At 33.5% G+C, this 72089-nt stretch overlaps 1 non-coding gene and 1 pseudogene across 1 annotated transcript; both read left to right on the top strand.

Moving 5' to 3' along the window:
• The first annotated feature begins 19567 nt into the window (after positions 1 to 19567).
• Positions 19568 to 19674, top strand: LOC115513160. The gene has a single exon (XR_003968583.1). It is a non-coding gene; the product is annotated as a U6 spliceosomal RNA (small nuclear RNA).
• Positions 19675 to 22606: 2932 nt separating this feature from the next.
• LOC115513013 lies at positions 22607 to 55837 on the top strand (annotated as a pseudogene).
• The last annotated feature ends 16252 nt before the right edge of the window (positions 55838 to 72089 follow it).

The following is a 72089-nucleotide window of genomic DNA, read 5'->3' as shown; positions in this document are numbered from 1 at the left end:
TTTCTAAAATGTTCTCTGGAAGTTTTGTAATAATTACTTATTAAACCCAAAGAAATGAAAATATACCCATACAGTTAAAGATGCCCAAGTGTGGAGAGTATCGTCCTCAAAGAAACATAAGGAACCTTCTTGGATGACATATTGTGTTGATGATTACAGGGGTATTCAAGTACCAATATGCATTAGGCAAAACAGTTAAAATGAGTGAACTTTACTGTGTATCTTGATTAAGCCTTAATAAAATTGATTTAAGTACTCTATTTCTTAGTAATGATTTTTTTCTCTATTTCATCTTTTTCTGGTTTGGAGTTGTTCATCTTACTTCATATATCTGTTAATTATTACTATGCATATTTCTTAGCAATGTAGTAATTATATTCATTTTAATTATTTTTACAATTTTTAAGTTATTTACTTTATTGTTATATGCAGAATCTCTGTTGGCCCTTTAAATCTTTGCCATAAAATACATTTAACTGATATAAATACTGAGACACAGGTTTTATTTATGTTTTAGAATTTAGATATAATAACTTTTTCCCACCTCTTTATCCTTATTCTTTCAATGTTTATCTTTTACAGGTGTCATTGAATGTAACCAATAGTTGGATATTTTTATTATCTGCTTACCTCACTATACATTTCTGATGATTAAAATGTGTGTGGAATATATCCCATTCACTCAAGCTTTTGTGTTCACTTTGCCATGTTTTCCTTTTTTCTTCTTTTTCTTTGTTTTGGTTTGAGAAGTTTCTCAGAAGCTATAGATTTTCTTTTCTGTGATTACCTTAAAATGTTAATAATCAGCCTTCTAAAAAGCATATAGTGATTAACTATCTACATCCATTTCTATCCATGTAAGTACTTAGCACACTTAACTGTCCAATTCACTTATCCATATCTTGATATTGTCATTTAGTATTTATATTTTACCTTTCAAAATTATAATTGTTTTTTATTTTTATTTTTACCAGATTATTAACAATTTTGATATTTTTTTGAGGAAGGGGAGGGACAGAGGGAGAGAGAATCCCAATCAGGCTCCAGGCTCAATCTCACAACAATGAGATCGTGACCTGAACCGAAATCAAGAGTCTCAAGTATAACCGACTGATCCACCCAGGCACCCAGATATTTCTGATGTTTTAAAAATTGTCTTATTTTTTTTTTCCCTATACCTTCTCTTCAGTTATCTTTTTGCTGAATTATATTGTTAATATAACTTTTCATAAGAGTATGTAGGTGATACATTTTCTTGGTCTTTGTATGCCTAAAAATGTTTTTAACTCAATCTTGGTGAGTAATTCATCTATATAAAAAATATAGACTGCCAGTGAATTTCCCTTACACATTTAAAGCATGGCTTCATTGATTCCTATCATCTTTGTTACTGAGAAGACTTATCACACTCAAATGTTATTTGCTTAAAAGTCATGCAACAAACTATTTTTGATACTTAAAAATTTTCCCTACATCTTTGACATTTCACAGTTTTATCACACTTTGTATTAATGTAGATTTATGTTAACTCTTCTTTACATTTGGGGTGTACCTTTGATTTGAGACACATGTCTCCCTTCAATTCTGGGGAATTCTCAAACACCAACTCTTGCTATGTTGCTTCTTTGTCAATTTCTAGGTCTTCTTGTTTACTTAAATCTTATTAGATATTTTTAGAGCTTCTTCATTTATCTGTGTTGCTTTTTTTTTTTTTTTGGCTGTTTTTCTAGTTTAGAAGTATTGTTCCAGGCTATATATTAGAATTAAGAAACTCCTTTGGTGTTCATTATAGAGTCTCTATTGCTTTCTTCAATTAAATGAGCATGCTTTTAATACCAAGATTTGTAACAGATTTATTTTTTTTTGAAATTTACATGTTTTCCTTAAAATGCCTCTTTAAATCATAATTAGGTTTTTACTTTTGTAAATGAAAATTCCTTTTGGCCATTTAAGTGTAAAAAACAATTTTGTTAGATATGACTGAAAATTATATTTTGCTGCAGTAATCTTGTATTTAGATTATTGATTGTTTTTGCTGCCTAAGATTTCTTTACATGATTTAGAATTTTGGTTTGTGGGTTCATTTTGAATTGTGCATGTGTGTGTGCATATCTGTGTGGTGATAGCTTTTTCTTTTCCCAGTTCATCTATACTTAATGATTTTGCAATTCCTTTACTTGGTTTTTCAATCTTATTTCAGCACAAGAGTTATATGTTCCTTTCTCACTGAGAATTATAATGTAATACAGAAAATTTGCTCAGTTCTTTATTTATAATTTTCTGTATAATTCCACCTCTTCCTATTTAAAGATTTGTTTTTTTAAATTTTTTAAAAAAATTTTAATGTTTACTTATTTTGAGAGAGAGAGAGAGAGAGAGAGAGAGAGAGAGAGAGAGAGAGGAGCATGAGCAGGAAGGAGCAAAGAGAGAGAGACACAGAATCCAAAGAAAGCTCCAGGGTCTGAGCTGTCAGCAAGAGCCTGATGAGGGGCTTGAAGTCACCAACTGTGAGGTCATGACCTGAGCCAAAGTTGGATGCTTAACTGACTGAGCCACCCAGGCACCCTTAAAGATTTGTTTTAAATCCAAAGCCCAACCCCAAGGTGAACATCTTTCTTGTGGCATGTTGTGTGTGTTTGTGTGTGTGTGTGTGTGTGTGTGCACATATGTATGTGTTTTAAACATTTTTTTCGATAATAGAATTGGGATTTGAGATGTAGTATAGTCACTGCCTATGAATGGTGAAGGTACATTTATTTAATGAATCATCATGTGGACTAATGTTAGTACTCTTTTCTTTGAAGATGTTGACTTCCCAGTTTCTTCCAGGATTATTTCTTCTCCATCCTTTATTAGCCACCTCACATTTTTTAGATGTCACCTTTTCACATTTTTACAATACTTAGTGCACACCTGTGTTAGGGTATTTATCCCAGTTTGGTAATAGAAAAACTATGTTGTCAGTGTAAAACTGTATTTATTTTCCATTGTCTTCTCCTGAGCAAAGTCCAAGAAACTCTGGAAGTGGGCTCAGGACTGGAAGAGAGGCAGGACTGTCTTGGGTATGTTGGTGGGGAGCACAGAGAACCAAACACAAGAAACTGTATGTTGGGTGAAGTGACCTAGAGAAGCCAAAAGATACTAGTCACCATAAATGAAAAAATTTGAGTGGGTGGGAAGGAGTTGAGCAGCAAGTATAGAAAAGCAAGAAGCAAATATGAATTAGAGGGTATGTACTAAGACCAAGAAAGCTGAACAGAGTATAGAGAGAGTTGAATTGTTCACACATGTATCAATATGTAGATAAGATCCCTTTGATAGACTTCTTTGTGCTTATGGATGTCAAAAAGCTTGTTAAAGCTGAGATAGCAAGTCCATGGCCTGTGAGAGTGGTGTGCTAAAGATGAATTTTACATGCTTGTATGGAATGTTTGTATGTGACTCTTCTCAGTCCTGTGTTCAATGACATCACATTGACAACTTTATTTTTTATTTATTATTTTTAATGTTTTAAATGTATTTTTGAGAGAGAGAGACAGAGAGAGAGAGAGAACTGGGGAGGGGCAGAGATTGAGGGAGACACAGAATTTGAAGCAGGCTCCAGGCTCTGAACTGTCAGCACAGATCCGGACGTGGGGCTGGAACTCACCAACCATGAAATCATGATCTGAGCCAAAGTCAGACTGTTAGCTGACTGAGCCACCCAGGCACCCCACATTGACAAGTTTAAATTGACCATATTGGAAGTTTTGCAACATGGAAATTGACAAAGTAGACTACTTCAAATATACATTTCTTAAAAATTTGGCTCATATGTAGTTCACTTGTTTTAAATTCCATGACAATGAAATGAGAATTTAAAAGGTTAAACATTTTTAACAATTTAGCTAGCTAGCATCAGTTACCTCCTTTAAAGGATAAATGTGTTTTCCAGTTTTTCACAGACATAATCTCTTCCATTTATTTGCATTAACAACCTAGCACCTTCAAACACACTCATTATGACCCTTGTCTTCATCTCTAAGAATTAAAAAAGTCTCTCTGTAGATGTTATTATTCTTGGTTTGAGTGCACTGTATTACATCTGCTATTTTATCCTAGCTGTAGATTTAGCAAGGGTTCCCTAAATAGCAACCATAACATTAATAACAATTTCATTATTATAATAAATATAATGGAAGATTTTTTTGAACTTTATAACTGACCAGTCTGATGATTTATCCTCATCCAATTTTGTATGTCATTCCAAATAGAAAGCATTTTTACTATTCTTCATTGATGTTAGAATAAAACACAAGTTTTATTACTGAAAAGGTTAAATTAGTTTTTAGGACAGTGTGATCAAACTGTATTATGATTAAAAAGTCTACCTAATTAGATTGATCCAAAATGGACTTAAGATTAAATGTGTTGTTAGGTTATTTCACATCATGAATAAATGCATAAATAAATTCATGTCATTTTATAATGTAAAGGATTATAATTTAAATTGAGAATTATTTTACTAACCACTGATGTATTTAATTTATTTAAGGTTTATATTTTCTGAGCTTTTTCATTTGTTCCATACTTCTATTGACAGCTCTGAGAATGGAAAGTAACGTAAAATAAGTATCTTCAACACAAAGTTTAAGGAATAAACTAATAACACGGGTAGATTGTTGATATTCTTTTTTAAAATATCAGCAAAAATATGAATATTTAAGGAAAACTTACTCATTTTTCAGAGAAAAGTCAAGTGTGTTTGCTATAGGTTCTATAGCTTAATCAATTATTATAGTAAGGTAAATATATTTAGAATTGATGCAATGTGACTAGTCTGTTTGAAACATGCCACAACTGAAATATTAAATTAATCTTATTTTATTAAAGAAATTTAGGGTAAATTAATATATTTAAGTAGAACAACAATAAGGTAAAAGAGAAAGAAATGGTCCACGTGGGAGAAATGTACTAAATGTTGGTTTTCTTTCTTGGTCTTTAAATAAACTTGAAGGCAAATGAGGTGCTAGGAATGATCTTTGTTTAAAAACAAAGAAACAAAAAACAAAAAAAACGTTGTATATGTGGACATGGAGTGAGACTTGCTAATAGATGTTACAAAATGGAATGGATTTCCTCAGGTAGTAACAATTTCTCAAAACTAGTGATGTTTAGTCACAGGCTAATACAATGACATTACAGTTATCAATTTAATTGACTTTTTCCTTTTTTTTCTTATATGCCAATATGCAAAATGTATCATTATTTCCTGTGTGTATGTATTGAAAATATTAATGAATTAAACATTGTAGTGGATATCAAAATCAAGCCTACAGGTCAAGCAATCAACAGATAAATATATTTTCAAAGCTACTCTAGGCAAAGTACTAAATATTTACCAGTATAATTTAGATCATGTACCTTTTAGATCATGTACCTTTTAGATCATAAAGAAGGAGCATCATAGCATTCCTTAAGATAAAAAAGTTATTTTAATCACAGTTAACATGTAATATGTAACATCTATTTTATGTAAATAATAAAACCTAAGGGGTACATGCACCCTGATGTTTACAGCAGCACTATCAACAAGAGCCAAACTATGGCAAGAGCCCAAATGTCCATTGATTTTATCCATGATGAATGGATAAAGATGTGGTGTGTATATATACCCAATGGAATACTACTTAGCCATCAAAAAGAATGGAATCTTGTCATTTCCAATGACATGGGTGGAGCAAGAGTGTATTATGCTAAGTGAAATAAGTCAGAGAAAAAAAATACCATATGATTTCACTCATACATGGAATTTAAGAAAACAGATGAACATATGGGGTAGGGAGGGAGAGAGAGAAGGAAATAAGCCATAAGAGACTCTAATGATAGAGAACAAATTGAGGGCTGAGGGAGGGAGATGGGCAGGGGGTGAGCTAAATGAGTAATGGGTATTAAGGAGGGAACTGGTTGTGATGAACGCTGGGTGTTATACGTGAGTGATGAATCACTAAATTCCACTACTGAAATCAATATTACACTATATGTTAACTAACTAGAATTTAAATAAAAATTGAAAAAAATAAATAAAATAATATAAAACCTAAAACACTTATGAAGTAATCATAAGTTGACAATTTTGAAAACTTAGGGAAAATCACTGTCATTCTATAACATGTTGGCGTAAACTAAAGTATACTCAACTTGAATTAATTGTGGATTGCATGTCAAATTTACCTATGAGATTAATTGAACATTGTATCTAGAGAAAAATGTCTTTAATATCTGGAGATTAAATGTTGTAATAGTGGTAGTAACATAGTCCTGAAAGAAAAATTTGCTGCTTCATTAGTACTTGCCCAAACACTCAAGTTCTTTGTCTTTATCATCTTGTCCCAATAATGAAATTCTTCAAATAACAGCCTGTTTTTTTTCAAAATAATGTTTTATAACAAGAATATTAATTTCTAAGTTTCCCTCAATTAAATTAATGAAAAAATAGAAAGTTAGAAATTTGCAAACTTTTCATAAATTGTGTTGAAAAAATTTTCTCATCCAAATAGCGGATCTGCATTGCCTGAAACTAGCAATTAGAAACAGACACCCTGTGAAAAACAAAATGTTTTATAATAAAGAGAATTCTATTGGATTCCATGTCCTCCTGCCATCATTACCTAAGTAAGATATTACGGGTATAAATATGGGAAGTATCTGAAAGTCACAAATCTGTTACTTCATCTTCAAGTTCATTGTTGTAGTGAGACATAATAAAAGGAAGGGGGGAGGGAGAACACAGCATCGGGAATCTATCACAGAGCCCCATAATTTCTTTAACAATGCCTCCATAGCCCACAACGCAGAAAGAAGAATTGTAAAGGAGAATAGGATTAATTTGCTTTGAAATGTATTAAAGCAGGATAGAGGGTGGCATATTAAAATAGTTATGTAAATGGTGAACCATAAATCACAGTTCTATTTACTCTATGACAGTATACATATCACACATTATTCTTCAAGACATAATATAACAAATACTACAATATAAGCAGCATTGCACTGAAACATCCATCATCACTAATTCCTCTCTATTGGAATACCTCTGCATTTGCTGATGGTTGAAAATGGAGATCTGAAAGAAAACCCACTGTATTCTACCTACAAGTAACTCACTTAAAGTATAAATGTAAATACAAAGACTCTTGTAGGTTAAAAGGAAAGTGATTGAAAGCTGTAGGTCATGCTAACACTAATCAAAGGAAAGCCAGAACAAGGTCTTTTAGTTCCAGAAGTGTATCCTGTCCCTGTTACTCCATCTAAACCTGAAACATAAATGACAATGTGCTTTGTTAATGAGGCTGCTGGGAAATAGACATTCTCTTATAAAGTTAGTGGGAGTGCAAACTATTAGATCTGTAGGGAGGATGTGTTAGTTTCATTATACTTACAATATTAATATTAAAATTACAAATGGATTCACTCTCTGACTCAATGGAGAAATATTCTACATGTATGCTTTTTGCATTAAAGTCATTAATTGCAGCATTGTTTATAACAGCAAAAGCAATAATTAAATAAAATAATCTCAATGTCTTTGGGGAAAATAATGTTAAAATACATTGCTACTATAGCAAATAATATTATGATGTGCTACTCTAGTCAATAAAGAAGCTCTCTGTTTACTTATATGAAAATAGACTCTAAGATATATTAAGTGAGAAATCAAGGAGATGAGGTTTATGTATACAGTATACTACTTTGTGCATAAAAAGTAGAGGGTAAGCATACATTCACAAGTGGAAGAATTTTCTTTAAGACACTCTGGTATGACAGATAAGAAACAAATACAATTATCTGTGGGAATTGCAGATTGCCGGAGCACAGGGAGAGAAGTGTGCATTTCACTGTATGATTCAATTATGCAAATTCATCATCCATAAAAAAAGGTTAAATGTAAAAATAATAAAGACAGAATATCAAAAATTAAAGCAACACTTCCATTCTGATATAAAGAGATCCAGTCTCACTGGGAACCTATTTTCTTACTTTTGTCTGATTATTCAAAATCAGTTATTTTGTGTTTTCATTCATTCTCTTGCTATTTTATTTTTTGGAAAAAGTTAATTATTCCATGTAATGTAAGAAAAAATAAAATGAAGGCTTTATTCATTTTGAGCCATATTATAAGACAAGAATGCCATATCATAAAATTTCCAGAAAATAATGCAGGGAAGAGCTGGTTGAAAATTCTTGGAACAAATTGAAAGGTCAAAAATGCATAGGCTTATCCTTGAGAACAGCTGGAATGCCAAGATTTTCACACCTAGAGGGTTTTTGTTTTTTTGTTTTTTTTTTTTTTTTTGTTTTTCCTCATGGTTTTGTTGCTGGGAAAAATGAAATAGTTAATGTGCAAAGACAGCTTTCATCAGATATGTGATGAACTGTGAATACCTTCTGGGCATGAGTAAAATGAATTTAGTTTTAAACTTTATGGCTTTGAAATAGTTATTTTAATCGTATGTGAAGTTCTTTTAAATAGAATGATTTTTCCATTACTTATTTTAACATGGAATTGTCAATAAGCTTTTCACATAATACAGTTTCTATAGTTTTGAGACATTTGTAGATATATTAAGTCATATAAACTCAGTAATAATCACTCATGGACAATTTAGTGGCTAGCAGTACAATTTAACTGCACCCTGTCTGATTTAAAAAAAAACTAATATAAAAAACTTGAGTGGAAAATTTTCCTTCCTAAAACCTAAGAATTCATTTATCGATGGTCTCTGGACTTTAACTGAGAAAAGTAACCATGACTGGTGAGTAAACATTTTTACACTTTACTTACTTTCATTAGCATAATTTTAACACATGGAAATAGGTATTTTTAACCTCACTTAACACACATTATAAGTGATTAAATAAAAGAGAAATAATTATAGCTGTGTCCAACTCAAAGTTTATTGATGAAAGTTTAAGCTCTGTGAAACCCTACCTTTTCACTGCCACACAGCTTTCCTCATTACATTCACATTACACGTTGCTGCCATTGTAAGTACTCAGTGATACTACTGATTCCATGCTTTTTCTAGAGTTTGGATCGGTTTGCCCATAAGTGAGAATAGATGCACTCCATTTTCTTACAAATGATTTTCTTTTGTCTTGGATCTAGAATCACATTTAAGAAAGATATTTGACTTGGAAATCATTTTATCACAAAATAAGAGTGACACCTTCCCAGCTATATTATCTTATTGGCCAAACATTGTCCTTTTACTGGGTACTTGGTTATATGCAGTATGTTGTATGCACATAGCATAACTTGGTTTTATGTGAATGAGAATATCTTTGTAAGAAGCTAGAGCAAAGTTGGATAAGTGAGAGACAAAATTGCATGCAATTTTAATCATATCATTTAAACAGGTTTATAGAATCGTTAAAAGTATCGAGAAGAAAAAAATACAGTTACTTCTGATTATACCTACTGATTTGTGCGTTCAAGGGTAGAATTCTTTCTTATCAACTTTTACTACCATCACCAAGCTGGAATGAAAAGATAAACTTTTTTTTCTAATTTTTAATGTTTATTTATTTTTGAGATAGACAGAGAGTAGGGAGGAGCAGAGAGAGAGGGAGACACAGAATCCGAAGCAGGCTCCAGGCTGTGAGTTGTAGGCACAGAGCCCGACTTGGGGCTGCAACTCATCAACTATGAGATCATGACCTGAGCCAAAGTCGGCGCTTAACTGACTGAGTCACCCAGGTGCCCCGAAAAGATAAACTTTAAAGGCTGATTTGGTATGAGAGAGACATTTAACATTTCATTAACAAAACAAAACACAAACCTGTGGTATAGGTAATTTTGTGCATTATGTAAGGTATCTGTACCAGAACAGACCAGGCATTATTGTTTTTCATCCAAAGGAAAACAAACATATGGCATCTCACCCACTGCTGTAATAGAGCAAAATTTTAATTAGGTAAAATATTATGACAACTTGTTCAAGAAGTACAATTCATATTAAAGACATTTATAGATGTGAGATAACCTAAATAGAATGAGAAGTCATTCCTCCTTAATAAGTAAGTAATCGTTAAAATTTCTTCAAAGCAAATGGGAGCAAAGAAATCCTCCAGAGCATGTCACTGATAAAAAACTAAGTCGTTAAAAGCCAAGTTTGAAATATTTTTATGCAGACATAGAAGAATATTCTGGTAATATTAGCTGAAAGATATTACCAACCATTCCAGGGCAGAAGGACACATGAAAGAATAAGATGGTATGTGCAGAAGATGATCAGAAGAGAAAAATTCTCTTGATTTAAAGAAAAAAAAAAGAGGAGATAGCCCTGGGACAAGAGCAGAGACAATTGCCTCCCATTATTACTACAAGGATTTTCATCATATCCAAAATTATATTTTGGTGTGCATAATTATGCTGGTTAGAAAACATAATTCTCATTTTAAATTGTTAACATAATTATTGTCAAATAACCTTCTTTGTAGTTGTTACAAAGTATTGACTTAGATTATTCTTTCAGATTGGGACTGTTTTTCTTGGTCAACTGCTGTCAGGATTCCTAGACATAAAGGGCCTCAATTTTGTAAGAAACATCGTATACAGAGTATTGCTTCTATTTGGAAGTGTGCATTATTTTTCCTTAAATCTTATTAAATCTACATAGATATATTTGCATTTATAATTATCCATCTCACAGATACCTGGGTGGCTCAGTCGGTTAAGCAACGAGCTCTTGATTTCGGCTCAAGTCATGATCTCACAGTTCGTGAGATGGAGCTCCAAGGTGGGCTGCATCCTGACAGTGTGGAGCCTGCTTGAGATTCTTTCTCCCTCTCTCTCATCCCCAGCCCCAACTCTCTCAAAATAAACAAATATACATAAAAAAAAATTTTAGATATAATTATCCATCCCAGTTTTACAACATAATATTTCAGGTCATATGTTTCATTCTGTGAAATTTTAGATGTGTCAAAGTGTTCTATTTTCTTCCTCTATCCTTTTTTCCCTTAAGCTTATATTATGCTCTCATATTTAAGAAAAATATTAATAAATACATTTTTCATTCTGACCATAATTTGGCAATTAGAGGATTCCTTTGCCTGTTACCATCTAGTGCTAATGAATAACCTTGCCCCTGCTTATTAAGGACCTTTAGGACAAAGTTGGTGCTAGTTACCTTTAATCTCACCAAAGAGTAAAGCGAGATAAAAGTTCTTAACTTTTATCAGGTAATATTTTCACATGATAAATACTGATGATAAAAGTGATTGAATGGACTGGGTTCCAAAGGTATAGAGACACTTTTGTTCACAGAGGTCTAATAATAAATAGATCACCTGTTTTTGAAAAAAAATAATTTATATGATATATGATGATGAGATTTAGGAATCTCCTTACACATTCCATAGATGTAAATGGCAATGGCCATCTAATTATAGACATGGCACTTAGGAGAATATAATGGCAATTTTAAAAAAGGGTGGCAGGGTATGTATCTTTACCCTTTTTGCTCTTAGGGAATAAAATACTTCAAAAAAATAATTCATTGCTCCTTTAAAAATTTAATCTTGGAAAAATAATTCCTGGACATACAAGTTTTTCAATTTGGTTTCCAGTATGCTATGTAAGTACATCAGTCCCCAAATTTTTTTTCAGAACTACAGTTTTTAACAATTTCTTAAATCCATAACATTAGTTGGGGGGTTCATTAGGGGTGATCAAATCTTAGAGAAAAACAAATGTAGTCATTTTGCCTGTAATGTGTTATCATCATTATATCTTACATTATTTTCAAATAATCTTTATTCACAAGTTTCATTTTAAATTGTGATTATGGTCAGAAAAGTGAGAATGTAAGAACATAACATCTATAGTCTGTATTATTCTCCAATACTGACATCCCTAGTTATTTTTTCTGTTTACAAGTCAAAACACTATTTTCCTTCTGTGAGGATAGAAGTTTCAACTGTTGTGTAAATATCACACTGTCTGTAGTTTGTTTTTTTCATTTTATCCCTTTAGTGTTTGAATGGGTGACTCATTTCTTTGTACAGTACTTAGAAAAAGACTGAAAATCATGAAAAAGGCTTGAATAAGAAAATAATAACATGATGTTGTCCATGTTTAAAATAGATTAACCTTCTGTTATGGATGATACAAAGAAGTATTTAAACAGAAAAAAAAGATATTAAGAATGATTTTATTTAATAACATTTATTTACGCATTTATAATTGGTGTGCTCACTTAACACATATCATATATTTGTTAAATAGAGTGATGGATTATACAAAAAATGCACAGTGTTTATTATTTTAGAAACAATAAAGTGAATCATTTAATATCTATTTAACTATTTAACCAGGATTTTACCACTATAAAGACAAATTTTCACAGCCCTGATTGAGTCTATTTTTGTGTTAAGCTTTCTTCTTTTTTTCTATATAAAGATAAGGTTTTCTTTCATGTACCAAGGAAATAATTTTATGATCATTAATAAAATTAATGATCTCAATAAAGCTAGGGAAAACACACAAGAAGTAAGTGTTGTCTAATATTAAAATGCAGGTGAGAGACCTTTTACTTGTAATGATGTCATTTACTTATATTTTCAGTATTAATTATCCATTCCTTTAGTCCCCTCCAGCTGCATTTCATTGTGTTTAAGGAAGTAGTAATCACTTCAATTATAGATAATTTCATTATAAAGAAGGTGGCCAAAGTGATAGAGCAGAAAAAATAAATGAGATTAAGGAGATAAAATTTAAGTATAAAGCAAAAGATACTTTCTTCATCATATGATATAATTTGCAGTGTTTGACCTTCCATAATTGTAGCGTGGGGATAGATATATTATTTTAAAACTTTTTTGGCATTTTCTCTGTCATTTTTGTTGGAGAATAAGAGAAGAGATTTTTCTGTTTCATTACTTCTTGTTTAATTTTTCAGAGTGGTTTACTAACTAAATAAATATAACAATAATCTTCAAAGTATATTCTATGGAATATCAATCTAAGAGAAATGTCCTGAAAAATAGATCCTGTGATCAAACAGCACATTACTCGATAAAGGATTTGAGAAGTTATGAGATAAAAACATTAGTTGTTTTACTAATCATATCCCTGTTTTGTAAATCATAAATCTGCTCAGCACAACACTTTTTAAAGATGTATAGACCAATGTTCTGTGGAACACTTTAAGATTTCTACGTAATCTTAAAATGAAAATGTCTGATCTCACCCTAATAAACAAAAGAGCTAAGTAGAAACTCATTTGTTTCAGGTTCATAGGTTATGAGGTAAACATTTGATTTATTATTAATAAATTTCATTACTCTTGTATTTTACAACATTAAGTTCCAAAAATCTATTTGCTTTTCATATTATCTGTCTCCTAAAAAACTCAGTTGAATTTGTATTTACTGTAACAGCTGTTCAAAGCATCAACCAAGATTCTCCTTCTAATTAGTCAAGAGGGGTGTGGAAACAAGAAATTAATTAAAGAAAAATGATCAAGTAAAGTAAAAACTCATACTGAAAATAAAATTTGGTAAATATCTACTCTCTTACTGATTTCTATAGAAGATGTTCCTTAACTGAGAGTGAAATTACCTAGAGATGTTTGGATATTGTTTACCAGGCTAGCTGTGATTTCCAGAAAACTGAGGCTTTGGCTCATGAGGCACCCAGGAAAATTTTAAACAAATTTGAACATGAGCCTGTATGAAATGAATAGTTTTAAGGGTAAAGATTTTTAACTTACTATGCTAATAAAACTTATTCCTTGCCTTGATGACTAAATATTATCTCTAGAAACCTAAACCATTGTAATAATGCTGTAGTGATGATACTATTTTAGCCCACTGTCGTATTTTGAGTGTTTCCCTTTAACTGAAATTTCCAGACTGTTTTATGTCTATTGTCTTCATGTTTAAAGTTCTACCCTTTTGTATTATACTTTCTCTACCATTTATTTACTCACTGAATCTCAGGCCTAAATGGACTATTCTATACCTAGACTTATCCCTGTATTGTCTAGGACTAGAAGTCTTTAAACGTTTGCTAAGAATCTCTCATAATTTAGATGCTAATTAAATTATCTAAGATAGTTAATTAAAATTAAGATCTCAGATTATATATTGTATCTTCTCACAGATGGAAGTGGTATCACTATGTTTTTGGTAACATTTTTCTAGGAAGCAAAGGGGCTTAATTCCACCTCATTGCTAGTGAGTCCTGAGATCTGTGTAGGACCCTTGGCTCCAGCTGAGGCACAACTTCATACCTCAAGAAGAATAAGACAGGAGCACTGCTTAGCTTCTTCATTCAAAGCTTTGGCTCCATCCCTATGACCTCACAGTACTGGGATACCATATCTCATGAGGATAATCCCATCTAGTGTCACATCTAGGTTCTCCTTTCACCTTTAGGTTCTTCCTTCTGACTTCAGGCTCTCTGTCATGCCTACTAGAATCTCAAATCAGTTATAAGTAAACATTTGTATGTCCTCAGATTTCTGGAAACATTCCCTTTATTTCCTTTCCATATTGAGAGATTATTTCTCTCCAATGACACAACCCATTTTTACTATTTTTCTGAGAGCTGTGTTAATCTGATGAGTTTTTTTTGACTTATAAACCCTTTCTCTCTCTCTTTCGATACACACACACACACACACACACACACACTATATATATATATATATGCTATAGACAGACTTACTCTTCATTTCTACTTCCAAACCATTCGTCCTCATACCTTCCTCAAAGCCACTGGTTACTTTCTTAGGTATTGTTATTTACTTTACAAACTGTTACCTCTCTTATTTAGCTCTCTACAAAACTTATTCATTGAAAATATCATCAAAGAATAATTTCTGACTTTCCACCATTTTGGTCATATGTATGTTTCAAATTAGTGTTTCTCCAAAGAAGGGAGAGATGGGGATTTGTTGACAACTTTGAGTTATTGGTAAGTATTTAGTGGAATACTCACTAAATGTTTATTAAATCCATTAGTGATTATTGTATCTTCTCTTACTATCTAAGAATTATCCAGACTACTGTAAAAAGTGAGTCTTCTTGATGTCTGGATCTCACACCATTGAGCCTACTCAAAAACATTTACTATTATAATTATTCTGTTTTTTACTGTTACTGCTTTTGCTTCTGCTGGATCATTTCAATTAGTGTGCAGATATCACTTGTTTTGCTTTAAACAGATTAATTTCTAGTGTCCTTTTTTACTATTTTTTACATTCCCCTATTTGTTCATACAACACCCCCCACCAAAGAGTAATTGATACATGACATCTCCCTTATTTCCTCTTTGTTTTATTCCATTTGGTCACTCATTCTCATGACCCACAAAAATAATTCTCAGATTCACTAAGACCTCAACCTTGGCAAATGCAGTATTCTTTTATCTTCCTTAAAATTTTCTGAACTCTCAATAATATTTAGCTTGGTGTATATTTCTTCTATAATTGAAAGCCTTTTTTTGGTTGTTCTAAGTTTCCATGAAAATTTAATTGTTTCCCTGTCTTTTCTTAGTCTCTTTCTTCTGCTATAGTTAGAAAGTGGAAAACTACACAGGATTCAGTGTTAAAGGTTCTAGCTAATCATTTTTTTTTTACTTTAGGCAATCAGAAAAATCTCATAAATCTGCTGCCATATGTATCTTAATGGGTCTCAAGTCTAAATCTTCATCTCTGATCTAGCCCTGGGCTCCAAACACACATGAAACTATCTGTTTAGCATCTTTGTTTTGAAGACTAACTGGCATCTCAAATGTAATTCAGACAAAATGTACTTCTCAGTTTCTGCTGTAATCTGCTCCTTCTCTAGTGCATAAGTAATAAAACCATTCATTTAGTTCACTGAAAATTTTAACAACAAAATAGAAGATACTATTTATTTATCTCTTTCCCCATACTTGAAGCCAAACTATAAGCAATTTCTTTTGGTTCAACCTCAAAAATATTTTTTCCAATTTTAATCACATTTGCTGTCTTCATTTTACAACTTATTTTAAGCCACCATCATCTTTTGAACAGAGTGCGTGTATATATATATACATATACATATACATATACATATACATATACATATACATATACATGTATGTGTGTGTGTGTGCGTTTATATAAAAACAGGCTGCACATTGTATTTTTGACATAGCAGTTATAAGATCTTTCATTTATATAATAAACATTATCATAGGAAAGTCTTGCTTATTAACGTTTGATGGTTTTCATTTCAAGCAAAAACAAATCTAAATTTCCACCATGGCCTATAGAATGTTTTACAAGCTAACTTCTTCCCAACTCCCTGGCCTTATCCCCAGTCACTTTCCCTTATCTCACAAGGACCTGATGCAGTATCCTGACTTTTGGTTCATTTGCTTGTTTTTGTTTGTTTGTTTGTTTTGTTTGTTCTCTTAATACACGTACGTTTTGAGCATGGTTTCTCAGGGCTTTTTATTTATTTACTGTGTATTCTAATCCTTATATGGTTCTTCTTCTTAGTATTAGTATTCACAGATAGTTCAGCTATCATGTCTTCAGAGATTCCATCCCTCCCAATCCAAATATTCTCTTTTATTTATTTATTTTTTTATTCCTTATTTATTTTTGAGAGAGAGAGAGAGAGAGAGAGAGAGAGAGAGAGAGAGAGAGACTGTGAGCGGGGGAGGAACAGAGAGAGATGGAGTCACAGAATCTGAGGCGGAATCCAAGCTCTGAGCTCAGCACAGAGCCCAACGCGGGGCCTGAACTGACAAACTGCGAGATCATGACCTGAGCCGAAGTCGACGCTTAACTGACTGAGCCACCCAGGTGCCCCTAAACTATTCTCTATCTTACTGTTATCTTAGTATTTGTAAAATTTACATCATAGTACATCACTATCTTTGTCATATCTTTGAATCTTTATCACGTTTATATATTTTGTGTGTTTTTTTCTCTCTTCCTTTCATTAACATATAAGAAATCTGCCACAATTTAGGTGTTCAGTAATATATATTTAATACATTCTGACATGTACCAGTAATAAATTGCTGAACAAGAAAATGGTAGTACTAACCATTAAGGAGTCTACAATCTAGCAGAAGAAAAAGACAATTAAATATGCAACTCAATTAAGGATTTCAAATTTATCATAAAAGAAGTATTCGTTGTGATAGTAGAGCATACGGGGCACAATGTAAATCATAGGTTCAGGAAGGTTTTATCCAATGTAATTGTGGTGAAAGGCAAAGTGTCTCACAAAACTGGCTCATATTGAGAGCATAGCATATGTTCAAAAACTCCACAAAGCAAAAGGTAGAAAATTTATCCAAGACAGTAAAACTTCATGTGGATACAAATAGCATGATGTGGTAGAAGCTGAAGCTATTTAAGCAATAGCGTTCCAACCAAGTTTAAAATTAATTATAAGTAGAAATAACTTCAAGCATGGGTGCATCGTAATGACATTTATATTGTAGACTAATCATTCTGATTGACAATTGAAAATTTATTTTGAGTGAAGCAGGTTATGAAATAGAGACAATTAAGGGACTGGTAGTGGACACAGACAATGACTCTCATTCACATGAACTCTACTTTTGTTTTTCTTTAAGTTAAAAAACAGATTTTATTTTATATATATATATATGTATACATATATATGTATATATATATAATCTATGAGTTTTTGTGTAGATTATGAGATTTCAGAGTTTTTTAAGGTGAATAAATGTGTATTTGTTGCACTATTTTAAATTGCCACATAATATTTCATAAAACGAATGGCTGTATTTTTCATATTATTATTGTGGTAAGAACACTTAACATGAGATCTACCCTTTTAACAAAACAAAGTGATGCTTTCATTTATAAGAAAGAACAAAAAGGTAAGAACAATTAAGAATAATACAATTTAGAAATCCACGGAATTTAAAGGTCACTCTAAATGTCTCTGAATAAGTCCTAGAAATAATAATACTGGTGCTTTAATCTTCTAATTCAACATTTCTAGGTGTGTGTGTGTGTGTGTGTGTGTGTGTGTGTGTGTGTGTATCTGTGTATGAAATTGTTTGGACTGTTTATTGAAAGATCCATTATAATCAATTATTCCTAAGGATACAGTATGTATACATATTGGGGATATTTATATTTAAGAAATCCCTTGGGAACTTATTCAAAAAAATTTTGAAGTATTCCTGCCAAAGCACATTCAAAAATAGCAAATAGCACATCACAGCACTCTTTAAAAAGTAGAACTAGAAGATATTCTTAATCCATTTATGTAAATTCTTTAGATGATAAATTATGGGTCTAGATCTCATCGATGAATACCTTACTTTTAAGCAAGGCACCAGTATGCAAATTTATTACTAAAGAAAGAAAAGGTTAGGCACCTGCCTTTATTCAAAAGTAAAAATTCTCTGTAAAAAAAAGAACAAAGGAAATGACCATAACAAAATTGAGGACATATCACTTTCAAGGTCAATTTTGTAGATAGTCTGAAGTAGTAATCTGAGTTGTGACTTAATCACACAACACTCAAGAAGCCTCATGAATATATCACACGTTTTAGCCCTAAAATCAGATTTTAAAGCAATTAATAAAATACTGTTTTATTAACATAACCGTTGTTATTCTTTTTAGCTTACCCATTTATTTCTAATTTCTACTTTAAATTGTTTTAAAAATCTTTAAGTCTTGAATATGATGCGAATTTTTTTAGTTTTATCTTCATATATCAATCTGAATTAATTTTTTCTTATAATAATTTTTGAAATTTAATTTTATGTGTATTCACATAGGCTCATGTGGGCCTTAATTGACCTTACCTGGCCTATTCTGAATTAAATATCTAAGATTCTAAATAAAATGTTAAAATACTTTTATTATTTTTCTACTTTCCTTTGAGAAATCTTATTTGAATTAGTAGAATTAAACTCATTTGTCTTTGTCATTTTTGCAACGTGATTATTTCAAAGCAGTACACTCCTAGAATTAAAACTAAATGTCCAGTACAAAGTACAGTATCATTGACAAACAAGTGTTTGCCACATGTTTTCTGGGAACATACTAAGTATGACTTTCATTAATGTGGTACTTAGCTTAATAGTTTTGAGAATTCTAACTCAGGTATTTGGAGTGTCTAAAGAAAAAAATATATAATGCTATCTTTTCTCAGGTTCACTGAATTCATTTTTTAATTACAACAGATATTACTATTTCAAAATTCTTTACAAATTATAAGACAATGTAAGTCTGAAAATTTTCTCAGTGTACAATAAGGTGTAGAGAACAAATCAGTCTTAGATTCAGAGTCTGATTAGCCCTAGTCTTGTCTTTCTTTTCTTTGATGAATTTACAGTCTATAAACACTTCTTTCTCAAGATTTCTTTGGCTATTTGGGGTCTTTTGTGGTTCTATACAAATTGTAAAATTATTTATTCCAGTTTGGTGAAAAATAACAAAGGGATACATGAACCAATAAAAAAGCTCCCTCAGGCCAATGCTGAAACAGTCTGAGTAATTAAATTAGGTAGTACTAGATTATAACTCAAAATATAAAATAAGTCCTTACTTTGGCAGCACATATACTAAAATTGGAATGATACAGACAAGACTAGTACGGCCGCTGTACAAGGATGACACCAAAAATTGTGAAGCAGTCCATATTAAAAATATTTATGCACAAATATAGATAATATGTATACATAAATAAAAAATATATGTATATACATATATATATATACACATAGATATGACTGAATTCATAGTCACATGAATGATTGAATGAATAAATAACTTGGGAAGAATGGATAAATCTGTGAAAAATGCTGTTGGTATTTTAATAGAAATTGCATTAAATCTGTAGATTGGTTTGGGTAATATGGACATTTTTCTTGCTTTTTGAGGTACTCTTTTATTACTATGTACTTCCCTAAGACCACTTTTCCTGCATCCCAAAGATTTTGGACTGTGGTGTTTTCATTTTCATTTGGTTCACTGCATTTTTTATTTCCTCTTTCCTTCCTTGATTGACCCATTCATTGCTTGGTAGCATGTTATTTAACCTCCACGTATTTGTGTTCTTTCCAGATTTTTTCTTGTGGTTGATTTCTAGTTTCATAGTATTGTGGTCAGAAAAGATTCATGGTATGACTTCAACTTTTTGAATTTTTTGAGACTTGTTTTGTGGTGTAATTTGCAATCTGTTCAGGGGAATGTTCCATGTGCACTTGAAAAGAATGTGCATTCTGCTGTGTTAGGATGGAATGTTCTGAATATATCCGTTAGATCCATCTGGTCTAATGTGTCATTCAAAGCCACTGTTTCCTTGTTGATTTTTTGTTTGGATGATCTATCCATTGATGTAAGTAGGATGTTAAAGTCTCCTACTATTATTGTATTGCTATGACTTACTTCCTTTATGTTTGTTGTTAGCTGCTTCATTTGGGTGATTGCATGTTGGGTGCATAAGTATTTCTAATTGTTATATCTTCTTGTTGGAGTTTTCCTTTTATTATATAGTGTCTGTCACCTCTTGTTACAGTCTTTGTTTTAAAGTCTATTTTGTCTAATATAAGTATTGCTACCCTGACTTTTTTTTACTTCTATTTGAATGATAAATGCCTTTCCATGATGTCATTTTCAATCTGCATGTGTCTTTAGGTCTTATAGACAGCATATAGCTAGATCTTGCTTTTTTAAACAATCCTTCACCTTGTTTCTTTTTTAAGTTTTTATTTATTTGGTGGGTGGCGGGGAGAGAGAGAAGAGGAGGAGCAGAGAGTGAGAAGAGAGAGACTCCCAAGCAGACTCTGTGCTGTCAGTGTGGAGCCAGACACGGGGCTTAATCTCATGAACTGTGAGATAATGACCTGAGCTGAAACACTTAAGCAACTAGGTCACCCAGAAACCCCTACCCTGTTTTTTTTTTTTTTTGATTGGAGCATTTAGTACACCTACATTCAAAGTAATTATTGAGAGGTATGCATTAATTGCCATTTTGTTACTTGTTTCATGGTTGGTTTTGTAGTTTTCCTCAGCTCCTTTCTTCTGTTACTCTCTTCTCTAATGATAAGTTGGCTTCTTTAGTTATATATTTGGATTCCTTTCTCTTTATTTTTTGCATATCTATTAATGGTTTTTGATTTGTCGTTACCTTTAGGTTTATATGTAACATGTGCATAGCACAGTCTATATTAAGTTGATGCTCACTTAAGTTTGAATACATTCTTTATTCACCACCACCCCCATGTTTTAAGTATGTGATGTTACACTTTATTTTATTTTGTGAATCCCTTGACTGATTTTTATAAATGTAGTTAATTTTTTTTGCTTTTGTTCTTCCTAATTTTCTTACTCCTAGTTATGGTCTTTCCTTTCCACTCAAAGAGTACCCTTTAACGTTTCCTGTAGGGCTGGTTAGGTGGTCATTAATTTATTTAACGTTTATTTGTCTGGAAAATTCTTTATTTCACATATTCTGAACTATAGCTTTGCTGTATAGAGTATTCTTGGCTGCAGAGTTGTTTTTTTTTTTTTTCTTTCAGCACTTTGCATACAGCATGTTACTCCCTTCCAGCCTGCAAAGTTTCTGCTGCAAAATAAGCTAATAGCCTTATGGGGTTTCCTTTAAATGTAACTGTTTTGTTTTCTCTTGCTGCTTTTAAAATTCTCTCTTTATCAGTACTTTTTCCACTTTAATTAGTATGTGTCTTGGTGCAGACTTCCTTGGGCTGATTTTGTTGGAGACACTCTGTGCCTCCTGGGTCTAGATTTCTGTTTCCTTTCCCAGATTCAGGAAGTTTTCAGCTATTATATATTGAAACACATTTTCTGCCCTCTTTTTTTTCTCTTCTCCTTCTGGGATCCTTTATAATGCAAATGTTATTACCTTGATGGTGTCACTGAGTTCTCTTAGTCTATTTTCATATATATATATTATATATATATAATATATATATAATGTATATTATATATATAATGTATATTATATATAATGTATATTATATATAATGTATATTATATATATAATGTATATTATATATATAATGTATATTATATATATAATGTATATTATATATATAATGTATATTATATATATATATTTTTTTCTCCTCCATCTCTCTTGTTCATATTTATTGCTTTCCAATACTCTATACTCTGGGTCATTGATCAGTTCTGATTACTCTAGTATGCTATTTATTCCATCTAGTGTATTCATTTCTAATTTCAGTTATTGAGTTTTTCATCTCTGATTTGTTTTTTTACCATCTCTTCATTTTGTCTAACTCTGTCTGTCTGTTTCTGTGTGTTAGGTAAATCAGCCATGTCTTCTGCTCTTACAAGTAGTGGCCTTGTGAAGAAGAGGTCCTGGAGTGCCCTACAGTGCAAAGTTCCCTGTTCACCAGAACCTGGCTCTTCAGGAGTGTCTCCTGTGTGTGTTGCATGTGCTTTACTGTGGCTGAGCACTGTTTGCTTTCAGTCCAGTTGTCTTTAGCGGCTCTCTTTGCCTGCTTTGGTCATAGTTCGGTCCATGTGTTGTCAATGGGCCAGTCTGAGGCTGCCTTGGGCTTGAATTGAGTAAGACCAAGTATTTGCCAGAGATGCGGCGGCACATCGTGCTGGCCCCTGTTGGGGCTGACAGTCTTGTGGGACTGCTCTGGCCAAGAGCATATTGGAGGGGTTGTATTGGAGGGGGCAGATCCACAGTAGAATGTGGGAAAAGGGCATACAGTGTCAGCAAGGTCCACACTGGTCTGCTGCAGCTGCCCAAGAAAGCTGCTGCCAGGCAGGGTTGGAGCAGGGGTGTCTGCAGAGGAATGGGGGAAGAGCTGGCTGTTAGCAAGTATGTAACAATTGTTGGCTATATACTGGTTCCAACAGGTGTCTGTGTATCTAGGCTGGGTTGCAAGGGAGGGAAATGCTGCTTTCTAGTTCTTTTGTCCTTTCAAGTCCCCCAAAGACCCCCGCCCCTTCAGCACATGCTCTGAGATTAGTAAATAAATCTCCTTCCCATATACCCTCAGTGTTTTTCAAATTTCTGCATCTTGCTGTATCTCCATGAGTCTGTTTGCTGTGTTGTCTCTTTAAGTGTGGAAACTCAGTTTCCTATCACTCTTAGGCACTCCCAGAGCTGAGTGCACTAGTTTTTAAAGTGACAGGTGTCAGGCCCCACTGATTGTTAGACGGCTGTGGTTTTCAAAGCCAAATATTATGGGAATTATCTTCCCTGTGTGGAACTCCCTGTGTGGAACTCCCATGCCTGAGTTGCCTGGTATAGGGTCTGGCTTTCTCCTCTCCTCTGGTGGATAGCCCCACAGTTCATTTGGCTCTAGATCACATCTTTGCCTTTCCTAGCCTCTTAGATGTGGACTCCTCTGTATTTAGCTGTGGAGAGTCTGTTCTGCAAGGCTTCAGTCGATTTCTAGGTTATTTACACTGATATAGGTGTTATATAATTGTATCCATCCATGGGATGAAGTGAGTTTCATCTTCCTCAAAAGAAAGACTATTTATGAAAGAGAGAGAGAGAGAGAGAGAGAGATCACAAATTAAGAAGGTCGAAGTGAAAATAAAATATATATTTTTTTAATTTTTTGTATTCTAATACATTTTTCCAATCTGTATGACTAGGATGTATAACGTGTTTATATCTGTTGTATCTAGTATATTAATTAATTAAGATGTGTTTATCATTTTATACTAAACATATATGTATATTATATATGTATTGCTATTTGTCAACTATGCTATTATTAGGATCATTTAGGTTCAAAGAAAGCAATAAATGCTTAGGTTAAATTGAATAGTATGTTGGGTTAAATGTCCTTATACATTTTAAAAGAATTATGAGCTACATTAAGAAAATTGTAAAATCATGAAGAGTCTGTTTCAAGCATTCTTTTATGGAAAAATAAGTAGCATATTAAGTAAAATTCACCAGTGATGCTCATGTGCATATGTTTGTATTAACTGGGAGAAATATTTACTCAAGTCCTTTGCTTTTTTGCTATTCCCAAATGTGTAGATTTGCCTTTTCAATTTATTGATTGTTTCCTTTGCTGTGCAGAAATTCTCTATTTGGTATAGTTGTTGACAGTGCTGTCCATGTCTTATCCAAGAAATCACTGCAAGACCAAAAGGCAACTTTAAAGTCTCCAGTTTTTTGATTAAGTAGTTGTATTCTTTTTGCTCACACCAACTTCCATCAGCCGTATCTGCAACCTTTTAAAGATATTTTCAATTATCTCTAATGAGTTAGATAACCCTTGTGAATAATTTGATAATGCTGCATTTCTGACTTATTCAATTATGCTCTAGATGACCTTAATAAAATATATAATACACAAGATAATCAGACTGCATTTAATTTTTTGAAAGGTTATTTCTTATCTCCCAATATTATCTTCTAGGTTCTAAATATTCTGTGATCTGATAATAAGAACAATTATATTAATAGTTCCAGGTAAAGTTGGTAGGCAATGGGAACAGATAAACAAAAAACCTGAGGGGTACTATGTTAGAGAGAGAGAGGGATATGAATGGTACATTATTATTTGAGGTAAGAGTAAAAATATATACATCAAGAATGTGTGTGTATTTATATCCATATATAAATTTAGATATGTGTGTATACAATGCATCCAGACTAGGAAACAGTTTATACCCTGCTTTTTGCTGATCTGAACATTTATTCAAATGATACCTGTTTGAAATCAGTAAGTCGGTTTGCAGTACACCAGGAGAGAGCTAGTTAGCTTGCCTCATTTTAATAGGAAATAAAGAAAACAGTAGGAAATTGTCTGCCATCTGTAGAAGATGCAACTTATATTGCCAAACCAGAGGTACCAAATTTCAAAGAATTCACCTACATGATTTATGTTTGATAGTTTAAACATATTTACTGAAACTCAGAATGTCTTCATCACTGTGATGGTCTGGGTGAAATCACCTATCACTTATTTATGTGTATTCTATATCAAATATGTTCCTAGACACTTTGCCTATTTTTTCTGTAATATGGCACCATAATCCTGAAAAGAGGCATTAGTGTTATTCTTTTTTAAATGTGAAGACATGCAGGGCATCTGGGTGGCTCAGTTGGTTAAGCATCTGACTCTTGATTTCAGCTCAGGTCATGATCTCACTGTTTATGAGATCAGACCTCAACACTGTCTCCTCGTTGACAGTGTGGAGCCTGCTTGGGATTCTCTCTCTCTCTCTCTCTCTCTCTCTGCTCCTCCCCTGCTTGTGCTCTCTCTCTCAAAATAAATAAACTTTTTTTTTAAAATGTGAAGAAATAGGTTAAAATAAAAAATCTGTATTTTACAAAGGTTATCACTACTTGTAATTTTAAGTATTAGATTGATATATATAATGATATTTTATTTATTGTATAAATTCTGATTATAGTGACACATTGTCAACATTTATCTCAAAGTTTTTGTTAATGAGTTATCTTTGAAATATGGTTTCTGAAACCATATTTAAAAAGTTCTTTTTTTAAAAAAATGTATCCTTAGTAGACTTGTGTTTAGCTGCTGGTTCTGTGCTGTGCTAGTTCTGTACTGAAGAAATGGATAAAGAGAATTGTTTTGATCATTTTTCATTTGGTGGAAATAATGGGAAAAATGGATATACTGTTTAACACTGCTATCTGAGAAAAATATTTTTCTTTAAAGAATACTGCTGAATTACAATTTTGAATTGAAGAATTTATATTTTTACTCTTACTTGCAAGTTTTTAAAAATATGTTGTTCTTAATAATACATTTACAGTCTAGAAAACAACAAAGAAAGAAATATCACCCAGCCCAATGCAAGTTGTTATCTGTGATACATCAAGAGTTGTAAATCAGACTCCCTGTAAAAAGAGCTCTATTTCTTCACACTTGCAAAGACCATACATTCTACTTTGAGGTGTACATATTTCTATATGCAGTCACTAGATTATGGGCAGTGATGTCCTAGCTCTTTCCAATGGTTGCTTACTCCTTGATAGTGCTGCCTTGCCATTTTAGGCCAGTCCACCTCAGCCAAAATTGACTCCCCTCTTTTCTTTTCTTTGTATGACATCTTTGCAGGTTCTAAGTATAAACTTCCTCAGGATATTGCTTTGGCCAAATTCTTGATATTCTTACAGAGAAAGAGGTAAGTATCCTTCCTATCAGTAGATATATACTGTGCATGACATACATCTCAGGTTTATTAGAAAGAATCACACAGGGGCGCCTGGGTGGCGCAGTCGGTTAAGCGTCCGACTTCAGCCAGGTCACGATCTCGCGGTCCGTGGGTTCGAGCCCCGCGTCGGGCTCTGGGCTGATGGCTCAGAGCGTGGAGCCTGTTTCCGATTCTGTGTCTCCCTCTCTCTCTGCCCCTCCCCTGTTCATGCTCTGTCTCTCTCTGTCCCAAAAATAAATAAACGTTGCGAGAGAAAAAAAAAAAAAAGAATCACACAAAATTGCTTTACTATATTTTAGTGTCCATGAAAATTTATCAAAGTGGGATGTAATTACATCCCAGAAATAGTAGATATATTGGCAGTTAGATTGGGAATTCTGGGAAAGTAATCTTTTCCACCTTGTATTATATGGACTGTCACTTTAAATACTGTATTGCAAATATTTCGAACTTTTCCTTCTTTGCAAACAGAATGATTTAAAGCGTTTCAAAATAACAGGTGACCTAGCTTCTGCCTTTACCTAAACAAATATGTACTTTATAGAACAGAAAATAACAAATTTTTATTTTCCCATAAACTTTCCGAAGAAGGTAGATTCCAAAGTTTGCAAGGAATTTGCACCAATTACACCAAAAAGTTTTTCACATTTAAATAAGACATCCCCGGCTGTATTTCTCACTCATCGCATTGTTGATTGACTGCTTTAGAATGAATAAACTAACCTAGGGGATGTTGGCAACGGAAGGAATGTAGTTTGATTTGCATCATCTGAGATACAGCTAAGGATTTCTGAACATTAAGATCAGCTCGTAAACTAGGGCGAATAAGTAACTCAGAAAATAAATAGTAGTAACAATAATGTACTATGAAATTATTACTTAATATTGCCTATATCTTAGTACGGTGATTATATATTTTTATACTTAGCCATCATTTGCAAGCGTAATTTATCATATAATGGTAATCTATTTTGAAAAAATTTATTTTAGAATACCTTAAGTTTATTTGGTCACAGAATCTTATAATTTCCTTAGTTTTCTTATTATTAGAGATATTATCAATATTTAAACATCACTTTTCTCAAGTAAGTAAAAATTCAACTCAATTTGATTGACTTTGACGAAGGGAGTCACAGTATTTTCCAGAAAAAAGGAAAATATAGAAGTTTACGTGTGAAAAGATTGAGATGTACATGCGGAGAATAACCCAATTCCTTCTCCCTTGGTCAAACTTTCCATAAAAGAGGTAAAAAAAAAAAAAAAAAGTGTTGACTAAGCATTTTTCAAATTGGGAAACAGAATAAACTCTTTAGAAACAGATTTGAGTTATGATGTGCAACTTCTGATAAAAAGTAAAAGTATTGTTGATAGATTCATCAGTTTTCTGTTCATTTTTATTCTAGCAAAACTTTCTCCTTTTACAGTTTTTCCTCATGAATAAACTTGTTCAAACTTTGGTTCCTTCAGTTTCTTGACATTATCATGACGAATTCCAAATAAATCTGTTTAAAAGCAAGAGTTTGCTTTTTTAAAATTCTTATTGTGGTTGAATGTGTGGTTAGAATAAAAAACAAAAGCACAACTATACCTTTACTTTTATAAAGGTGACTTAGTCGTATAAAATTATAATTATGGTTAACACCAAGGCACCCAATTCTCCAAATACTCATTTATTATTATGTAATATAATCTTTTATAGGAAGATCTGGTAGTTTAATCTATAAATTTAACCCAAAATATGTGTTCTCTGTTTGTTTTTATCACTTACATTTATTTAAAGAATCTACCACAGTGGAATAGGTTCAATTTTATAGGTTAGGCCTAGTGAATTAAAATCTTGCAGGTGAGGAATTTGAGCTTTAAGCCAGTATAATTTTCATTCATAATACATAAATAAATTAGAATAACAATCTAGATCACTGAAACTAAGCATTTTAAATTAGTTCCTTTTAAACATGATTCCACTCAGATAATTGAACACAGGGAGTATCTATGAGTTGGGAGATACAATGCTAAATTAAAGGATAGTTTTAATAAATTGCCACTGAGACACTGTGGACAACCCATAAACATCACCTACAAAGTCCCTCTAAGTACTGAATTTCCAACACCTGATCCAAGTCTTATTAAATCTGCACTGAAGCAAGTATCTGGCAAGAAATAGTTTCTGTGGCTTCATTTTTCTCTTGCTCAGCCCATTTACAATGCCTGGGTTTATTCCCAGAGATTATATTTGATGCAGAGCTCACAGAAAAACCTGTCTGAAATGTATCTGCTACTGTATTTTCTTTTCCCTCTCCTTTTATCACCCATTTGCCAAGCAAAATTAAATATGCATCAAGTGCACCACACTCATACTTTTATTAAAAAGCAGTCACATTTTTGTAGAAGAAACAGTCTATAAAAAAGAAAGCTAGAATGTAATCTCCATGAGATCAGGGATTCTTGTGTATTTTTTCTCCATTGTACCCCAGATTAGTCCTGTTTCATTGAGTATCTGTTGGATGAATTGATGAAGGGCTTTGCCTGCTCCATTCTTCATTTCTCTTTTCCATGACCTCACGGGAGATAACCAGGTATATAAAACAATCTTTTCTAGGTCAAATGTGACTGATGATGGGCACAATGGTTTTGGCTTCTCTTGAACAACAGTTTGGTTGCTTTGAGGTACCTGCCAGAGATTGGGATGTAAGTGAAAGTTAAAGGGTGGAATCAATCCCAGGGTGTATAATTTTCTGGTTAATGCTTTCACAAATTATCACAAATGCAGTGACATAAACAGCACATGTATTATTTTACAGTTCTAGATGACAGAAATCTAAAAGGAATCTTAAGGAACTAAAATCAAAGTGTCCTCAGGGCTGTATTCTTTCTAGAGGCCTCTTTCTGGCTGAGAAACCAGAGAACCTCTTTATGGCTGCTTCCATTTCTGTTTTTTTTTTTTTAAATTTTTTTTATGTTTATTTATTTTTGACAGAAAGAGAGAGAGAGCATGAGCAGGGGAAGGGCAGAGAGAGAGGGAGACACAGAATCTGAAACAGGCTCTGGACTCTGAGCTGTCAGCACAGAGCCCGACATGGGGTTCGGACTCACAGACTGTGGATCGTGATCTGAGCCAAAGTCGGATGCTCAACCAACTGAGCCACCCAGGTGCCTCTGGCTGCTTCCATTTCTAGAGGCTATGACTTTCCTTGGCTCCAGGCCACATTGCTCCACTCTTTGCTTCCAGAGTTTCCTCTATTATAGTCAATTTTCTCCCTGTTTCCATCTTTTTTTTTAATTTTAGTTTTTAAAATTTATATCCAAATTAGTTAGCATATAGTGCGACAATGATTTCAGGAGTAGATTCCTTAATGCCCCCTACCCATTTAGCCCATTGCCCCCTCCCACAATACCTCCAGTAACCCTCAGTTTGCTCTCCATCTTTATGGGTCTCTTCTGTTTTGTCCCCTTCCCTGTTTTTATGTTATTTTTTTTCCCTTCCCTTGTGTTCATCTGTTTTGTCTCTTAAAGTCCTCATCTGAGTCAAGTCATATGATTTTTATCTTTCTCTGATTAATTTCACCTAGCATAATACCCTCCAGTTCCATCCACGTAGTTGCAAATGGCAAGATTTCATTCTTTTTGACTGCTGAGTAGTACTCCATTGTATATATGGACATTTGGGCTCTTTCCATGCTTTGGCTATTGTTGATAGTGTTGCTATAAACATTGGGGTGCATGTGTCCCTTCGAAACAGCACACCTGTATTCCTTGGATAAATGCCTAGTAGTGCAATTGCTGGGTTGTAGGGTAGTTCCATGTTTAGTTTTTTGAGGAACCTCCATACTGTTTTCCACAGTGGCTGCACCAGCTTGCATTCCCACCAACAATGCAAAAGAGATCCTTTCTCCACATCCTCGCCAACATCTGTTGTTGCCTGAGTTATTAATGTTAGTCATTCTGACAAGTGTCAAGTGGTATCTCATTGTGATTTTGATTTGTATTTCCCTTCTGTTTCCATTTTATAAGGACACTTATGATTATTTTAGGGCCCATCTTAAAGATCTAGTATAATCTCAAGATTCTTAATCACATTTGCAAAGTCCCTCTTGCTATGTAAGTTAACAGCCTCAGGTTATAAGAATTGAGACATGAGCATGTTGGGAAGTTCTTATTCAGACCACCACACAGGATGCATTCAGTAATCAACTGTGTCACCATTTGCCTGTGACAAACATTTATTGCTTTCATAATCTTTTTTATGCTTCTTACTACTAAAAGAAATGTACATTCCTCCTCAATTTTCCATTTCTCGCAAGTTTTCTATATCAGTAACAAAGTCTTACTAGTTTTGGTTTATTTATTGCTAGTTATTAGAGCCAGAGCCCTATTTCTTTTTTCTTTTTTTTTTGTTCAATTGCCTTTTCTTATTTTTCATTTTCATCTTCAAGTCCTATTTCATTACACACAGGAACCAACCCATCTTGACATTAAGGTATGCTAACAATTATAAACTAATATTTCTATCTTTTCCTTAGGTTGCTAAAAATACTAAGAATTTTTATTTTTCCTTTCTTTCTTTTTTTTTAGTGTTTATTAATTTTTGAGAGAGCAAGAGAAAGAGCGTGAGCAGGGTAGGGGCAGAGAGAGAGAGGGAGACAAAGAATCTGAAGCAGACTCCAGGCTTTGAGCTGTCAGCACAGAGCCCAATGCAGGGCTCAAACTCATGAACCACGAGATCATTACCTGTGTTGAAACTGGACGCTTAACCGACCGAGCCATGCAGGTTCCCCTGTTTCCCATTTTTCAAGGCTAAATGAAAAAAGTAATATTGAGAAATGAAGAGAAAGTTTTTATTACTTTTTATCTTTTTAATACTGATGATCTAGTAGTCTTTACTTGTTCTATGTTGTTTTGTGGTCTGTTTACTAATAAGAAAGCATATATTGATTCACTAAGTATGTATCAGGTGTCTATTGTCACCTTGTCCAGTGAGAATTTTTCAATAATTTAAAAAAATATGAAAAAGGTATAGGAAAACTTTGGTTAAAGGAAACAGAAACTTATAATGATCATAGATGAAAAACATCATGAGAGTTTTTTTTTTAATTGCTTCTATTGTAAACATCTATAGTTTAGCCTACATAATATCTGAAAATTTAGTTATGTGACTACAGTAAGTCAATTTAGATGGGATAATACTAATTTATGACTAGAATTAAGAAAAACAGCAAAGTGACTTTATACTTTCTTAAAATAATAAAATAACAGAAATTTTCATAAAACAAGTTGTGTTTTTTTCCATACTTTCATGAAGTCATTCCTTGGCCTTAGGCTTCTTTCTTCAAGTTTTTCCCTTTCTCTCTCTGTCTGTCTCTCCATCTCTCTCTCCTATGAGGGAAAGGATAGACCCTGATCAAAATTCTATGAAATTTCCTGATAGAACTGAAACAGGCTTTAGAGTTATTCTAGTAAAATAAATATGCCAGGATTCAATGATTCTACAACTTTCTCACAATTATACCATATTTATTAATAAGTGACTAAAAACATATTGCAGATTTTTTCCTCTTTTATTATGCCTTCCATGGATATAGAAAAAGTTACCCAAAAGTTACAGCCTAGTTCATTTTTTTTTCCTGTAACATAGAGCCTTGGAAATTTCATAAAACATGGTGATTTTGAGGGTTTTTTTAAGTTTTATTTTTATTTATTTTGAGAAGGATAGAGAGCAGGTGAGGGAGGGGCAGAGATAGAAGGAGCCAGAATCCCAAGCAGGCTCCAAGCTATCCACGCAGAGCCTGATGGGGGGCCCAAACTCACAAATCTCGAGATTTTGACGTGAGCCAAAATCACAAGTTGGATGACTAATTGAACCACCCAGGCACCCTATTAAAAGTATATTTGTATGAGGTATATGTGCGAAGATGTGTATGAGTTTACATGTGTATGAATATTTTAAAATTAAGTTTCCTCTGTTCAAAATCAGTCCTAAAATTACAGCTTCCTTTGTTCCTTTCCATTTTTTTATTCCTTTAACAGAGTTACTTAAATATGTTTGAAGTTTATCTTCTTCAGTAAGAATCAAAATTATTTATTCCGGCATTTTCTGTTAATGTACAGTTTCTGCAATATCTTAATTTGTGTTTCTTTTGTAAGCTTTATTTGCTTTTTTAAAATATTTTGCTATGTTTATGTATTTTTGTATTTTTCAATTTAATGCTTTTGTGCATTAGCAAGATGAATTTACAGTGGAAAATATGTCAGAGAAATTATATAAGCATAAACATCATAATTCTAGGTAAATTATGAATGTCATAGTGCTTAAAGTAGTGGACAATTGCATCCGGTTGAACAATTAGGAAAACTTCAAATCAAAAGAAACATTGAGTCAACTTTGAAGCTTAGTCATTTATTGACTTACCATTATCAGGGCATTGTGGGGCCAGGGCAATGTGGATTTCAAGAACAGATAACAATAAGTTTCATATATGATATGTTATATTATACACCATATATTACCTTATTACTCAAAGGATTTGACATACATTTAAAATATCAATATTGTGTGTTTCAAAATTCAAATAGAACTGGAAAAAAGGAGGGTTTATAATTTCATAACATTTTAAATATGATGTTGGAAATTATACTCTTCAAATTTTATGCATGAAACAATTTTATACATTAACCCAGAAAATGATATATTTTCCTAGTTATGAAAGATAGAAATTCATTAATTCATTCATTCAATGCTATTTTATGAAATCTCAACTTGAATTTTGTTTCATTTCATTATAGTCAAATGTGCACAAGAAGAAACAATGAATTAAATCCTTGAAAAAAAGCTCTTTTATTCAGTGATTAGATATATAATTTGCTTCTGAAATATCTATTCACAAAAATCATGAGTTACTATAATTACACTTTGAGACTACACACATATGCCTGTGAGAAAAATTAACTGAATTAACTAAACTGTGTCATAAATTTATATTCAGTTTCAGAAATACATTAAGATTTATAAAATGGGCGTTTGGTCTAATTTTGGGTAAGTTAACTTACAGCTACTACAGAAAGAAATGTTCTGTGATTAGTGACTCCGTGAGGAGTTTGCAACAAGTTTAACATAATGTCAATCTTTGCAATAACCAGTTATTTTACCAGCAAAAAAGAGTTTATTGGGGAATAGCAGAGGAATTTTAATTTGGGACATGAAAGCTATGGCAAATCAGAAGAGACAAAGGCAAGGTCAGCTTTTATTAGGTTTTAGGAGGAAATTGAGGAGGACTGTTTGGAACAAAAGTTCACTGGAAAAGAACAAGAGTTTGAGATTGTGAAGATTTCTCATTGGCTGCCAGCAGTGGTTAGTGTGTTGTTGCTGGGGGAGAGAAAGGGATTTTGCTTATTTTTCTTAAAAGCAAGAGATAAAATCCCTATGTGATAAATGTCCCTTTTTTGTCAAAATAATTCTTCCCTCTTCCTTCTGGTTATGCAGGCTGCAGTGAGTAGTATGTGCATGAGAAACCCCTTCAGATCTTCTCAATTTCATGATAAATGAAGTTTTCTTTCTTTCTTTTCACATTTTCCCCTTTTGATCAAGATCTTTCCTCAAAAGCATCATGGATCTAGGGTCATTTTACCACATTTAGTGGTTTTGTCTCTCAGTGCCAGAATGGACTTTTCCTGGTTGTCCTGTCCCATGTGCACGTGAGGAAAAGTGTACTGAATGGAAATTGTGAAGACCACATTCTAGCGATAAGGAAGGTAGGAGGAAGAACGCTCAGGGGTGTTCCACCTAAATTCTGTGCCTTATCAATGTCGTAAGTGTTGGAGATCATCTCAAAGGCCTGAGCCAGCATCACCAATTTGGTGCATTATTTCTGCAGCAACTTGATAGGCAACAAGTACAAAATTTAAAATTGATTAAACAGAGGTGCTTGGCTGGCTCAGTCATTAGAGCATATGACACTTGATCTCAGGGTTGTGAGTTTGAGCCCCATGTTGCAGGTAGAATTTACTTAAAAAAATTGAGGAGTGCCTGGGTGGCTCAGTCAGTTAAGTGTCCCACTCTTGGTTTCAGCTCAGGTCATGATCTTGCAGTTTCATGAGTTCGATAAGTAAATTAATAAAATAAAATTGATTATACAGGAATAGAATAATGACCCCAATTTGGGAAATAGTCCTAAATCAGAACCCCTAATCTGAAGGTTACCAGCTGCATAATCAAGGGTCCAAGTACTATCATGTGGCATTCACTTTACCCAGTGTGGTCATTCTCTGATTTTATGCAGTTAGGTTTCTACTTACCCAGAGAAATTTATCCATGTGAAACAGGTGGTATTTACTATCACATGAATGATTTCTTACTCAATAAGTAGATAATCTTGAGCTATCTGATTATGCAAAGTTACTTTAGCCAATGAGTCCAGTGATAGTTGTCAAGCTGTTATTGCTTTGGCTGTGGAATGGGCTAGCTTTCCTAATATTAAGGAAAGATTTTTCCTTATGCATTTACTGGCATTTACTCCAATCCATGGGAGAAAGGCTGTCCCTAGGGAAGCAAATCCAGAGTTATGTATGCCTCCTAAAAGTTCCTGTTTAAGATGGCTATGGATGTTCAATAGAGTGGACCAAGGGGAGCTTCTGATTTCTATGGATATTAACAGGGACAGTTAGGTCCCGATAAGCATGGACCTCTGTTTTGTCAGCTATCTTAACATTCTCATGCCCTTGGGAAATGCTGTCCACCTCAAACAGAAATGAAACCAAGTGGAGTGTAAGGATTCCAGCTAAGGTCTGGTTATTGATAGATTCATTAGCTGGGATTTCCTGACTGACCCTTTCAAGCCATGGGTCCGAGGAATTGAGATAACATTCTGAAAGCCTATCCCTTCCTAACGAGATCTTTTCTTAAAACCTTGCAAAGAGGTATAATCCATTTGTACTTCCCTTGGGTTCAGGGAAACATCATATTTAGATAAAGAAAAGAATGTGGGGGGACAAGGTTCATACAGCAAAAGTGGAGGTGTTTAGTTGAGCTATGGTTATAACTGGGAAAAGGTTGAAACAAGGTATGGGAACACCAAGTTGTAAAAACCTAATCTGATAGGAAACACCTATAGGCTTGCAAGTATAACTGGCAGCGTCATTTGGGACTAAAGACACATTAGCTACAGGTTAAGACCACAGAGTCTCTGACACTGTGAATGAACAGAACAGAGTTTCTGGTGACAGATCCAACAGTTAGAGATGTTTCCCCCTTTTGCAATAAATAGACTGAGAAATTTAGATAAAAGCATTGTCTCTCCAAGAGAAAAAGGGAAAAAAACAACAAACAAAGTAAGAAGCAGCAGCAGCAAGAAAGCAAAAAGACAGTCCTGGTCTGCTCATCTTGGGAAAATTGTCTCCTTTTGCTGTTGTATGCTTCAGTTCCTGGAAATCTTTACTTTCAGGTCACTAGTTGGTGAGCAGGACCAGTCTGGGTTTGGTACTTTCTTTAGATGTAACATGTAAATCCAAGAGTTTATTCCTTGGAGTTTGTTAGCACAAGGGTTGGTTAACAGTAACTGATAAGGGTCTTTCCAACGGGGTCACAGAAAAGTTTATCTGGAGATGTCTTTTCCAATAGATGAAGTCTCAGAGTTGCAAAGAATGATGTTTAAGGTCTCTCTTTCAGAGGATCACACTGACAATATTGCTGTATTCGGTTAACAGAAACAATTAGGTCTTTACAATATTGAAGTATATGTCCTTTTTATAGGCGGTGTATTAAAAGAAGCAGGAACAAGGTTCATTGGGCATCCTATTACAAGAAGGGAGTTTTACAGAACTTATGCAAATGGACACATTGTCATGAAAAATAAGAATATTTGATAAGAGTTTCAGAATTTGGGAGAAATTTGGTAAGAAGAAAGAGTAAATGCTTCAAACTTTGTTGTAAAGATACACTTTACCAAATCTCAATTAAGTTAAAGACAACTTAAAGGAGAAGAAGAAAAGGGGTCTTTTTAATCTGGAAAACAAAACTTTGTAACAATCAGTTTTCCATTAGGGTTTTGGAAATTCTTACTAGTTCAGGGTTATGATCTTAAATGTATCAAAACCTGTGTTCTAGAGTATTCATCAAAGTCTTTTTCATGAATCTGTTTGAAGATGAAGCACTTAAAACGATCGCCTTCAGGGCTTCCCAACTCCATTTTAAATGAGGTTTCTTTTATTTATTTTCACAATAGGAGTAACTAGAGCCAAAAAGACAGACCCCAAAATAAAAATGGATAAATCAAAACAGAGCCTATAAACTTACTCTTCTTCCCCAGGTTTTTATTATTTCAATATAAGAAAAGTCGTAGAGGAGAGAAATCAGAGAAATTAGGTTTTCTTTTACTTTTTCTTTTTTTCCTCTTCTTCTCTTCCTTTTTCTTCTGAATAACACTTGAAGATCATTTGGATTTGGATTTTGGAAAGACAGAGCTAGAAAAAAAATCTGACTCCACCAAAAGTTGCAGTATCTGAGTAATTTACCAATAAACCAAATATATCACTTAGAAGTAATTAATATGTAATTGAAAGGACTCTATTTAATTTTTAAACTTAGTATTCTCTTGCCTTTATTTTAGTAAGTGCATCCCTTTTGGTAGGCAACAGCTTTGCCAAAAATGGTTCTTATGAAGCTACCAATCATATTATCTCATCCAACAAAACCCAGAATTTGACATGGGAGCTAAACTAAGCAACTGTTTTTGTTGAGTATTATTTTCCCAAAGAAAGGATATTTAAAAAATATAATTTATGTTAGTAATGAATGGTTTATTTTACTTAATGCTATACAAGTTTGCAAAATATTATATTATCAAGTAAATACTTGTAATTTCTATTGTTCATTAAAACAAAAATGTGGGGCGCCTGGGCGGCTCAGTCAGTTGAGCATCTGACTCTTGATTTCAGCTAAGGTCATGATCCCAGGATCTTGGGATTGAGCCCCATATTGGGCTCCATGATGAGAGTGGAACCTGCTTGAGATTCTCACTCACTTCTTTTACCTTTCTCCCCATCTTGTGCACTCTCTCTCTAAAATAATTTTAAAAAAGTTTATATATGACATTGAAATATTTATAGCATTCTAACCATAATCTTGCAAGATAGTGAACTTGTCTCTATTTTATAGGTATGGAAATGAAAAAAATTTTCTAGAAGGAAAATTCGTTTTCTATCAAGCTCATTTTATGCTGGGGAAAATTTATCTAGTTCAAATTGTCTCTTTATATATAGAAATATACTTTCCTAGACTGTTATAATGTAAGTGGTTTTGTAAATTTTACAGTTGTATAAAGACAAAACAATATAATTCAGTTATCCTCACTCCTAGTTCACTCATCCTCACTCCTAATTTATCTTTGAACACAAATACAGCAAAATATGTATACATTATACTGTTATAATCAATGGCCCTTCCATCAAATAAATAATTGATTAATTAAAGAATTGCTTACTTTTTACAGGAAATCTGCTAAATTTTGAGACAAAATGGTCACTGCTACAGATCTCTAATTCAATTTATAGTCAGTCATCCAGGATATACAATCAATTTAATAAAAAATAGAATACAATATGTTGATTTCTGTGGTATCAAAATAAGGATGTTATGTAAGAAAAAGAGAATAAAGTCCAGTTGAAGAGAATGAAGAAGATAGAGAACTAAAATACATATAGTAGTTATTCCTATAAAAGAACAGTTCAGAAGAAGAAAATACATTTTCTACATAGGGGAGTAGCAGTTCTAAAATCCTACAGACACACACACACACACACACACACACACATACATACACAACACACACAAGCAGATATACTTGAAAACTTTTTTGGGTTAGAAACTGTCCATAGTTAAGTGAGAACCATATAATGGAAGTGTTGAAAGTGATATAAGGGCTTTACTCTAAGTATATTGGGAAAACACTAAAAGATCTTAATAAAGTAAATGGAATAATCAGATATATATATTTAACAATCACTCAGACTGTAAATTGGAGGATGGCTTGAGAGGAAGGAGAAAAGTCTAACAGAGGAAAAATGTTGAGCAAAATGAATATAGAGAATAATATCATGGATAGAAACATATATAAATATAAATACAGGAAAGATTAACATGGTGTGTTACTGTCAAAAATTTTTGCTAGGTAGCTTAAAAATATAAATGAAATAAACACATTTTGTGGATAAAGTCATGTACCAAACTGAATAAATAAGGAATGGAAAGACTGAAGCTTCACATGGTACACAGAATGATGCCTTAATTCTAAACATGTCTACATCTTAATTCTCAATTATAACAAAATATGTGTGAGATCTATGTGAGGAAAACTACAAACTCAGAAGAACAGAATCAAAGAACAATTAAATATATGAAGAGATATTCCATATTCATCGATAGGAATACAATATTAGCATGATATCAATTCTTCACATTTGATCAATAGATTCAATGCAATACCAACAAAAATCCCAGCAATCTATTTTGTGGGTGATTAAAAGCTAATTCAAAAGCTTATAGGACAGGCAAAACTTCCGGAATAGCCAACACAATATTGAAGAAGAAAAACATTGGTGGACTGACACTACCCAACTTTAATACGTATTATAAAGCTATAGTAGTCAAGACAGCAGGATATTGGTGAAAGAACAGACAAATAGATCAATGGAACAGAATAGAGAGCCCAGAAACAAATCCACATTAATATAGTCAACTGAACTTTGATAAAGAAGCAAAGACAATACAAGCAACCAAAGACAGTCTTCTCAACAAATGGTGCAGCAACAACTGGAGATCCACATGCAACAACAGCAAAAAAGTGAACCTAGACACAGATCTTACACTCTTCACAAACATCAACTCCAAATGGATCACAGACATCAATGTAAAACACAAAACTATAAAACTCTAGAAGAAAACATAGGACAAAACCTAAATGACACTGGATATAATGATGGCTATTTAGATAAAACACAAAAGATATGATCATGAGAAAAAATAATTAATAAATGAACTTCATTAAAATTAAAACTTTTCCTCTACAAATACAATATGAAGAGACTAAGACAAGCCACATTAAAGGAAAAATATTTGCAAAAAATGTATATGCTAAAGGATTGTGATAAAGGACTATTACCCAAAATATACAAAAAAATCTTAAAACTGAAGAATTAGAAAACAATTCTGAAGAATTAAAAAATGGGCAAGGACCTTAACAGACACTCTCCAAAGATGCACAGAAGGCAAATAAGCATATGGAAAGATGCTTCACATAATATGTCCTCAGAAAATGCAAATGAAAACAACAGTAAAATACTACCACACACCTGTTAGAATGGCTAAATTCAAAACCATGACAATACCAAATGCTGGTGAGAATGTGGAGTAACAGAAGCTCTCATTCACTACTGGTGGGAATGCAAAATAGCACGCCACTTTGAAAGGCAGTCTGGCAGTTACTGACAAAACCAAACATATTCTTACCATATGATCCAGAACTCATGCTTTCTGATATCTATCCAAAGGAATTACAAACTTATTATCCATACCAAAACCTGCATACAGGGGCTCCTGGGTAGCTCAGTTGGTTGGGCGTCTGACTTCGATGCAGGTCATGATCTCATGGTTCATGACTTCTGGCCCCGTGTTGGGCTCTGTGCTGACAGCTCGGAGCCTGGAGGCTGATTCGGATTCTGTGTCTTTCTCTCTCTCCAGCCCTCCCCTGCTCATTCTCTCTCTCTCTCTCTCTCTCTCTCTCTCTCTCTCTGTGTGTCTCAAAAATAAGCAAAACATTCAAAACAATTTTTTTAAAAACCTGCATACAGATATTTACAGCAGTTTTATTCACGATTTCTAGAACTTAGAAATAACAAAGATGTCCTTTAGTAAGTGGATAAATGAATAAACTGTGGTACATCCGGTCAGTGGAATATTATTAGGCACTAAAAAGAAACGATCTATCCAATCATGAAAAGACATGGAGCAACTTTAAATGCATGTTACTAAGTGAAAGAAGCCAATCAAAAAGACTACATACAGTATGATTCTAACCATATTACATTCTGGAAAAGGAAAAAGAATAGATGAAAAGCATCAGTGGTGGATAGGGGTTGGAGAGTAGGGTGGGATAAGTAGGCAGACCACGAAGGCCTTTTGGGGGAGTGAAATTACTCTGTATGATACTATAATGGTGGATGTATGCCTTTATACATATTTCAAAACTTATTGGCAACATGAGTTTTGTATAAGATTGTGTACCACCAAGAGTGAACTATAATATAAATTGTGGACTTTTTTTTAAATTTTTTTAACGTTTATTTATTTTTGAGACAGAGAGCGACACAGCATGAATGGGGGAGGGTCAGAGAGAGAGGGAGACACAGAATCTGAAGCAGGCTCCAGGCTCTGAGCTGTCGGCACAGAGCCCCATGCGGGGCTCGAATTCACAGACCGCGAGATCATGACCTGAGCTGAAGTTGGGCACTTAACCAACTGAGCCACCCAGGCGCCCCTAAATTGTGGACTTTGGATGATAATGATGAGCCAGTGTAGTTTCATGAGTTGTAAGAAACGTATCACTTTGAAGAAGGATATTGATAATGCAGGAGGCTATGCATGTGTAATTTAGATGGTATGCAGGAAATCTCGATACCTTTCCCTCAATTTTTCTGTGAACCTAAAATTGCTCTAAAAATGTAAAGTTCTGGGGGAATAAAAAAGAGCATGGCAGAAGTGATGCTGCATTACTTCCAAGGTTACATCATAAACATAGGGCTTCCACATGGCCTTTTCTGTCATAGAGTGCTTGTCTTTGGAAATACATATCATGCTGTAGGGAAACCCAAACTACCTCTTGAACTGATTTCACAATTCAAGGCTCGTAAACAAAGAAACTATGGTCCTAGTTTGACAGTAGCAATCAACAACTAAACAAGTGAGTTCATGAGCCATCACATGATTGCAGTACCCAATCTTTGATTCTTCAACCTCAGGCCATAGTGATCACACAGCTTATACAAGGAATCCCCACTCTACCTTTTTCAATATTCTGATTGATAAGAACAATATGGGTATTTAGTGACAATAAATTTTAGGATAACTTAGTACAGTGCCTGAAGTATGTCATCTTTGTATTGATAATCATCATTATCAAGTTTTTACTTCTCTAATGACCTATGTTAGATTCTGTCCAACAGTAGAATAATTGCCTCACGTAAAACCTCAACATGCTTGTCACTTTCCTGGGTCATTTCACAAAACTGGTAAAAATTCCAACCTTGGATTCAACTTTGACTAGCCACATGTATACCTATGCAACTGAAGATAACTGGAAACAAAAAAATAAAACTCTGCTATGCTGGCTGGTCCATTCTTTAAATCAGTGATGACCAAGTCAGGTGGGCCTTTTATATTTGTTCAGAGCATTTAAAAAGAGGTCATTTTAGGGACACCTGGGTGGTTCAGTTGGTTAAAGGTCCAACTCTTGTTTTCTGCTCAGGTCATGATCTCACAGTTCGTGGGATCCAGCCCTGCATAGGGTTCTGTGCGGTCAGCACAGATCCTGCATGGGATTCTCAGCCCTCTCTCTCTGTCTACCCTTGCCCCCACTTGCTCATGCTCTCTCTCTCAAAATAAATAAATAGGCATCAAAAATAATTTCAAATGAGGTCCTTTCATTACATTACATGGAATAAATAACATGTATGTCTTAGATTCCATCTAGTACAGTTGACATTACAACTTATGTTTAGATCTTCTGTGAATTTGCTGTCCTCCAGTAGGCTGTACTTTCTCATCCATTCTTTTTCATAACTCTTTTTGTGGAAATTATATTTGATTACATTCTGTTTTATAAAATGTATCTTAATTTTATAGTATTAATATTAACAACTTTAGAGCATCTCCCTATGTTTTCTTTGTTTTTTTTTCTCTTTAAACATATTAAAATAAAATTAAAGTGAGGCACTCAATTTATAAATTTTTGTGCAGTTTCATTAAAAGAAAATAATATTACAGAAATGAAAATAGAAGGATTATATAATTTCACTTACGAAAAAATAAAGGCTCATAGAACAATATTATATATCATATAATAAAATATTGTGGTAAATTATAAGTGCAATTTTTATCAATGAAACTTCTGCCTCTGTGCAGCATGTTAACTCTAATCTATTTGAGAATATTATTCAGCGATAATTACAGTTCTTCATTAGAATAAAATAAAATAATGAATTTTAATAATGCAGTAAAAGTAAATAACCTACATAATTTAGTTATATAACAAAATATTAAGATATGTAAATGATTATATTATATAAATTTTGAACCATAATATTTCCTCATGTAAGTGCCATATCACACTAACATAAGTACTGGATCTATATATTTGACTGGGGGTTTTCACTTATATGAGAAAATTTTTATATATATATTCAGAAGTCAATATTTAATCTTCACTCTCTTTGTATTTCATTCTCTATAGTAAACCATATGGACTAGACTCATTTATGTTTCTAATTAGAAGACAAATTTTCTGAAACTCTGTATAATAAATTATTACAATAGAGACATCTCACTTGTACAGGTGGGATGCCAGGAAAAGACAAATAGTCTAAAGTAAAAAATGATAAAGGGAGCCCACAGGGATATACATCAGACAAGTCAAAAGCTTCTTGGTTCAGTGAAGGCTCCTGGCAAAATCATTTAACACATAGTTTTAAAGTATTATATATAAAAAAAAACTTACTCTGCTTTATATAGAAACTGTGGTCTAGTGATATATTATATATTGTTTGATTGATTTCTTTTAAAATTAGCAGTATATTAGGCTGAAATGGAGAGCCAATAGAAGTGTTAACATAATTTATTCAGGCTGCAAATGTTAAGTAGTTTTATTCATTGCGGGAATAAATCTATCCCTCTGTTTGAAACTATCAATTAAGTTGATGGCTAAAATTCATTAAAATAGATGTATAGCATGCTATTCAAGACAAGCAAATGCTCCATCTATCACTGATAAGTAAATGATTGTAAGGGAAAAAATGATATGGAAAAGATGGCACTTTAGCTTTCAATTTACAACAAATTAGAACCAAAGTATATGGTTAATTTACACTGTAAATACTAAGTACAAAGTCCCCATAAACATTCCTTGAATTCTCAAACATGTTTCCTTAACTTTACTGTTTTAATTAGCAAATCTATAGAATCTTACTTTGTATAAGTACATTTGAAGCAGAAATTACTAAAAAGGAGGCAAAAAATTCAAATGGTCTTATTTTCAGCTAAAACAATACAGAAGAAGCCATGTATTTATTTCTTGTGAAATGATGTGTTTTAAAAAATAGTTTAAATGTGCTTTGATAGTTTTCAATGTATTCATAAGGCTGGAGAAAAAGTATCATGACAAGAGATTTCACTATGATTATCATTATTTTATACATTAAATTAAATTCAGAAAAGGTAACTATTAGTCCATAATCACTAGCTACCATTCTGAGTCAAGATTGCAACTCAAATCTACATTCCAAAACATGTGCACTTTCCCAAATGTCCAGTCATCTCATGTAAAACAATTTTGGATAATTGGTAAGATTCACAATTCAGTTGAAGCCATCAGAAAAAGAAAAGATTTACCACCCTCCCACACATACACATCTTCATCATTACTAGGAAAAAGCATATTTCACTGTCATTTAAAAATACAAATCATAATGTTATTTCACTATAAAACTTTAATTTACATAAATATTTTCTGTTAATTCTTTTTGTGTGTTTTTAAATAAAAAGGTTTGACTATGATGCTATCAAAATTTTATTCTCTTACAGCAAATGGTGATTCTTTTTTTTTAATTTACATCACAGATTTGTGAGAAATAAAAATGGTACTGATAAGAAAAATTGTATTTCTAAGTCCATATTTCTCTTTTTATTTCCTTTCCTTCTTATTTTTCCTCTTCTTTATTTGTCCCTTCAAGTTCTTCTTCTTGGTCTCATTCTTCTTTGCAAACTTCTCAAGAACAAAGAAGTGTTTCAAATCAGGAATATATGCAATTGACATATAATGGGAATTGGAGGTTATTGATTCCAGGAGACTTTAAAATAGCATTGTTTGAGATATGATTGTTGGGTTCATATTTTAATATTTTAGAGACAAGATATTTATTACTACCCAAAAAACTCACACTTCTACTGTTTTGTTGTTACACCACTCGCTTAAAAATATCTTTCTAACACACCAAAATATCACTTTCCATTACCTCTGTCTGTTGACAATGTGTGCAGTTCTCTCTACAAGATTGACACCAAATAGGTGTGATATTGTATTACGATTCAAAATATTTGCTGCTCCTCTTGGGGAAGGATTATACTGCTGCACCTTATCAATGTCAATGTTGGCAGCGTAATTTGCAGTGACTCTTTCTGCAGAATGATAATCCTTCCATCGCTGCCAATTATCTCAGACTTAGTAATTGTGATTTGTGATGATCCATCTAGAAAGAGAACTGTACATCCTTGGAGTTTGAAATCAAGAGAGGTCATGTAAATCATTTTAGCCGATAAAAATTTGTGTCAAGGTAATATGTGTCACTTCTAAAGCTTTAAGCTCACAGTTAACCTTATCTCTTTTATCTCTCTTACCTAAACTTATCTCTCTTTTTGTAGTAGGGGTGCATTCATTTCACAATGGACATTTAGCATGAGATAGAAAAATAATTTCTTTTCATAGACCATTAAGTCTTAGAGTTGCTTATTAACACAACGTAGAATATTATATCCATACTAACTAATGTTGTAACTGAACTTTATTAAAATCAATTTGGAACAAAATAAAAATTAGCTTAGTGTGGCACCACATTTTTTGTGATGAAGAAGTGATGGAACTTGCTTTATTGTGAAGGTCAGATTTTTTTTTTATGATAGTCTACATAGGATGAGAAATAAAATTTTTGATTTAAGAAATTTAGAAATTCCTTTTGATGGCATTGTGATTGAATTTTTGTTCATATTGTAATCATTTATGTTGCTACTATAAGGTCAGAGATGATGGCTCTGTAAATACATATCATTTAAATCACATTGATTTTGAAGAGTGTATTAGCCAGGGTTATCCAGAGAGACAAAATTAATATACATTATATGATACATAATTATATTACATTATATTATATTACATTATATTATATTATATTATATTATATTATATTATATTATATATATATGTATTATGTACAACCCTTATGTGTGTATATGTTGACTCTTGAACAACAAGGGTTTGGACTGCACAGGTCCACTTATACAGCACGGTGGTATCAATGCATTTTCTCTTTTTTATGATTTTCTTTTTTTTTTTTTTTAATTTTTTTTTTCAACGTTTATTTATTTTTGGGACAGAGAGACAGAGCATGAATGGGGGAGGGGCAGAGAGAGAGGGAGACACAGAACCGGAAACAGGCTCCAGGCTCTGAGCCATCAGCCCAGAGCCTGACGCGGGGCTCGAACTCACGGACCCGGAGATCGTGACCTGGCTGAAGTCGGACGCTTAACCGACTGCGCCACCCAGGCGCCCTCTTTTTTATGATTTTTTTAATAACATTTTCTTTCCTCTAGCTAACTTTATTGTAAGAATACAGTATATAATACATATAACGTACCAAATATGTGTTCATCAGCTGTTTATTGGGAAGGTTTGATGTCAACAGTAGACTATTGGTAGTTAAGTTTGGGGGGAGTCAAAAGTTATATATGGATTTTGACCATAATGGGGGTTCAGTGCCCTTAAACTCTACATGGTTCAAAGGTCAGCCTTCTCTCTCTCTCTCTCTCACATCTATCATCTATCTATCTATCTATCATCTATCATCATCTATCTATATCTATCATCTATCCATTTACTTTAAGGATTTGGCTTACATTACTTTGCTGCCTAGCAAATCCAAAATCAGCAGTGTGGCTGAAAGCTGGAGACTCAGGAGAGCTGGTGGTGCAATGAAATCTGAGGGCAGTCATCTGGAGAATTTCTTCATGTGCTCCTCAAAGACTCAAATTATTATTATTTTTTCTATTCAAGCCTACAATTGATTGGATGAGGTCACATTTCTGAGAGCAATCTGCCTTACTCAAAATCACAGATTTGAATTTTGACCTCATCAAAAAACACCCTTTAAGTTGACACATAACATTAACTATCATGAAGATATATTTATATTTATTCATCTAGATTAGTAGATAGGTAGACTGTTGTAAAATCGGTAAATAATTATCTTGTGATTCATAACAATGAAGGATGATTTTAGTTTTTATTTGGAAAAAATTTTAATTTGCTATTATCTTGTCACTCAAAATCATAAGCTTATACAAAATGTATTGTCTATTAAGTATGTTTGATACTACTATATATACATAAATAAATATGACTTTAATCACATGAATTTTTAACTCAACATGCATTTTTTTTTGTTTTGAGAATGAGTTTCAGAACTTTAAATAGAAATTTGTTAATAAATGTTTGAAAATCCTAGTAAACAATATAGAAAAAAAGGTTAATCTCAAAAAGGAAACTCATTTTGCCTTAGGTAGCACACTCTATAATATTTATATTTAAGGCAATTAAAAATCCTCTCGGCTAATTATAAAAAATTAATTTTGAATCGTAACCTTTATGTTGTTATCTCCTTATAAACCATTCAAATTCAGCTGCAAGCTGTGGCACTTCCCAGGTCTCTTTGATGAACATAACTAAAAAATTTTGTTGTTGTTTTCCCCCCAAGGAAAGGAAGTCATTTAAAAAAATAACAGTGTAAGTTTGAAAATGATCTAGTTCCATTCACTCATTTTACTAGAATTAGCAAAGTTATTATTATTATTATTATTTTAAATCTAGAAATGTAGAGACAAGTCTTTTGTATCCATTTTATCATTTCATTTTTCCCCAAAAGAACCACAAATGCTCAGCTATTCTTCTTAGTTTATTTTCTAAATTTCAAAATCCATCAAATATTAAATAAGCGTATACTATAAGAAATACACTTTACGAAGCATAGTGGAGAGGAATTATGTGTAGGAAGAGTGGTGAAGAAGTCATTGCCACTCTCTCCCCACTCTGAAATATGATAGAAGCTTTTTTTTCTTAAATATGCAGCAGAAGTATTCAGATTATTTACATTAGGATTAGTAATATCTTGTTCATTGGAATAAGAAACAAATTATTTTGAGAGTTTATTGTTGATGTAATTTGAAGAGCTATAATTTTTATCTTTACTATCTCTATGGAGAAATAGATTTCATTGTTGTTTATATTTCTCTTAGATATTTGTAAATACATGAAAAACTTCATTAAATTAGCAAAATGTGTTTCTAATACCTCTGTGCCTCAAAATGTTATGTGGTGATTTGAATTTTTAAAAAAGGAATTATCAAAACCTCTCCTTTTTTTTTTTTTCCTTTCCTAGTAGATAGATCCAACCTAAGCACAGTTAAAGAATAATGTTTTAGGCCAGTGAGAAATTTTAATTATGTCTTTGGCGTTCTGAGCAAACTTTTTTTAATTATCTGGACTCCACTCCCATTCTATCACATTATAGAATTCAATTTATATTGAGACTTACATCGTAGGACTTTGTGTTGTTTTCAAAAGAGTATTTATTTAATAAATACCTTTAAAATACATTCTACATCTACAAAGTGCTAATGATAAATACCCTATATCTCAGTTTTATCTAAAACAGGGGAACAGAGCATGATGGAACACTCATTTGTAAAAGCAAATATGTCTTTCCCCTGAGAAGGCTACAAGTTTATTTACAGTCAATTTATAATATGTTGTCATAATCCTCTTTACACAGTTTTCTCCAAACAGGATTTAACACCGCTGGATGAAATTAATTTACTGACTTCTGTGGTGTAAGATTGATTCTGTTGATAGATAATCAGATATTTATTCAGCTTCCACTGCGGTTTAAAAGAAGTTGCCTCAGTAGATGCAGGTAAGATAAGATTGAAAGTATAAAAGGAACTAAAGATCTAATTTACTTTAAAAAAAAAAGGATCTACTTTAGTGACTTAAATTTATTTCAATATTTCTCTATATAAGAGAGTTTTATCAGGTTTGCAAATAGAGTAATCATATTATCATGTATACAATGGTACATTTGAGAGCAAAAAGAGTCTTCTTAATAAATAATATTTTAAAACAGACATAATTATGCACGTTCCTGGGAAAACTGGACATAAGTTCAACTTATCTATAAATGACTTAAAGAGAAGAGCCATTTACTTAACCATGATATCCTCAGGACCCAATCTGGCACATAATGGGCACTTAATAAATACCACTTGAAATAAATGATGGGTGAATTTTTCAAAAAATAATCATTATTTCTTCTTTATAATAATTTATTCATTATAACCTCTATCTATTACACCTGTAACTCAAATTCTATTAACTCTAACATTTTAGGGAATAGTCCTTATATTAATTATTTTAGGTCAATTTATATTCTGTGAAATAATCTTGACTGCATTATATTAGTATTCACTTTCACCCTTTACTGAAATCAGTTTGTATATCAACAAAATATATGCACATTAGCCTCAAATTTCCAGATGTAATTGTCAACTTACTGACAGAATTGGAATAGTGCAAAGTTTGGTAACTTAACCTTGAAGTGCCAATGTCAATAATTGGGCTCAGTGCAGAGCCCAATATGGGGCTTGATCCCACAAACCACGAGGTCATGACCTGAACTGAAATCAAGAGTCACATGTTTAACAGACTGAGCCACCCAGGCACCCCATTGTCTCCAATTTTAAAAGCCTTAGTATTATTGCTTGCTTTCAACTCTTAGAAATTAGGTTTTTTTTTTCAATAAAAATATATAATAAGCCAATTGAAAAGACCATATTGGAGATGTAGTCTTCACTGGGGAAGAAAAGCACTGCCATTTGTGATGAGCACTGGGTGTGATATGTAAGTGACGAATCACTGGATTCTACTCCTGAAAACGGTATTGCACTGTATGTTAACTAACATTTAAATAAAAAAATGAAAAAAAATAAATAAAAGCACTGTCCGGTAACCAAATTTAGAATCAATATTTATAATTAATATAAAGAAATAACATCTTAATTATTCTTTTTTAAAAAATTGTCCCCCCATTTTTTTTAAGTTTATTTATTTATTTTGAGAGAGTGAGCACAGAGGAGAGGCATTGAGCGAGACAAAGGGAGAGAGTGAGAGAGAGAGAGAATGAGAATCCCACGTAGGCTGTATGCTGAGCACAGAGCCAATGCAGGACCCAATCTCACGAACCGTGAGATCATGACCTGAGCCAAAGTCAAGATTCAGTCAACCGAATGAATCACCCAGGCACCCCTAAAGGTTGGCGTGTTTGTGTGTGTGTGTTTTATGCTTTCATTCTCTTGATTAAAACTGGTTGAAAATAGCTGTGTTCACTGATTTCAAGTATATATAACTGAGCTATAATTTATTTTCATTATTCATAGAAAATATGATTTTGAGTCTTCAGTGAATATATCAGTATCTGATTAGTCGTCAAAACATTTCACTAGCTAATAAGATTTGTGGTGGTGGTGGTCGGGGTGGATATAGAAGTAGTCGTGGTATCAGTTTCGGTTTTATGCTTAATTGTTTGCTGTTTTTGCCTTTTGCTTTTGTTTTGTTTTTATTTCTACACCTTTATAAATAACTCATCATCACTTTATATTTTATCCGTTAAGAATAATTGATGACACAGGAAACATAATTGAAATCTCCTAAAGGAAATACTTTGGAAATAGTATAAAGTAGTATATCTTGACTTGTATAAGACCTCTTATGTGGACGATATTTAGCAAATACCTGCTAAAAATGGTTGAATTATAATGCATTCTACCATATTTGGAGAGACAATTGATTAAAGTATGTTTAAAATTTTATGCTTAATCACAATTTTAAAAATATACCAGGGTCTGAGGGTTTTCATAAACAAAAGATTGTTTTATTCTTATCTAGATTAGGTATGTATACATTTCTAGTATGATGACTGCTTGATTAGCTTGGCTTTCCCAGAGCAGAACCTGAGACAAAAATTTTTATTTCAGTTAGCAGGCCGGGGACGGAGGGGAAGGTGACCAGGAAGGAGAGAATACAAATGTAGGATTTGTTCTTGAGTTAGCAATTACCATAGGAGACCAGTTCTTATTTTTGTTGGTTCTTCTGAGGAATTGTATCAAAAACATCTCAAAAATTTTTGTGATGAAAACTAAAAGTAGAAACATCTATTCCTTAGATTCCTTTACAGTTAACTGTGAGTTGTTCCCTTGTGTTAAGGACACTACATTTTCATTTTGCGCATTTAAGAGGGCCAAGGGAGTGCACTCCGCTTTAGGAACCACAATGTGATGTTAGAGAAGCTTTGTGAGGAAGAAATGATGGTGTGTACTTGAATCTCTATAAACAAAACAAATAAAATCTTGCACAGAATAAAATGCACTTTATCTGGGGTTGTAATCAGGATCGAGGCTGAGAAGATGTGAGGCAGTTAACAGCAAAGATTTAACACAGTCTATCCTTTGAACAGTTCACATATGCATCTGCTGTCCATTGAATCCAAGCAATCACCACACACTCAAGGTGGCAACAAGCTACAATCTCCACGTAGCAATCCAATGCAGGGGGATAACAAGCTGAAGCTCTTGCTATGGCAACTGGCCCTGAAGACATTGCTGATATTATCTTCCTCTTCCTCATCAGTTCCCTCAATAAACATTTTAGTGAGACCACAGGGATGGCCAAGACTTTCTCCCTGCGGTTAGGGACCCTGAGTTACCTCAGGGTAACTTGCTTTTGTTCGGCTTTGATTTCTTCAATTGCTTATTCACAATTTTTATCAGATGTGGAAGTCCAAAAATAACCTATTAATCTTCTCTTCTATTGCTTAGTAATCTACCTTAGTTTCTCATAGCTATGAGGAAAAATTAAATGTACCACTAGATCCTTCCTTTTTTAATCAATTTTTAACATTTACTTATTTTTGAGAGACAGAGACAGAGCACAAGCAGGTGAGGAGGAGAGAGAGTGAGATACAGAATCCAAAGCAGGCTCCAGGCTCCAAGCTGTCACCACAGGGCTTGAACTCAAGAACTGCGAGATCATGACCTGAGCTGAAGTCGGACGCTTAACTGACTGAGCCACCCAGGCACCCTCCTTCTTTTATTTTCTTCATATTTACTAGTATGAGGAGACTGATGTGATCAGGTATAACTTACAACTTCAAGTTTACTAAAATCTTAATCTCTCTGCTGGTGGAAATTTGCCTCCAAGGAACTATGACTTCTAATCCAGCACAGCCAGTGTTTATCAGGATAGGAAGTAAAATTTGTATAATTGAGTCAAAGGGAATGATTGATTTCCATTAATTCATTAAACCATAGCTTTGGGAAACCTAGCACCACATACTACTTTTTTAATATGTATACTGCATCAGCCATAGTGGATGGTTGGCAGCCAGTGCCTCAGTGGTAAGATGAACTTAAAATTACATATATATAATACATATATACTATATATATTGTGTTCTGGAGGATATTATCCCTCCTATGCAGGATGCTAGTACCTTCGGTAGTCTTTTAGGGGTCTTTAATCACTTCATTGGACCAGAACAGTTCAGTCTATGAAATATGGTGTGACCAATAAATTCCATGGTGTTTCACCTAAAGACATCTAGATGTGAGACAATTTTGTGAGGAATTTCATGGCAATAAATAACAATTCTGCAAATCTTCTGTTGCCGGTATAGGCAGAGGCCCTGCATACAAAAAAGGAGAAAAGACAAATCCATTTAGTTAATTTTTAAAAAGGAATCCAAGGATAGCTGTATGTTGGGAATCTTATCTTTCTATGAAAATTAAATGGTCAAGTATATTTCCTGCTGATCTGCATGCTAGGAAAATGTTCCTTCCCCATTATTCTTTAGATCCACCCTGAATATGGCTTCAGTGTGGCAGCAATTTATCTTCAGCTTATTCTAACATGGGAACCTGATTCATCTGTCAACTGGATATGAGTTTTTTCATCATTCACCAGTTGTATGGTGAAACTCCATGAGGTTGAGCATCAGTGTAACAGAGTTGGGTGATGGGGTAGACTAGGCCACTCGTTCATAGTATTTAATTGTGCCTTCTTTACACATGAAGTTCTTATCTCAAAAGTATCATTTGCATCATATTGGATCCTTATATCTGAGAATATTACTTTTTTTATGGTCAGCTCCTTTCATATACTCCTGAGGCTGGCCACTTGATCAGAAGCTCTATGTCTATTAGAGTTTGGTAACAAGTGAGGTTCTGCTTTGAAAATGTTGAATAGTTCCTGTTACATAAGACACAGCCTTTCTCTCAGCCTCAGCAGTCCGCACTGTGAGTCTTCTATTGCAATCTGTGTTAAACTCTATATAACAACCTCATCTATAGTCGATATAGCTCTAACATCACTGGATTGGCTGGCTGACATAGCCCATGCAAGAGTGCAATTTTAACCATGACCTTGACCTGCTATAGAGCCCTCTAGTGCATTATGTACAACTCAAAACTTGCAACATTTTGATTCACCTAAATAGGTCCAAAGAGTTAGTATTTTTTATATTACTCATTTATTCCCAGTCTGTGCCTCTGTTTTGTCTAGTCTCTATTTTATGGATTTTTTTTCTAATTCTATTTTTTTTTTACCTGTAGATGTATCACAGGGCTCAATTCTTACTTCACTCTTACTTTCACTCTCAGTTCTTAATTCATGCTCATGCCTTTTATCACCAACGTCATCATGATTCTCACTTGCTCAAGCTTGTGAGCTGCATATTCAACAACCAATTGGATATTTCCTTCTAGTTGTTCAGCAGAAAAGTGAACAAAAGTATTTAAAAAAACATATATCATATTACATCATAATTTTCTCACTCCAGAATAGAATGCAGAGTTCTGGTAGTGGATATCTATATCTATCTAGCTAGCTAGCTAGCTAGCTATCTAATCTATATTTAAAAGGGCATTTGTTAAGTGCTTAAGAAAAGAAAGACCAAGGTAAACTCAATCACTTCATATATAAAATATATTGTGTATGGCAGGAGAAGCTACTCTTTCTTTAGCATGTTTGTTTGTGAATTATGTTTATTAAAGCAGTCGGTTGTTTTTAATGTCTTTGTTCAACATGGCCAATCTTTTTCTTTCCTTTTTTTTTTGTTCTATTTTTGCAGCTTGGTAATTCTGCGTGCCATTATTCCTGCCAAGCAGGTTATAGCATTGTCATATTGCTAGAGGTCATAATTCAATATATATTTTAAATGTTTACACTTTCTCTCTTTGTTAGTTACCCCCATTTCACCTTTTGTATGTAATGTTTTACAGGAATGCTTTTGGATTTTATTTGTACTTATTCCCTGTAAATCTTCAGCCTAGTAGGCAAGTGAACTAATTGCCATCTCTTTATTGCCTGAAGACTGGCTGGCTTCCAGTACCTCATTGTTAGCTGATCTGTTTAGTCTTTTCATGTTATTTGTTTAATAGTACAATTTTTAAAAGACCCGCTGAACACCGCTGTTTTTGATGTTTCTCCTAATAGAACTACTACATGGGTACAATAAGATATGTTTCGAAGGTCAGAAACAAAAGCATGAGAATAAGCCAATTGAAAATAAAAGTGTGTTGTTAAGACAAAGTTGTAATTCTGAAGAAATACATAATTTTGGTCAGAGCTAAATAAATAAAAGATGTATATCTGTTTTCTGTTATTTGAGACAGTTTTTTTTTAAATCCTTGTCCATATATTTAAGTCCTTTTCATATGAAATACTATTGTATTTTTTCCTTACTTATGTTTCTGGTATTTTACTCAGTTTTCACAGAGTGAACATTATGAGCTTATATCATTTTTACCTGCTAGAATCCATTTGTATTGAAAGAAAACAGTTAAGTGTTATAAATATTTTATTTGGGATAATCTTATTTAACAGATGAGAAATTTTCATCCATATGGTTTATTTCAACTTATTTTTTATTTTAATATGTCTGTTTTTTGATAGAAACAGCTAACTGTTGCACATAATATCCCAACTAATATATTTAAAAAGCCCTCAGGATTTATATTCTTATGGTTGTTCTCTATTCTATGTGCTTAACTTTTACTAAGTTATTTAAAAATTACATTAAAAACAATACTGTTATTTAACACAGTTGACAGGATCATCTTTGGCACATAAAAATTGGTTGGAGTTCAGTATTCTGTGAAATGCATGCAATATTACTCCCACATTACTAGAATAAAAAAGTATAAAATTAAAGTCTTGCATAAGATCTTGGAGTATAAAAAAGGTTTAGATATAAGAGGCTCAAATGATAATTACCAAAGCACAAAACACTTCATTAATTACATAGAAATAATAAAATTTGTAAAATTGTGAAATCTGGAAAGTGATGAAGGAGAAAAGGGAGAAAGTTGGCTTTTATCTCTTTTTCTTAAGTATGCATTATAGAAGGAAAAGAAAATGTAAGAACTTGGGAAATGTTTCCGTCTCTTATTGTAGTCACTTGACTTCTATGGCCCTGTTGCAAGATGAATGCTGATGACTAAATCCATGTGGACTATAACATCATTAAAAGCTCACTCTTGGCAGCTTTAGAATCGTGGTGGAGCAAAAGTGGAGAAAAAAGATCTCTTTGGTTCCAGACACTCTCCTGAAAAAGAGGAAGGCTTATCAGGCCCTTAAAGCCACTCAAGCAAAGCAGGCCCTTTTGGACAAGAAAGAGCAGAAGAGAGGAAAAGAGCTCAAGTTTAAATGACTGGAATGGTTCCTACATGATTCCTGGAGGCAACAACATGACAGGATGTGACTTAGATGACTAGAAATAAACCTCATGGCTTGGAAGTGCCAGATAAACACTCCTTGGCCTTTGTTGTACACATCAAAGGATTAAGAGTGAGTTCACTGGTGTAGAGGACCATTGCAAAGCTTCACCTGCAGATTTTCAGTGGTATCTTTGTCAGAGTGACCCCACCAGACCATAAAAATGCTGCATATAGTGGAAACTTATGTGAACTAGGGATTTCCAAATCTGAACTCTTTCCGGGAACTCATCTTGAAATGTGGACAAACCAAGATCAAGAATAAAATCATCCCTGGGTTGCCTGGTTGGCTCAGTCACTTAAATGTCTCTTGATTTTGGCTCAGGTCATTATCTCATGGTGTTCCTGAGATTGAGCCCTGTGTTGGGGTCCATGCTGTCAGCTTGGGATTCTTTCTCTCTCTGCCTTTACCCCCGCTTACTCGTGTGCATGTGCATTCTCTCTCTCTCTCTCTCTCTCTCTGTCTCAAAAATAAATAAATAAACTTAAAAAAATAATAAAACCATCCATTTGACAGACAACACAGTGAGGAGTACCTGGGAAAGTATGGTGCTATTTCTTAGAAGACCTCTTTCATGAAATTGCCTTTCTGGGGAAGAAATTCCAGGTGACCTCTGAGTTCTTATGTACTTTCTATCTCTCAGTGGCCTGTCATGCTACCAGGAATAGAGTGGGCTTCCTCAGGGAAGTGGGCTTAGCTGCCTAACAAGGTGAACGCATCAATCAGCTCTCTAGGCAGCTGAATTAAACCCAGAATATCTGAAAGCACAGCACATTGGAGGCATGTGTTTTATCTTTTAGAATTGTTATTTTCTGCTTTCTCTTCAGAAACTAGAGTGAGGGGTCAAAGAAAAGATGATGATGCTCCAGGCAGGCACTTCTCATCACAGCCCAGTTCCAAGGAAAAGTTCCAGTGTGTTTTCTTTGTTGAATTCAGCAAAGGACTCGTGCCATGGAAGAGGGAGTCCTGCTATGTCACATCTCCCAGCCTGGGGATTAACATTGGTAAATGAATTCCTAAGCATGAATACAAGACAGAAGTGGACCAAGCTCAAGAACATACTTGAAACTGGGGGTCCCCAGGACCTTGTTTTGGAAGGAACTTGAAATACAATTACAAAGAAGAACACAAAGACACCACTCTGTTGTCTCTGCTGTGAATCCATGTTCTAACTTTTCAGTGACAGATTTGCGAGTTCACAGATTTGGCTCGTGCTGAAGTACATCTGGTGGCTTCCTTATCCTAGCCTGCCATTGGCTTAGTCCTTTTCTCTAGCTCGGGATTTTACTTATTCTTGAGTCTATGAAAAGGGAAGGACCCTTTCCCAGGAAAATAGACACACTCAAATTTTTGTGTGGAAGTTCATAGACCTTCTTAGGGACTCATGCACCTTATGTGAGGAAGTCCGGCACTATATGGACTGATCACCTGGGCCCTAAAATTGTTAGTCTCCTCTGGTTTCATGTCCTGTGCAAGACCAAAGCTTACCAATACAGTTTATTTCCCTTGGAGCCAGTTCGGTGTTTCCTACTAGAAACAGAGTGGTAGATTCCTGAGCCCCCTGATCCTACCTCAGGGAAATGCCCATCATTTATTTCTGCTGGGCTTCAGAATGGTAGTTTCTTGGTTTGGCATAGATGAAATTAGTACTATTAGGTCTTTTAGTCCCCAGGCAGTCTTAATTGGATCCTCTCCTTGCATAGTCTAGACTCCAAAAGTATTATTGCTCTCTAACCTGTGAGTAACAATGTAGTAGACCAACACTAGGGCTCCTTGAGACATTGGACCTAAAAAGAGGATCTGATACTGCTTGTGTTTATCATCAGTGTCCAACTCCTAGGTGGGCCTTCCTCTGATCTTTTCACTTTGTTTCCTCAATTGACATCTGAGTAGTTGCTGAGGGTGTGCCAGGCATAGGGTAAGACTTGAAAACATGCTTAAACATCGTGTCCCCTGATCCCTTAAGATAAGCTTTACTGCACCTTTGGCTCATGGGGCCCTCAAATATAGCTGTGAGGTTGAGTTAGAAGTAAAACAATGCTGGGGGCACCTGACTGGCTCAGTTGGAGGAGCATGCGACTCTTGATCTTGGGGTTGTGAGTTTGAGCCCCATGTTGGGAGGTAAAGATTACTTAAATAAATATAAAAAAAAATAAGTATAACAATGCCTTAAAATGTGCCCATGAGGGAATTCATTAGGTTGGTTGGCCCAAGAGTTAACCTGCTAGGAATAGATGTTAGCACCTACACTTATACCTTAAACCCTTGTGAAATCAAATTACTTAAAAATGATGTATCAAAAAGCAATGGGAAAAGAGCATTTGTGAGTGTGAAAGCCCAGAGTTTCTGTCTCAGATCTGTTTTATACTAAATACAGGAATACCATTTTCATTCTTGTCTGCAAAAATGGGGCTAATGTAATCTAGCGTGTATGCCTCACTCACTCAGTTGTTCAAAGGGATAAGCAAAATAATAGTTTTTAACTTAGAATTCTAAGTAAATAAGTGTTATAATTTTTAAAAAGTCACTCTTATTTTTAGTTTTTGTTCCACATTTAATATTTCTTCAATAATAATGCAACTGTTGACTGGTTTGCCTAAAAATTAGTCATCTCTATTAAAATGTTGGCTGCCAATATCCCTGTCGTGTAAGTACTATTGAACAAATATTTTTACAGTTTATCATATAGTTTAACAGTAGAAAATATTATTGAATAAATAAGTATCAGAATCCTATGATATGAAAATTTAGGTGAAAATATTGTTTGCACAATTTCATCAATATATTTTATAAACTATAAAATATAAATAAGTTTACAGCATTAAGAAGTATAAAATTAAAATATTTACTTTTTAGTTACTTAGTATTGGAAATCTCAAGTTAACAAACAGTGACGAACCGCAATATACTATGTGAACAAATGCTTCAGAATTATCAGTACGCATAGGACAACTAAGCTGTACAATGACTATGTAAGGATGTTAGTTCATTGGTGGCTACAGGCACAACTGTACTACTTGACTAATGATGTTTCTATCTAAAATGTTCTCTTTAAAACAGTGAGTTATATTTGTCTATTAATATTTTTCTGGATCTGATAAGTGAGTGAATGACAGGGAGATGGAGAGAGAAGCAAAAGTATATCAGTTTATGAAATGTTATAGACAAAACACTAGGTACAAATGTTGCTGAATAAGGCAATAATTGTGGAGCCGATATTCTAAGTATAAACATGGATTGTGTACAATTTGTAAACATATATACAAATGTATGTACACTTCATGATATAAATATATATATGTGTCTATATATAATACGTAAAATATTCATGCTATCATAATTTAGAATTTCATTCAACAATCAATGACCTTAATAAAGTAGAGTTTTCTGAGACCTTGTACTTTTAGACAACTGTCAACACTGTTTAGACATTAATTGCATCAATATATGAAATCCAAATGGTTGGATTTTTTAAAAAGCTGATTCTGAAGTTAAAATTCACCTTTTAAACAGAGTCCAGGGAATTTGTCAGGGGCTTGGCAACAGAAGGGGCCATTGTCTTATTACACATGTATGAGTGGCCTTGCCTACAAAGTATGCATTTATTCAAGTTTTTCATCAGTTGAGTTGTTTACATTAGACAAATAACTGTGAGTTTAATTTTAACTTTCATTTGAATTCCTGATTGCTACTGGTTGCCACATGCCTGGTTAGTTGTGCAACTAAAACTATGAAATTCCACATATATATGAAGAATTTATAGGACACTTCGAACCTGAAGAAGTTTATGTGACATATTCATATTAAAGGGTATCAAAGTGTGTGTAACTGCTTCCTCTCTGAGGTAACATCTTGCAAATCTAGCTGCCTCGGCCTCCCTGGATTTTAATTTCTGACTCTTTAAGTCCACAAAATTGCCCAGTTCTACTTACATTTCCAATTTTTACACTAATGTCTAGAAATTGCTTCTAACCTGAGAACATAATGCTTCTTTATATGTTTGCCTTTATATAGGGATCATAGCCCTGCATGCATGTTGAGAAATATTTGAAAATAGTTTGTTTGCATATTTTACAAATGTCTTATTTGTTTGTTTAGAGTGGGAGGATAACTCTAGTTTTCATGTGGAAAGAAATGGAATTCTAATAATGTAGTTTTTAGGCTAAAAAACGTAATATCATAAGTAACTACAAGATTATATATAGATTTGTATCCCCCAAAGAGAGATAGATGATAGATAGATAGATAGATAGATAGATGATAGATAAATAGATAGATAGATATACAATCTTGGTAACTGTGATACACGTTATTTATCTATTATGTTATTCTATTTATCAATTTATATAAAGAAAATGGAGTGAATGGTTATCTCTTCATACAGAGACAATGGGAGAGACTGGATATGTCCATTTAGAACAAGATTCTTCAGGGGCACCTGGGTGGCTCAGTCAGTTGGGTGGCAGACTTCAACTCAGGTCATTATCCCATAGTTCATGAGTTCGAGCTCCGTGTAGGGCTCTGTGCTGACAGATCAGACCCTGGATCCTGTTTAAGATTCTGTGTCTCCTTCTCTCTCTGCCCCTTCCCTGCTCACGCTCTGTCCCTCTCTCTCTCAAAAATAAATAAACATTTAAAAAAGTTAAAAAAAACAACAACAGGATTCCTCAAAGGTATCTATAGTGTTTTCTTTCTTAACTGGGTTTTGAATGGGTCAGTTTTGCTGTAACTTAATAGTTTATACCTCACATACATTTTTATAAATTCATATCTAGTAAAAGTAATTTAGCAATACAAAATTACCAAGCAGCCTATTGTTTTTACCAAAGCTCAGTATGCTGTGAAGAGTTTATCTTTGAGGTATTTTTAACATAAACTCTCCAAATGAAATAAGGAATTTTTGACATAGTGAGTAAAAACTTAAAAATGTTTAGAAGACACATGGAAGGAAATGCCTTGTTCTAGAAAGGCAGTATAGCTCAATGATGTTTGCACTCTCGTATCTAATAAAAGTATATCCAGTTCTGATTCTTTGATATTTTTAGCTCAATGTTTTTGGAAAGCTTGCATAAGCTCTCTAAGTCTTAGGTCCACAGTGTACAATATGTATAACAAGTATACCAATTTCAAAATATAATTATGAGTAAAAATTAAGTAATTCATTTATGATGGGTTAATAAAGTTTGCCACAGAATAAACTTTTAATAAAATACTATTATAATTATTATAATTCTGCTCAACACTGCTAACTATTGACATCATGTCTATAATATTGTTAAGCCTTTTTTGGGGGGTTAGGAAATTGTTTCTATTAAATTCAGTATGAACATGATTTCACTTAAAAGCAAATCTCAAGGAGATGGCATAATCTTTTTCTGTTCTGATGTCAGTGTATTATATGTGGTAACATTTTAAATGCTTGTTAGTATTGACAATATTTCTAGAATAGACAGCAAGGTTAAAAGAGATGCATTACCATTTTGACTCTGAAAGCACAAAGAAGATTAATGTGTTATGAATTTAATATTACTCGTGAGACCCACTTGCATGATTTTCTATCTTGGATTCACCAAGAAATCCCTGGTGATTGTGAATAGTTGCACCTGTGCTACCAAACTAGTGTCCATTTCCTCTGAAGTGGTTTCCAGGACATTATCACAGATGTAGAATATAATGAATGTAGAAGCCTTGTCTGCTTTTAGAATCATTAAAATCTATTCGTGGTTTTGAGGCAAAGAAAGATGTAGTTCTGGTGAGATAAATGTATAATCTGAAAGTTTGTAGTTTGAAAGCACCCATAGACAATAAGTAGGTAATGCAGCTGTGTTTAAATGTACTTTATTTATGAAAATAGTAGACTAGATTTGGTATGCAGGCTGGAGTTTGCCATTCCCTCTTCTAAGGTCTTTACAGATACAGATTCATTTAAACATCATGAAGTTAATATGACGTGTTTTTTGTTTTGTTTTGTTTTGTTTTGCTTGTTTGTTTGTTTTTGAGAGAGAGAGAGAAAGAGACAGAGCTTGAGTGGGGGAGGAGGAGAGAATCTTAAGCAGGCTTCAGACCCAGAGCAGAGCCTTACACTAGGCTCGATCTCACACAAGATCAAGATCTGAAGCCAAATCAAGAGTCACAAAAACAACTGAGTTACCCAGGTGCCCCTAAAGTGACAAATTTAAGACACAAACTCAGTTGATTTGGCTGCAAGGTCTGTGCTATATTCCTTTTCCTGATGGCACCTGTTCGGTCCACTTCTCTTCCTGATTCTCCCTCTATTCTATATTATTTTCATTATTCCCCCTGTAAGTACTGTATGTACAATCGTAGATGTCTTTTCCTCTTCTACACGTGGTTCTCTGCATCTTTGAAAACATTTATCCTTCCCATAGGTCTTACATTTCTTCATCATTGTGTTTCTTTCATTTTAATATTTCCTGAGGTTTTATGACAAGTGAGCATTTACAATTTAAAAAGTAGTCAAATTGATTTTCTTCATAAGTGGTAATTTCTATATTAATGCCTGAAAAAAATTTAACAATAGATTCTCTCTCTGTCAAGTACCCATTTGTCTTATTAAAAATCTGTAATAATAAATAAATAAGAATAAAAGTTTTAGAACATCAACTGCAATGGAGACTGACATTGTGACAAATACTTACTTGATGAAGGAATATTTCCCTATGCTAAAATGTTATTCTTTAATTCTTAAAAATTTGACAATGGAACCAATGTAAGTGAAAAGTTTATATAAAAGTGTTAGAGTTGAAAACTGTGCTTATGGAAAAATAAGTGAATTTTGCCCATCAGCATACAGTTATTGATTAATGGCTAAACATACTCATAAGCAGATTTATGAGAGGAAAACAATCAGAATAGAGACTATCTGATTTATACATATGAAATCATTAGTTCATATGATACCTATTAGGACCGAAACAACTTTTAAAACAGATGAATACATATCTCTGCAATGTACTTCAAAATTCTGAAAATGGCATGTGCCCATCCTTTAAAAATTACCCATAATCAATTTTGGAAGCTATTAATAATATTTTGCAACAAGATGTGGACTGTTTTTCGGTGTTAACTCCCTAAAATACATTTAAATACACATTTTTTTAGATGTAGAAATTTAAATCTCTTCCAATTTTACTTCTGAATTATTGGTTATTAAGAAAGTTTCACTTATTTGTGTTGGGAATGAATTTCTGGTTTTATATTGCTAAATTCTGTATGTATCGTTAAATTCCTTAAATATTTTTTTCTCTTAAAACCTCTGTTTAGATACATGATCGACACAGATGCTTATACTCTGTCTCCATTTATTTCCAATAAAACTTGCCTTTTATATCCACTTATTTATTCATATGTTCATGAAGAGATTATTACTAGAATATTGGTAGGAGAATATAAGCTCCACGGGGACAGAAAGTATGTTAATTATGCTATGTAACCAATGCCTAGAACAATGCCAGGAATATTGTAGGCATTGAAGAAATGAATGAATGAAGCAGCTTGACCCTGTTACTCTTATTTCTAAAACTATATAATTATCTTATATTTAGTTAATTTGAAACCACCTAAATTACAATCATTAGAACACTGTCTAGTAACTTAAATTCACTTTAACAGATTCCGTGGCTTTTGAAACTTAATTAAACCATTTATTAAAAAAAAATCTATGTACTAAATATAGTGTTTTCTTTTACAGACTCAATAATGTACAAAATGCAAACCTGTGTTTTTAGACATTTAGAATCTGTAGGTTTGCAAGACTAAAAGTTCCAGTTCACTTCTACAAGCCCTGCTTGCGGGTTAAAGCACGAACCCTGGGTGATCCCCACTTCTCTCTCTCTCTCTCTCTCTCTGTCGCTTGCGGGATCTCTCTCTCTCCCTCTTTGCCCCTTGCTCACTTGCACCCTCTCTCTCTCAAAAACAAAACAAAAAAAAGGCTTCCAGGTCACTTCTGATACGTAGGTCTTTCTTATTAACCAAGCATCTGACTTTTTGATTTCAGCTCAGATCATGAGGTCATGATCTTACAGTTGTGAGATGGAACCCCACATCGGGCTCTGCGCAGTGCATGAAACCTGCTTAAGATTCTCTCTCCCCCACTGCCCCTCTCCTCTACTTTCTCTCTCTCTCTTTAAAAAAAAATTAAAAAAAATAAATAATAAAAAATAATAAAATAAGAACCGAAAGATTAGAAGTAAGATAGAAGCAGGGTTTTTTCCTTTTCTCTATCACTGTGAATGACTGTCTTGAAAAATTGAACTGCTCATCCTCACAACCCTTGACTGTGACAGATAAGACATCCTCACTCCTAGCAGGCAAATACTTTCACTAAGTGATAGCTTACTGGGAATAGGAAGGAATTCATTGAAGTAGAGGCTACGAATATCACCTGACACTGAGTGTTATCCTTGGCCTCACTGCCAATACCACCCCTAGAAACTGGCTTTTATTTCAACCCCAGCAGGACAACCAAGCTCTGGTGATGCCAAAAGTAACATCCTCAGTTGTTTTCCTCAATTCTAATTCGGAATCTCTGGTGATGTTCATTGCAGCCATTGTTCATCCTAATTATATCTTGATAGATTGAAATCTATGGGGAAAAAAAAGCCAAGTTTACCATGATCAAAATGTCCTATATAAAGTGGTGGATAAATGATGTAGAAATAAATTCAAATTATATATACATAATACATAAAATAACATGAATAGGAAGGGTTATTATAATTCTCATTTCTGTACTTGGTCACCAAGTTAGTGTTTATAACTCCTTCTAAAAAATAATTTGCATATTCACTTTGTCAGCACTTTAGCTTGCCTGTCACTGTCCAGATGAAAACAAAACTTTATTTTTGAGGAATCTGAAACATATGCTTCTACTGATTCTAACATTAAATTTTTTTCCCTGGAAATAAAGAGTCATTTCATTAAATAGATTGAATTCCACCTAATCTCCTCTCTGGCATTATCTGGGAGCAACAATTCTATTTGTTTTCAAAGTCAGAAATAAATCCGTTACCAAAACAGTAACCTCATTATCTACTTGCTAACCCATTGGTATGAGGAGCCTGAAGTTGCCAATTGGCAACCCCTGTATTTTTCTGAGAAAGATATCCATACTATTATTTTTTTTTTTGTATAAAAGATACGAATTCTTTCTATGGTTAAAATTTTAAAGCAGTTCCACGTCTTCAAATATCCAGATGATAGAACGTTCCAATTTTGTGTTTGTATTATTTTTATTTGTGAGGTTTCTTTCTTTGAGCTTAATTTTGACTCAGGACTCAAATAATATCTGCACACTAAAGTGATTAATAGCTACTTAAATGTCTGTCCTCTCTCCCCCTTCCTCTCCCTCTGTCTCTCATCTATGTATCTATCCACATATCATTTCTCTACCCATCTTTTTCTCTCACTCCTCCAGTGTGTTAGGAACTTCAGCCAGTTGTAATGTACCCCTTATTTTGTCTGTGCGAAACATAGCACCATTCATTTGTTGCTAATGTATAGTACTCCTCAGTGTTCATGACACTACTATACATCATTTCCATGTCTTTACTGCAACTTTGGGAAATATAACCATTCTAATTGTTTTTCATTCTACTCCTAGGTAATAAGGAATATGGTAAGACCAAGAAATCGATGGGTATCAGCTTATTACCTTATTTTTTACCTTAAAATAAATGTGTTGGTTAAAGTAATGCTGTGTAGGATATCCAAAATTGGTGGATGCCCACAGATGGTGGCCCTGACTGAAGTATGGTAGACACATACATACCTTGCCCATGGCAAGAATACAAAAGAAGGTCCATATGCTGTAGGTCTAAATAATTAGAAGTGACAAATCAAATTAGATGACATATAACCTATCTTCCTGACAAATATGCCTCCATAACAACACGGAAAGCGAAGTGTGATTATAAAATTCTCTCATTCCTTGGAGTTACATGTCAGAATTCAATGGGATTAGGAGAAATCGTTCTTAGGCCCTATTACCTAGTCCCCAATCTGCAGAGTACCTAGATTCTCTTTGTGGCCTCCCTCATTTTTACACTGCTAATAGCTGTGCAAGCATGTGTGGACAGCCCAGCTCTATTCAAGTAATCAACGAAAGTGAAGAGTTGAAGGAAACATACATATTAGGGAATTGTTCATGTTCCTCACTGGCTTTAGCAAATTTAATTTTAGGCATATTGATCTCAAAAATATTTGGATTTATTTCTCAGAGTTTAAGAGCTAGTTGAACATGGCAAATATTCCTACAAAAGAAATCTTTCCCAAACATTGTGGATTATGCTTCTCATATTTAATAAACAACCTCAGAACATCATGTAGCTTAGTCCACCAGTGACTTAAGATTGAGCCATTGCAAAATACCTTCTTTTTTGTTACCACTCTCAGAATTCTCAGAATTTATTTGTATAATTATTACCAAGATCTTGTTGTGATTCTATATTAGTTCACTTTTAGCACTTTTTAACTGATCTCCTTTCTGCTTTCATTCTCTTGTCAGTTCTCACCACCATTCCCCTCCTACACACACATGTTGGGATATGGCTCACCTTACTAGGTATAGACATAGTGAGGAGCAGTTGTTAGTGTAGGAGGAGAACCAAGTTCGCCTCACAAGACAACAGCCTCAGCAAGGATTATCTGCTACCACTGCTTTTTTCCAATTTAGCTTTTGACCCAAGTTACATACTGTTCAAGAAAGAAATACTTTTCTCATAATAAAGGGGAGAAGGGTTTTGCTTTGACAAGGAAAACTCTGTGAGAATTGGTGTTTTGTTTTGTTTTTTAGTCAGAGTTCTTATACCTTCTGTATTATATTTCTCAGGGTCCCACTCTTTTTGTAACAATGAAAGGAAAGTCTGTCACTTTCAGGCTATACCTCAAGTATTAAAATAAAATGTCTTTGGGGATATTTTTGTCCTGTTTTAGTCTTCTATGATGTGTATCACTATTAGCAATAGCCCAGCTAAAGTTACTGAATTTTTCTTGTTTTTCATATAGTTTTAAGGTATCAGCCATGCTAATATTTAAAGCTTAATTCTCAAGGAGAACATCATTCCAGGTGACATTTGGTGACAAAGGAATTAATTACTTTCCACTTCATGTTATGGTTGCTAGCTTTCTACTCCTTAGCAATTGATGGATTTTCCATTTTGCCCCAATAAAGCCAGAACACCCCATCACCTTCTCTTAGCGCCTTCATTATGTTTCCCTGTTGGCAATTCTTGAATTAACTTTAGCCTGAAATAATAAAAACTCACTATGGTCTATTTAAGCAGAAAAGTGAATTGATAGTTTAGATAACTAAATTAGTGAAGAAGACTGGAAAACCAGTCTCAGAAAATCTTCAAGAAGGGAAGAAGTTAACCAATCAGAGCTACACAAAATCAGCCACATTCAAAGTTTTGAGCCAAATTATACCCATAAAATTCATTCAGTGAGAAGTTGATTTTTACTTTTCTGAGCACCCAATAGATCTTACTTCCTGGCACCAGATCTTTGGTGACACATTATCCTCACTGTCAATGTTGTTCTTAGGAACTCTTATTTGCTGCCAGGATAGCTTCTTGAGAAGGACTTCCCATCATTCTTGCATCTTTGCCAGATTGGCTTTTGGTTAAAACTGGAAAGTGGCTGTGCTTGTTAAGAACAGACTGTATCAGTGAGCTGTGTCATGCAACTCCTTAGAACCATTTATCTTCCAGAATAGGACAGTATTCTCTGGTTCCCTATGAAATTTAATAAATTAGGAAAAAGTCATGGATTACATAATGTTGGTTACAAGAAATCAGAAAGATGTTGAATATATATGATATTCTACCCATCTAGCTGTTCAACATCAGCTTACTCTAGTTTTACAAATAAAAAATACAGAAAGACTTTGCTTATAATAAATAAAATCCATTTACTCCCTTTGGTTAATGTGCTTTATTCCTTTCTGCCCCAGAATATATGCAGAATTTATTTCCTGTTCCTGAAATGACATTTGATTTCAATTTAACCACATTCCCCAGGAAGCTTTCCCTGAAGCTCCATACTAGAACATGGCAACTTGGAACATCTGCTCATGGTACCTGTACTACTCCTTTATATATCAGCTAAATAAGGAAATGTGCAACACTTTATTTATGTATGTCTTATCTCCTAGACTACAAACTCCTGTCTGTGTTGGTTTTCTTCACTATGGATTTCCAATGATAAAGCATGATGTATACAAAATAGTACCTCAATATATTTTTGTTGAATGACAAAACAGAATGAAGCTAGGTAACATATGAGGGTTAGATTTATACTTAATGTCTCTTGGCGAGCTTTGGATGATCTTACCCAAGAATTTGGTACAGAATTTAATAGTCTAATAGAGTCCATTTTCTACTCCAGCATTAGAAAGAGTTTAGAATCGTAGACTGAATGATCCAGGGCCCCAAATCTTGACAAAAGATACAGTTTTTGAAGTTGTGGAGGAGCTTTGAATCTGGCAACCAACTAAAGAGGATTAGATACAATAATTCTCTCAAGAAAAGGTTCTTATTTCAAATATTTTTAATGTTATAGAGAATAAAGATTATCTGGATACATTATTGTGAAGCAAATCAGTCATTTATGATGTTTAATTTAAGATACATATTGAAACTGCCAATATATTCATGGAAATTTGAGAGTGAAAGTATTATTCTTATTTCTAGAAGAAGCTGGGTGGAGCTGAGGGCTAAAGGTTTGGTTATCCATACTTTCTCCAACCCCTAAGAAAATCACCCTGTGAGAATACTAAAAACAAAACAAAACAAACACAAAAAAACTTTTTCTCTCAGTGAACATCACAAACAGCAAATCAAATATGTCTTAATATTAAATAATCTATGTTTTATTTTGGTCCTAAAAGAAGGAGAGGTGACATGTCAGCATTTATACTCAGAATGATTCTGTGTGTGAATAAACAGGAACTTACCAGTACCAAGAAAAGTAAAATCCAATTGCCAATTCACTGAGAATATTTCACTCATAAGTCTTGATTCATTTTTTTCAAAATCATCTGTAAGATAATATACTTGTTAATAATTTTGTTCCTTCATAAACCAAATTTAAATGATATTATTTAAAAGAAGGTAACAGGGTAAACTTGGCCTTTCTATTTCCTAAGATATCATTTAATATATGTGAAGTTGTTAACCTGATAAATAATAGGTGGGAGGGGTCCTTGGTAGCTCAGTGGGTTAAGTGTCTAACTCTTGATTCTGCCTCAGGTCAATTAAATACTCAGGTCAATTAAATACTCTGAAAGTACATTGCAAAATGCATAGTAGAAAGGTTAAAGTGTGCATTGAGGTGAGATATTAACTTAACATGATTAAATTTTAATGAAGGTTTCTCACAAGCCACCAATACTGGCTACAATACTTGTAATATAGAAAGAATCTAACACACATTGTTCAATTGATCATGGATAGATAAAGTTTATTTAATTATTTATTTGCCTCTTCAACAATATAATTTGATTCTATAGTCAGCCGTCATTTCTTCTAAAATTCCTATATATGAATGAATTCTTCATTTACAATATTAGGGGGAAAACTCAAAAAAACAATTAATTAATCTGATAGTTTTCTTGTGAATTTGGCAAACACTACATGCTAAATGCCATGATTCAATGGTGCTAAAATATCTGGCTTTCGACAGATGTTAGTAACTCCATCTCTTAATAAATTTTCTATCGGCATATTGGATCCGATACCTCTGCCTTCTTGGAAATTGTGTATTGTTTCATTCTCTTGCTCTCGCTCTCCTCTCTCTCCTCTCCCCCTCTTTCCACTTCTCTCTCTTTCTCACCATCTTTCCCTATCTCTTCTTTCTTTTTCTCTCTCTTCTGGACAACTCCTCCTTATAAACTGGATCTGTTCCATCAGTTTTAACACATTTAAGCTTTAACCAAAAAACTTCAAAATTTAAAACTCAGCCCTGGTGCTTTAGTTATTTAATTCTCTCTCTGTCTTCGTAGACAAAATTTTGGGAAGATATTTCTTCATTTTCTGAATTTCTATTTTCTTCCCATATCATTTAGGTCTATCTGTCATTCAGATATTCATGTTAATGCAGTTTTCATTATGGTTACAAAGCCTCCAAAATATCCAACAGATCAGATATATTTTCAATCATCATTTGATTACTTAGCCACTCTGAGAGTCACTCTCTGTTTCTTAAAATGCTTTCTTCCTCTGGTTTCTGAACACATTTTCCTGGCTTCCTGAACACATTACTCCTGCCTCTCTGCTTGTGCCACATAAGTGGTATTTTGTGAGATGTTTTCATCAGCTGGTCACTAATAGTCACTCTGACTCAATACTGGGTAATGATGTTCTGTTTTATGCTGCATTCTCTTTCAAGGTCATTTTACCTATGCTCGTGGATTCAGCTGCTCAGCCAACTCACAATTTATATATTCAATTAGGACATCTCTATGACATCTAGACCAAATTATTTGAATGTACTTGTTTAAAAGAATCCTAAAGCTCGAAGTATTCAACTTTCATGATTTGTTAAATGCTGTCATCATCTATCCATTTAAAAATCTTTCTCCCTAGGGGCACCTGGGTGGCTTAGGTGGTTGAGCATCCAACTTCAGCTCAGGTCATGATCTTGCGGTCTGGTCTGTGAGTTCAAGCCCCACATCTGGCTCTGTGCTGACAGCTCGGAACCTGCAGTCTGCTTTGGATTCTGTGTCTCCCTCTCTCTTGGTCCCTCCCCTGCTCTATCTCTCTTTTTCAAAAATAAACATTAAAGGAATTAAAAAGAAGAAAACACCTTTCACCCCAAAAGTAATCTTTGACACTTTGCTTTTCTTAAATGTGTATATTCAATTTATAATTTAGTCCCATTGATTTTGTCTCATTTCTATCTCCTACAGTAGCTTCAATGTTGGTCAACTAACATCTAATATTGCTCAATTAAAATACATTTTCAATGAGCCTGGAATGATCTTTTATCTAAGAAAAAATGTAGATTCTACTAATAAGTAAAAATGAAGTTCTCAAAGTCCATTGCTTAAAGCATGTAAACAGAATTTAATAAGTTATACTTTATCAATGTCAATCTATCTCTGGAAAAATACTCATTGAAGGCAAGGCCCAACAAACTTTTGACTCTTTAGTTTATTGCCAGAATTTCCTGGAAACTAATTAAACATTTTTGAAATAAAATATAACTGCATTGTTATCAAATATTCTCCCAAACTATTTGAGGATTATTGAAAATATTTTTTTTTCAATTTTACTGAACCAGAAACTTTGATCAGATTCCAGGATTTTTTTTTTACTTTTGCTTTTGATTCTTAGATTCTCCTGGGACATTTACTTCATTGTTATCTCTATTTTGTCAAATTTTGACTTATCATTTGGCATGATACAGGATGCCCACAAATATTGACATCAATAAAAAAATGATTATATTTATATGTGGTAGACACAATACAAAAATATGTATAACTGGTATTACAGTTATAAATAAATATAGGGTGATGTATTTATTTTTGCTTCGGCTCACTTCAATGATAATCTTATATTTAATAAAATGTTATTAGACTACAAGGACTCTGAGAATAGTTTTTTAATCCCCAGAACACTATTCTAGGCAGTTATTAGAATATTGAAGTTACATAAGATGAAATTTAGATACATTACATAATTTTCCAGAAATCATAAACATAAACATAAATCCCACAATCTGTATATTTGAAGACAACTGTATACTTCTCATCTTATAATAAGTACCTCCCAATTTCTCATTAATCTCCTAATGATCCTGGTTGAACTTAAATTAAAATAATTATTAAATTGAAATAATAGTTGTGATTATGATGACACTTTATTTGTATTTTTCCAGAATACTACAGGTAATTATTTTATAGGGAATAGAGTCAATCACAATGTTTATTTATATATTTTTTCTAAGTACTAAAAGAAAACCAAACATGCTTGCTTTGAGTATTTAAATACAGCATTGAATAAAACCTACTTATAAATCCTTGCTTTAAGCACAAAATACTCAAAGCCATAGTCCTTGATAACAACAAAAGCAGGTTCATAGAAGATTGGATTGACAATAACTGGACTCAGAAGAAACACATTAATGTGCAAAGAATGTCTTCAGATAGGGTGAAACAAAGAGAAGTCAGGGGGAAAAACACATTTATAATACACTGTGCAAAATCACTAAAGCAATAGCTTTGGAAACCTTACATCTGCAGAAAATCTTGTGGGTCTGAATTCAATCCAAGCCTGTCAAAAATATTGATGAAAAAATGTATCTTTGTATTTAAGTAAACATAAATTTAGGAACCTGCTCCTCAACTCAATTTTTTTCTGTGAGAAAGGTAAATTTTTCCTCGAGGTGCACTGTTTAGGCATGAAGATTTAATTACGACACTGATGATGCCAACAAAATTACTTTTTCACTAACGCACGGAGATAGCTATTGACAAATAACAAGTGTATTGAAGATTATAATCATGTTTCTGCAAATTGCTGTTATAGCTATTTCCAATAAATAATTAGTTTCAATAAACTTAGTTTCTTTCATCACAAATTTGATCACAGCCATTGTCAATATTCAAACTACAGTCTGCTTCTAAAACATGATTTCAACATGTGTAGAATTTCTCAATCTATTCCACTGTTGTTACTTTATTTCAGTTACACGAGTCATGCTTAAAATTTGGGATACTTAAAAATTGTATCTACAACATGGAATCAGAAAATATTATTAATTTTGTCTTTCCCAAACAATTCATGTCAAAATCACATGCACTAATAGGTATGCACATAACATATATTGGAGAGGGACCCTTGATAAACCTGACCAAATAGTTTCTGGAGTTTTCCTTAATTGACATGTAAAGACACATTTTCATCTTCAACTTTAAATAAACAATCTAAAATTAGTCACAGTCTTATTTCCTTGCTGCGGATTATTATAAATTAAG

The sequence above is a fragment of the Lynx canadensis genome, chromosome B1 (genome assembly GCF_007474595.2).
Source record: "Lynx canadensis isolate LIC74 chromosome B1, mLynCan4.pri.v2, whole genome shotgun sequence".
Classification (NCBI taxonomy): domain Eukaryota; kingdom Metazoa; phylum Chordata; class Mammalia; order Carnivora; family Felidae; genus Lynx; species Lynx canadensis.
The sequence above is the reverse complement of the archived record's forward strand: the minus strand, read 5'-3'. Positions and strand labels throughout refer to the sequence as shown.